This window comes from Anolis sagrei, chromosome 3 (assembly GCF_037176765.1).
Source record: "Anolis sagrei isolate rAnoSag1 chromosome 3, rAnoSag1.mat, whole genome shotgun sequence".
NCBI lineage: Eukaryota > Metazoa > Chordata > Lepidosauria > Squamata > Dactyloidae > Anolis > Anolis sagrei.
Genome location: NC_090023.1, coordinates 234,131,652 through 234,199,194, shown reverse-complemented (window position 1 = coordinate 234,199,194; position 67,543 = coordinate 234,131,652). Strand labels below are relative to the sequence as shown.

The 67,543-nt window shown below is 40.7% G+C and overlaps 1 protein-coding gene across 2 annotated transcripts; it reads left to right on the top strand.

The window, feature by feature from the left end:
- The first annotated feature begins 6,962 nt into the window (after positions 1–6,962).
- FAM124B (family with sequence similarity 124 member B) lies at positions 6,963–32,031 on the top strand. Of its 2 annotated transcripts, XM_067465961.1 has the most exons (5): positions 6,963–7,081; positions 22,997–23,142; positions 23,281–23,406; positions 24,256–24,998; positions 25,984–32,031. In XM_067465961.1, exons 4-5 carry the CDS (start codon positions 24,267–24,269, stop codon positions 26,632–26,634), a joined length of 1,383 nt encoding a protein of 460 aa, XP_067322062.1. In that variant the 5' UTR covers positions 6,963–7,081; positions 22,997–23,142; positions 23,281–23,406; positions 24,256–24,266; the 3' UTR covers positions 26,635–32,031. The 2 variants fall into 2 exon arrangements, with proteins under 2 accessions (XP_067322062.1, XP_067322063.1); XM_067465962.1 differs by lacking the exon at positions 22,997–23,142.
- The last annotated feature ends 35,512 nt before the right edge of the window (positions 32,032–67,543 follow it).

Sequence of the window (67,543 nt, the reverse complement as noted above, 5' to 3'; positions counted from 1 at the left end):
TTACACCAGGGTTGCTTCTGCAAGAGTATACAATAATAGCTTTCTTCTGATTCAGGCAAATAATTGCCCAAATCAGAAAGGCTCCTTGCAGTCTGTAAACAGTATGTTAAAACTGAAAGCATGCTGAAAATGAATTAAAGTTTCTAAATTGAAACATTTCCTTTTAGCTCTGACTTGAATAATTGTATTATTATATGTTATTTGCAAGGCATTTATTCTACCAGAGGTGGGAATTCTATGACCTTCCGGATGTTGTTACACTACAACTCCCTACAGCCCTGTCCAGTATAATCAGGAGAGAGAAATGCTAGGAGTTCTTCAACAATATCTGAAGGATTGCACAATCGCCACTTCTGGCTTAAATAAAACCAGCAATAATAATGATAAGAAAGACATGGGTAAGACTCAAAAGAAAAATAGCTAGCAATAAAAATAGGATTTTCCTGGTCTCATTGATCTGAGGCCAGACACATGTTTTCTAAAATAAAGAAACAATATGGCTCTCTGGGAAATATAACTTTTTATATTTAGAATGAAAGTGATTTCCAGTTAATACTGCCCAATAAATAATCACATGAACAACAGATTATGTAAAACCTACATTAACTTATGATTGCAATCTGTGATTGAACATAAAATAGAACCCTACTGTTCTTTGCGGTTTTTTACCGCATTTGCAAGGCACTAGACCTCCGTGCACTTCAGTTGGATTCTTCCTAGTACATGCTGCAATTTTAAGGTGAAGATTGACAGTCTACTCAAAAATTGGGTGTTTTAGGGAGTCATGTCATCAGATCATTCTATAGTTTCTGTAAAATGATATGACACCTGAGGCGAAGTAAATGATAGAACAGACCTCTCCAATCATAGTATTGTGACAAGAACCAGCTATCATTTGAAGATGGAGACTGATTTCTTTAAGAAATAAAATACTGAAATATCTAAAATTACACTGTTGAGCTATCAGCTGAGACAGCTTTGCAATTAAGTGACAAAACTGAGGTTTCTTCCTTTACGATGGAGCTGATTCTCAGAGGTACATGATGACATACCTTTAGAGCATACAGGGCGCTGTTGAATTCCACTTCCTATCAGACTCTGATAGCATTATCGAGTCTGTTATAGTCCAACAACCTGAGGGCCACTTTCTCCACTCCTGATTTAAAATAGCCAATCCCAAGTTGTTTCTTCCCAGATTGGTACTGCTATGAATTGGCTAAAGCTTAACAGATGAGTGGGATGAGTATGGGAGAGGCAATAAATCCCCAGTTGTCTCTCAAACTTTTTTGGGGGCGGGACAGAGCACAGTGAGTGTTTTCATTATAGGACAAAACGTTAGTCAAAAAATCAATTTGCTTGACTTATAAATACTGTACTGAACTGTTATCAAAATAATCATTTATTTTCCTGAGTAGTGTGGTGAAAAGTGAGAGGTTAGTCTGTCACAGGATAACTCAAAAGAAGCACTGACTGTCTACCCTTTGCACCATGGCTCCGCTTCTGACCTTTTTGAATGCCTGGGTGGTGAAATGGCCAGGAACACTGGTCCCTTGAAGCAACACCAGCAGTTTTCTGAAGAATGACCCTCGACTTATCCAAGAGTCATATCAAAAACCCATCATTTTGGCCCAAAACCTGCCCTCAACTTACACGTGAGATCAACTTATGCATGAGTATGTATGGTCAATCCATTTGTGACCTTTGATTGATGAACGAATTACCTGTGTGTAATTATGTAAGAATAAAATACTTTTGTGGTGAACCATACTGTTTCAGTGATGCAGGTATGTTGTGTATGCACCATCTTGTATGACGGGTTTGAACTAGAAGGCCCTTGTTTCTTCCAACTCTAGGATTCTATATTCTATCTTAGAAAGAGAGCTGTTCTGAAGACAATTTCTGAAGCAGTCTTAATTAACTAGTTGTTCTTATTGTGTGCCTTCAGGTGGTTTCTGACCTGTGACGACCCTATCATGGGGTTTTCTTGGCAAGGTTTGCTGCCATCTCATTAAACGACTCATTAAATAGTGTAGTCCTAATTAGTCTTACTGTTTCCAGCGGGGCTTATCTGGAGATAGGATTTCATACTTAATATAGAGTCTACATGTTTACCCCAAACAGTCTTACAGTTAAGTACAAACAATCAAGCCTGCCTGGTCAGGACAGGGGAACTTTGCCTGTGGAGCTTAGGAAACCCTTATTGTCTTATCATTTAAAAGCCACATAGTCACAAATTTGCTTTCATGGCACAAATGTCAACACAATAAAACATATTGTATTATGAATGTAATAACTAAAATATAGTTGTGAGGCTTAGCCTTTTCCCTTCCTGATGAAAATGGTCAAAAATAATTTGAAACATGTGTCCCTCTGCCTTTATTTTGCATTAAATCCTTAAGATAGCCAAAAATTAAAATAGTGTATAATTCCTTATGAGTTGAAAGACTCATTCCATTTTTGAGAGATCCAGTAGAGGCTCTCCAGTGGAAGAGGGAGAATCCTACCAGTTTTCCACATTTGCTCTTGTTCTGGAGGGTCCCTCATAATCTGGAGGAACGTCTCCAGGGCTACATTAACAGAAGGACAAAAGCTGTGATGTGAATGTTGTTTTTAAGAAGGAAGTCCATAATGAGATACTAACTGAGCGGCGAGGAAGTGATCTTCCAGGATCCAAAATATTGATTGTGTATTTTCAAACACAAGTACCTGTTTTGCAGTTGTATTTATTACCGTGTGCCTATGGATTTAAAAATAAATATGCCCAGGTCTCATAAATCCTGCATAAAGTGTGCATGCAACTCTTTTCCTCCCAAAAACGATGACCTGAGTCATTTAGAAGAATCAATAAGTCATTCACAATAATGTGTGCTTGCAATTTGATCCATATACAACTCAATATCAAGCAGGGGAGCCAGAATATAGTTTATACAGCAGTTTCTCGTGTATATTATAGCCTTTTTCGTTTACAACCTGCACTTAGTGCTTGCCTTTAAAGGCCTTCTTAACCATTGCTGAACATGTTTTATCATGTTCCTATTGCTTATGTCCAGTTTTACTACTGCAGGTAAGCAAAAAACCAATGCTTTCAGAAGAGGTTATGTTAGGTAATAGTTTTAAAAATTATTTCAGCACATGCAGGGAAATTGCTAAAATTGAGCTAATACATATTCCTTGAACAAGTTTATACTTGCTTTATCATTTACTGGCTGGGGAAATACCTACCAGAGGGCAAATCTGAAATATACAGTAGAAAAAGGTAAAGGTTTCCCCTCACATTAAGTGTAGTCGTGTGCAACTCTGCGGGGTGGTGCTCATCTCAATTTCTAAGCTGAAGAGCTGGCGTTGCCTGTAAACACCTCCAAGGTCATGTGGCCAGCATGACTTCATGGAGTGCCTTTACCTTCCTGCAGAAGCGGTACCTATTGATCTACTCACATTTGCATGTTTTCGAACTGCTAGGTTGGGAGAAGCTGGCGCTAACAGTGGGAGCCCACCCCGCTCTCCGGATTCAAACCACCAACCTTTCGGTCAGGAAGTTGAAGGGTATCTCAACCAGAATCACGGGTGGTGTGTGGCTTCTGGGCTGTATGGCCATGTTCTAGTAGCATTTTCTCCTGATGTTTCGCCTGCATCTATAGCTGACAATTTCAGAGAATCTCTGAAGAAATTGCTGCTAGAACACAACCATACAGTCTGGTACCTGTACTACACCATTGATATCATGTCCCCTCTCGGCTATCACCAGGCTCAACATACCCAGGTCCCTAAGCCTTCCCCTTAGTGCTTGGGTTCCAAACCTTGGTCCTTTTGTTCACCCTGCTCTGGACATGTTCCAGCTTCCAGGTGAGGTCTAACCAAAGCAGAATAGCAGACTGACTTCCCTCAATCTCAACACTACAATTAATGCACCCTAGAATCACAGTGACTTTTTTGGCTGCTGCATCACACTGTTGACTCATGTTCAGCTTATGGTCTACCCAAGACCCCTAGATCTCTTTCAGATGTACGGCTTTCACACTAGATGTCACCCATCCATTATTGATTGATTTACGTTTATCCCAAATGGGATTCAAACTGGTTTCCAGCATAAAGATGAGTATGGGGGGGGGGGGGGTGCAGTAGTGCAGCGGGTTAAACTGCTAGCTGCAGGAAAATGCTGACCAGGGGGTTGGTAGTTTGAAGCATGAGTCGGGTGAGCTCCAACTGTCAGCCCTAGCTTCTGCCAACCTAGAAGTTCGAAAGCATGCAATGCAATTAGAGCAATAAGTACCGCCTCAGCAGAAAGGTAAACAGGCGCCCCATGCAGATATGCAGACATGCTGGCAACACAATCAGATATGTGTACAGACACAGATTCCTCGGCATGGAAAAATGGAACGAGCACCACCCATGGCCAGAGTTGAGCATTGCCTCCAGGTGTCAGAGATGGAAAAAAGGGGAAGGCCTTAACCTTTGTGTTGTCTGTCTTTGTTCACTGTGTGTAAAAGACATTGAATGTTTGCCTCATATGTGTATCATAATCCGCTCTTGAGTTCCTCCAGAGAGATAAAGCGGAATATAAATAAAATGTATTATTATTATTTGAAACACAAGATGAGTCCACAGCAGACAAGATCACTATGCTGGCTGTTGTATTGGATCACACGTCGGACACTTCCCAAGTGTCTAGGACTGTTTGATGTATCGGTGAATAATGCGTGCAGATCCCAGTAAGGTGGCCTTCTGCAGCTGGCAGATGGTAATTTTGTCAGCGCCGATTGTGTTTTAAGTGCAGGCCAAGGTCTTTAGGTACTGCACCCAGTGTGCCAATCACCACTGGGACCACCTTTACTGGCTTGTGCCAGAGTCTTTGCAGCTCTATCTTTAAATTATCATATTGTGTCAGCTTTTCCAGTCATTTCTCTTTAATCGCACTGTCACCTGGGATTGCAACATCGGCGATCTATACTTTGTTTTTTAACACAATCATGAGGTCAGGAGTATTGTGTTCCAAAACTCTTGTCAGTCTGAATTCGGAAGTCCCAGAGTAGTTTGACGTGTCCATTTTCTGTAATATTTTCAGTCTTGTGATCCCACCAGTTCTTTGTCGCAAGCAGATGGTATTTGTGGCACAAGTTCCAATGAATCATCTGAGAAACAGTGTTATGCCTCTGCTTGTAGTCTGTCTTATTGTGTCTTATTGTGAATTCGGAAGTCCCAGAGTAGTTTGACGTGTTCATTTTCTGTAATTTTTTCAGGCTTGTGATCCCACCAGTTCTTTGTCACAGGCAGATGGTATTTGTGGCACAAGTTCCAATGAATCATCTGAGAAACAGTGTTATGCCTCCGCTTGTAGTCTGCTTGCGATCTTCTTGCAGGATATGATGTATTGTTTCATCTGCTTCCTTGCAGAGTCTACATTTGGGATCTGTCATATGTATGATGATGATGATGATTATTATTATTTAAAACAACATGAAGTACAAAAGTTGAAACGACATTGCATAGTATATTCAATCAATGGGAAGAATTTTACTTTTATAGTGGGGTTCCTCGCAAGGTTGTTGGATGGTCATCTTTCAGGACTGCATTCCCGAAAGATTGTGTATTCCTACCTAGCAGGGAATAGATGGTCCTTGTGGTCCCTTCCAATACTATGATTCTTTGACTAGCTTTTCCAGCCTGGTAGTATTGTTACAATATCAAGCAGTTTCCTCCTAGACAAGGCAAAGAAGACTGGAAGTGAAGAAAGTTCCTTTCTATAATTAAAAAAACCCCCTAAAAACTATAGACTTTTTATGAAAAACCACTTCTGTGATTATCTGAATGGGAGGATCAACTGAACCTGGGCCCTTTTCATAGAACATGCACTCCAGCACTGAAGGATGAATCTACCAGGCATGGGAAAACTCTGGCCCTCCAGGTGTTTTTTTGGACTTCAACTCCCACAATTCCTGACCTCAGACCCCTTCCTTTCCCCCCTCAGACGCTTAAGCTGAGGGGGGGGGGGAGGAAGGGGTCTGAGGCCAGAAATTGTGGGAGCTGAAGTCCAAAACACCTGGAGGGACAGAGTTTGCCCCATGTCTAATCTACACTGTAGAAAGCCCTATATGACTCCGGCCCAGCGTACCTGTCCGAATGTATCTCCCTCTACAACCCACCTCAAAGTTTAAGATCTTCTGGGGAGGCCCTGCTCTCGGCCCCTCCTTTGGTGCAAACACGCTTGGTGGGGATGAGGGACAGGGCCTTCTTGGTGGTGGCCCCCCACCTGTGGATCTCGCTTCCCGGTGAAATCAGGTCAACAGCATCCCTCCTTGCCTTCAGGAGGAAATTGAAAATGTGTTTATGGCAGATAATTTGACAATGGTAATAATGATAATGTTATGGAAAATGGACTATGAGCAAGCTTCCGATTGTGTTGTGCTCGCTGATTTCGTTTCTACATAAGACTATACAGCCAGTATTATTGCACATTGCACTTTTTATTAATGTTCTTTTCATTTTAAAATTAATGTACTATGTTTGATATGTAATTTTGTATGTATTATTTATATGTAATGGCATCGAATTGTGCCAGATGTAAGCTGCCCTGAGTGAGAAGGGCGGGGTACAAATGTTTGAAATAATAGTAATAAATAATAATAGAAGTAATGTAGTTTGGCATCACTTGAACTGCCATGGCCCAATGCTATGGCATCAAAGGAGTTGTAGTTTTACCTACAAGAGCTTTCTGTGCCAAACTATGCTGGTATCTCACTAAAACTACAACTCCATGGCAAAGTGGTGTCAAAACTGCTGGCACCTCACCAAAACTACAACTCCATGGCAGTCAAACTGCATGAATTCTACCTAGGATTGACAGATGCAGCCTCATCCAGCCCTGCCAATTAATGCGGAGCTGCGGGTATCATTGGTTGGATTAGCCTCCTAAGGGGGTGGGCCTTTAGGGGGTGACGTGAGAGGGAGGCGGGGCTTAAGAAACCTTGATAGGAGAACACAATCTGCGGGGCTTTCACTTGGGCTTGGATGCTGCGTCGGGTGGGGATGCTGCGGTTCGTCTCTGGCTGAGAGGAGCCATGGAAGCGAAGGCTGGATTGGGCAGGTAAGTGGGGCATGAAGAGCCCACTTGGGGCTGAAAGGAAAAGAGGAGGAGGAGGAGTGGGGGGAGGCAATCCCGTTGCCAGAGCGTTTGTTGTCGTGTTTCTAGGCGGCTGCGACAGTCGTCACTTCGCTGCTTTCCAGGCTGGGGGCGACTTCCAAACACCAGGATGGGCACCAAACTTGGGGGAAGTTCTTCTTCTTTGGGGGGATGATTGTAGGATTTGAAGAAGGGGGAAAGGACTTTGCTCCAAGCTCTAGATCAGTGTTTCTCAACTTTCCTAATGCTGTGACCCCTTAATACAGTTCCTCATGTTGTGGTGACCCCCAACCAGAACATGATTTTTGTTGCTACTTCATAACTAATTTTGCTACTGTTATAAATCGAAGGGGACTCAGAGCGGCTTACAAGATATATATATATATATATATATATATATATATATATACACACACACATACATACATACATACACATATACATACATACATACATATACATACACACACACACACACACACACACACACACATATATACACACAAACACACATACATACGATATATTATTAGCATAGTACAATATCAGTAATATATATTGCTATATTGTACTATACCATTATATTGTAATATTATTAGTATTACATGTAATATAAAATACATAATTATATTATTATATTATATTATATTATATTATATTATATTATATTATATTATTAGCACAGCACAGGAGACAAGGTGGAACTGTCGTCTGCCCCCCTCTCTCTTCACTCTGGCCCAGAGCAGCAGTTAGTGCTGGGACAAGGGGTCCCCAATTGATGACATATGTAGTGGTAGGGATTTATAGTTCACCTACAATCAAAGAGCATTCTGAACCAAACTTGGCACACAGAACTCCCATAACGAACATAAAATATTGGAAGGGTTTGCAGGGCATTGACCTTGAGGTCTGGAGTTGTAGTTTACCTATATCCAGAGAGCACTGTAGACTCAATGATGGATCTGGACCAAACTTGGCACAAATACTCAATATGCTCAAATGCAAACACTGGTGGAGTTTGGGGAAAACAGAGCTTGATATTTGGGAGTTGTAGTTGCTGGGATTTATAATTCACTTACAATCAAAGAGCATTCTGAATCCCACTGATAGAATTGGGCCAACCTTCCCTCACATAACTCGCATGACCAACAGAAAATACTGTTTTCTGATGGTCTTTGGTGACTCCTCTGACACCCCCTCACAACCCCCCCCCCCCCACGTTGAGAAACTGCTCTAGATGGGTCAATGGGAGCTTTTAGGAAGAAACTAGGAAAAGGAATATGAGAAGGGTCCGATCGTTTTGCTACACATCTTTGACCACCCCCCCCCCCCAAACTTTATAAGCATTCACACTATCAGCTCTGGATGACTAAGAATCAAAAGTAAAAACATAGTGCTGGTCCTCCATGTTTACGGATTCTGCACCCACAGATTCTACTATCCACTGCTTGAATGTGCTTGAGCCTCCAAGAGTTTAGGATCCCCAGGGCTACTGGAAACAAACTCCAGCAGATACCAAGAGCCCATCATAGTTAATACAGGTGGTACAGCCAGCATGGCATTATGGTTGAAGTAAACCTCTAGAGACCAAATACAGTCCAGCTGACACAAGGGGCGCCTTTCTCTGAGCTAGAGACCAAGGTTTGAACCTCTGTTTTGTTATGATAGTCCAGACTATTTGATGAACTGCATCTCCCACTATAGATCAATTCAGACACTGCGGTCATCGTAGGAGGCCCAGCTCTCGGTCCCACCCCTGTCTCAAGCATGGCTGGTTGGAACGAGAGAAAAGGCCTTCTCCATGGCCACCCCCCACCTCTGGAACTCCCTTCCTAAGGAGTTAAAGATGGCCCCCTCCCTCCCTGTCTCAAGAAACATCTGAAGATGTACCTTTGCTCACTGGCTAACGAAGAGGAGTAGATGGTATTTTGAATCCAGGAAGCAGGGTGAGCTCCCATCTGTCAGCTCCAGCTTCATATTCAGGGACATGAGAAAAGCCTCCCACAGGATGGTAAAACATCCAGGCATCCCCTGGGCAATGTCCTTGCAGACGGCCAATTCTCTCACACCTGAAGTGACTTGCAGTTTCTCAAGTTGCTCGTGACATGAGGGGAAAAAAAGCCTCAGAGAAAAGCAACCCCCCCCCCCCCAACCAATATGACCAAGAAAATCCTGTGATAGGTTCACTCTAGGGCTGCCATTGGTTGAAAACTTCTTGAAGGCACAGAACAAAGAAGAATTTGACAAAACCGGCGACTAGAAACAGCACAACTGCAGTGAATGCTTACAGTGCCTACAGGCTGAAACACATGATTCTAAGTATCATTGTACCTGGGGATTAATAGCATCTCTGGCCAGAGTGTGTGTGCCTTAGAAGGCTCAAAAAGTAAAAGCATACAGTTTTAGCCCTTTATGTATATCGATACAGTGTATATAAGCATGTGGAAAATGTCTTTGTAAGTATAACTAATTACAGGGATATTTCGGATACAAATAATACATTTCTGTTTGAAAAACTGCATAATTATTTTACAGCCAGTCATTTTGGTGTCAACCAGTGCAGTTCACACCCCGCTCACCTCCCAACACCACAGTGATCCTTTTTGTGTTGACATACCTTCAAGTAGACTCATGTCAAACATATTGCAGGGTTTTCTTGCCTTTGGTATCTTCTAAGGGTGAGAAAGTGCAACTTGCCCAAAATTCGCTCAGTTGGTTTCCATGGCTAAGTGGAGATTTGAGCACCGATGTCCCAATTTAATGTTCTGCCCCCTGCATAATGCATTTTAGAAGACGATTATTATTTTATTTTGCCGCAATTCTAAATGTGTAACTTGAGACTGTTTTCAGTAATTTACTTTTCAGTAATTTAGTTGGAACTAAATTACTGAAAGGAGCCCCCGGTGGCACAGTGGGTTAAAGCGCTGAGCTTGTTGACCGAAAGGTCGCAGGTTCGATTCCAGGGAGTGGCGTGAGCTTCCGCTGTCAGCCCTAGCTTCTGCCAACCTAGCAGTTTGAAATGCAAAATGTGAGTAGATCAATAGGTACCGCTCCGGCGGGAAGGTAACAGTCATGCCGGCCACATGACTTTGGAGGTGTCTATGGACAACGCCAGCTCTTCGGCTTAGAAATGGAGATGAGCACCACACCCCAGAGTCAAACATGACTGGACTTAATGTCAGGGGACAACCTTTACCTTAAATTACTGAAAACAGTCTAAATTACTGAAAACAGCCTCAAAATTATGAAGTTACACATTAGGAATTGCAGCAAAATGAAATAATAATTGTCTTCTGAAATGCCATATAAATAATACAGACAGCAGCAGTCAAAGACAAATTAATTGCTTGCATTACTCTTAAAAAGAAATGAATATGTTTTAAACTGATACCTCAGTGATGGAGTAATGATTGGATCTGTGATGAAAAGGAATCCCTGGATAAAGGACCAAGGTTTACCTGGGTTAAAAATGCATTCGTTTCCCAGTTCACTAATATTTTGCTCACTTCTCTTCCACCCCAGCTTTGCCTGGGCAAGAAATGCCTCTGTCTTCCTCACTCAACTGCTTTTTTCTCTTCTTTCCAGCCTCACTCTCCCCATTTGGATGTTTGTTCAACCTTCCCATTGCTCATTCCTCTTAACTTCCTTCTCTTTGTATTACCACAGTCTACAACCCCATGTGCAAGCAACGTGATTTCCATATTAGCCATATTATTTGCCCAATATGCAAATTACGTTACGGGTCATGAAAGGGTTGAAAAGCGTGCACACAGAGCTAGTTTCTCACTCCCAAACATTCCTTTCAAAGTTGCTTAATAGGAAGAAGATTTGGTTGTCTTTGCATATAATGGGCAGCCTGCAGCTCAGGATGCTTTGCACACTTTGGGAACCCCTTTCCATTGCTACTTTTTCTCCTCCATAGTTTGGGCACCTTTAGCAACTGTAGGCAATACAAATATGGCACAAGAATACTTTTTCCAGTATTAACTCAAGTAATAACCAAATAGTTACAATTTAAGATTTAAATAGTTCAATGTATTGTCGAAGGCTTTCATGGCCGGAATCACTCAGTTCTTGTGGGTTTTTTCCGGGCTATATGGCCATGTTCTAGAGGCATTTCTCCTGACGTTTCGCCTGCATCTATGGCAAGCATCCTCAGAGGGTGAGGTCTGCTGGAGCTGGGAAAAAAAGGGGTTTATATATCTGTGGACTGACCAGGGTGAGACAAAAGGCTTTTGTAAGTTGGGCTAGGTGTGAATCTTTTCAACTGACCACCTTGATTAGCATACAATGGGCTGACTGTGCCTGGAGCAAACTCTTAATGAAAGGTGCTTAGATGTCCCTGCCTGTTTTTCTCTCTGCTGTTTTAATTTTAGAATTTTTTAATACTGGTAGCCAGATTTTGTTCATTTTCATGGTTTCTTCCTTTCTGTTGAAATTGTCTACATGTTTGTGGATTTCAATGGCTTCTCTGTGTAGTCTGACATGGTGGTTGTGAGAGTGGTCCAGCATTTTTGTGTTCTCAAATAAAATGCTGTGTCCAGGTTGGTTCATCAGGTGCTCTGCTATGGCTGACTTCTCTGGTTGGAGTAGTTTGCAGTGCCTTTCATGTTCCTGGATTCTTGTTTGGGCGCTGCGTTTGGTGGTCCCTATGTAGACTTGTCCACAGCTGCACGGTATACGGTAGACTCCTGCAGAGGTGAGAGGATCCCTCTTGTCCTTTGCTGAACGTAGCATTTGTTGGATTTTCTTGGTGGGTTTGTAGATTGTTTGTATGTTGTGTTTCCTCATCAGCTTTCCTATGCGATCAGTGGTTCCCTTGATGTATGGCAGGAACACTTTTCCTCTGGGTGGATCTTCATCTTTACTCTTGTGGCTTGTTCTTGGTCTTTCAGCTCTTCTGATGTCTAGGACTCAGGGACTCAGCCCACTTCATTGAAAAAATCAGCAATCTCAAGCTAAATACAAATGACATACTGATCAGCTTCAATGTGGTGTCTCTATTTACCATGGTCCCAGTTGCAGACACCATGACACTCATCAACCAGAGGTTCCCAGAAGACATCACGGCGCTGTTTCACCATTGCCTCACCACCAGCTATTTTCAGTGGGACAATGAATTCTACGAACAGAAAGATGGAGTAGCTATGGGGAGCCCTCTCAGCCCAGTCATAGCTAACTTCTACATGGAACAATTTGAAAAACAAGCTCTTGAAACAGCAACCAAAAAGCCCACTATATGGTTCAGATATGTGGATGACACTTTCACCATTTGGAGCCATGGAGAAGAAGAACTCAACAGGTTCCTGGAACATCTTAACAGCATCCACCCTAACATCCAGTTCACTATGGAAAAAGAAAAGGAAGGAAGATTGCCTTTTCTAGATGTCCTAGTCATCCATAAACCAGATCAACAATTGGGTCACACCGTTTACAGAAAACCCACACACACAGATAGATATCTACATAAAAACTCCAACCATCACCCAAGTCAAAAAAGAAGCACCATTAAAGCCTTGGCAGACCGTGCAAAAAGAATCTGTGAACCCCACCTCCTCCAAGATGAACTGAACCACCTCAACTGGGCTCTACAGGCCAATGGATATTCCACCTCAGACATCAGAAGAGCTGAAAGACCAAGAACAAGCCACAAGAGTAAAGATGAAGATCCACCCAGAGGAAAAGTGTTCCTGCCATACATCAAGGGAACCACTGATCGCATAGGAAAGCTGATGAGGAAACACAACATACAAACAATCTACAAACCCACCAAGAAAATCCAACAAATGCTACGTTCAGCAAAGGACAAGAGGGATCCTCTCACCTCTGCAGGAGTCTACCGTATACCATGCAGCTGTGGACAAATCTACATAGGGACCACCAAACGCAGCGCCCAAACAAGAATCCAGGAACATGAAAGGCACTGCAAACTACTCCAACCAGAGAAGTCAGCCATAGCAGAGCACCTGATGAACCAACCTGGACACAGCATTTTATTTGAGAACACAAAAATGCTGGACCACTCTCACAACCACCATGTCAGACTACACAGAGAAGCCATTGAAATCCACAAACATGTAGACAATTTCAACAGAAAGGAAGAAACCATGAAAATGAACAAAATCTGGCTACCAGTATTAAAAAATTCTAAAATTAAAACAGCAGAGAGAAAAACAGGCAGGGACATCTAAGCACCTTTCATTAAGAGTTTGCTCCAGGCACAGTCAGCCCATTGTATGCTAATCAAGGTGGTCAGTTGAAAAGATTCACACCTAGCCCAACTTACAAAAGCCTTTTGTCTCACCCTGGTCAGTCCACAGATATATAAACCCCTTTTTTTCCCAGCTCCAGCAGACCTCACCCTCTGAGGATGCTTGCCATAGATGCAGGCGAAACGTCAGGAGAAATGCCTCTAGAACATGGCCATATAGCCCGAAAAAACCCACAAGAACTGATTTAAATAGTTCTTAAATCATTCTTAAACATAGTTCTTAAACATCTCAACGCAATATACATTGAGATTAAACAATCCACAAATTTGCAGTTCGTTGTTACGTGCTATCTAGTCAGCTATGATTTATGACTTATGGTGACAGATAAACTGTTAACAGCTATGCCCAGATCTGTATCTCTGAGACATTCAGACTCAAACGGGTTCTGCTATGTAGTTGGATATGCAATGAATTGCATATTTTAAAGACTGTTTAAAAGGACTGTTTATTCCCTCTGTTCTCTGTATGAATTCAGAGAGGCTGCTGTAATATATTGTTGCCCTATTTGATCTTTTAAACTGAAGTAAAGGTACTGTTACTTGTTACACAAGCCTTAGTGACACTTTATTATACTGCATTGTATATCTTGGTTCAGAAACTGTGGTTTATTTACATTTACAGCAAAAAGAACTGACCCGTTACAGCGATTTCAAACCACTTTAAATGTTACCACTTTAGCTCCATCATACTTCTAATCTTGGGGTTTGCAATCTATTGAGTGCTTAACATTCTGTGTGCTTACCCTATACTAGAGTGTTAGAGCTCTCTAGCAGAATAGTTCAAGATACTACAAATCCCAGAATTCTTGCTGCCTTCATATGTGGTGGAGGGCACAATTCCATTACCCTGAATTGGTGTATGAGTTGATATCACTATTAAAATTCATTTCACAGTAGTCAGTAGCCAGAAACCCACCATTTAAGAAGCAATTATTTTACTGTCACCCTAGATCAGTGGTTCTTAACTTGTGGGCCGCCGACCACCAGTGGGCCACAAGGATGAAAATCTGGTCCGCGAGCCTCCTTCCTTTATTTTATTGTATTGTATTTATTTTATTTTGGTTACTTTTGCGCCACCTGCCACTCCTTCTGTCACTGACCATGGCATATGTTCTGTATCAGAAACTAGAGGTCTATTCATTGCAATTTTCTGAATCAGCACCCCAAACCAAATCTAAAGTTGACCAAAAACTGATTCGTAACCCTTTTAGTACTAATGTTGGAGAGTGGTCCCTGGTCAGAAACAAAAGGTTAGGAACCACTGCCCTAGATATTCTTGTATTTGTAGTCCAAAATGTCTAAGTCTTATATGTTCTGGGTTTGCAAAGCCTGGTGCCAGAGGTTCAAAGTGCTTTCTTGCAGAAGATTTAGAATTAAATAATGGAAAGCAGTGTATGTCTGCTTTCTTCCTTTGCTATTGTGCTGTTTCCTATCCTCAGTCAAAAAAGTTATATATGGAATTGGTATACAGGCAGTCCCCAAGTTACAAACAAGATAGGTTCTGTAGGGTTTTTCTTAAGTTGAATTTGTATGTAAGTTGGAACAGGTACACTATATCACTATATATATATATATATATATATATATATATATAGAGAGAGAGAGAGAGAGAGAGAGAGAGAGAGAGAGAGAGAGGCTGTAGATACAATAAAGAAGGGTTAACAGCCCTATGGAGTTTGTTTTGCTGTATCTATGTTCAGAAGATTTCACCTCACTTTCTGTCCCTGTGAGAATTGGACTCTGAAAAAATTAGCTTGTTGTGAGTAGTGATAAAGCCTCAGTGGAGACACATTTTCCCCATGAAAACTTTTTCAAGAGTGAATTTCCCTTCCCAGAGGAAGTTTTCTATCACTTCCTGTTGTCTCACCCCTGCTCTTACCTATGAGTCATATGTAAGTCGGATGTTTGTAACTCGGGGATTGCCTGTATATTGGATATTTAATTGTACTTCTGTATTTTTCTTTTTTTATATAGTGTCATAATGGGACCGGAAAGTGAAATGAATAAACACAACAACTTGTTTAAGATAGACTGTTCATAATGCTAAGTCTAATTACCATTTTTTTACAGGTCCCATTGTGGTAGATTTGTAGCATTTGCCTTCAGTAAGAACTCCTTCCCTTGCAGACTATATATATTTTTATTACGAAAGGATATCGAAGATTAGGTGCAGAAACAATATTTGGGGAAATATTTGGATGCTGAAACTTCATTGTTCGATTCATGCCATTTTTCTTCCATTTATGCTGCAAAGTATAAAGGCCCCTTTTTTTATTGGCACAATTGTAATTTTCCCTTGTCTTAAACTAATTTCAAATGTCCTGTACTGGCAGGAATGTGTTACTTAGAAGATGTAAGCAAGTGCATTTTTAACATGCAGCAATTGCTAAAGAAGATAGTTTGAGTAAAAGGCCACATATAACCAAAAAGAAGACTAAATAGTTGTGTTTCCTCAGTTCGTTAATTCAGCATCCATTTTAGGCAACAAGAACTGATCCCACTCTTAAGTGGATGGTTTCGAAATAACCAGTAAATCCTATTTGTACATATTCCATATATGATATTACTTTTTACAACCTGTAGAATATTAAATGCAGATCTTTATTAAGAAAATATTGGTATATACCATTTATCAGGCGTATGTGTGCAGACCAATAAACATAGCATGCTAGCAAATTCAAAGGTCATGGATCTTCCCTTTGGGTACAACTATTCAGTGGTTGCTTGGTTATTAAAAATGTAATTTCCTGTTGACTTCCTCCATCATAGCCTCCTCATATATAATTCAAGAGTACTCACTCTGTAATAAGTGGATGGTCATCTTCAGAGGAAGTGCGTTTTATTATGAAATAGCTTATAGCTGCACTGCAGTATAATTTCTGCTAACACCAAATGTACTTGAATGAATTACACCCATGAGAGAAGATAGCCAAGTCTACTCTAGCTATCTCTATTCGTATATGTTTATGTGTATCTGAAGCGATGAATAAAAAAACCTAAAAACTATAACAGGGCAAAACATTTCTGTTTCTATCTGCTTCCACCAAAATATTTTTCTCATGTTATATTTTTAGTTCTGCTTGTAAATTGCTTCAATGAATATACTATATATATATTCAGTAATTAAGTGCATCAGTGCTCTCAATTTGTATGATTTCTTCTTAATTTTTATGGCTGTAATCTTTTCATTTTGCTTAATGACTCTATTCAGAACCTCCAAAGCTAAAACAGGAATGACAACAGACATCCTTATCGAGCTCCTTTTTGTATCTCACATGGGATAGGCAACTCTCAGTTAACTATTATTCTAACACAACCTCTGAGGATACTTGCCATAGATGCAGGCAAAACATCAGGAGATAATGCTTCTAGAACAAGGCCATATAGCCCGAAAATCCTACAACAACCCAGTGATTCCGGCCATGAAAGTCTTCGACAATATTATTCTTACAGTTTGCATAGAATAAATCTACTGTATATACCGTATATGCCGGCATATATGACAACTGGGCGTATAAGACGACCCCCAACCTTTCCAGTTAAAATATAGAGTTTGGGATATATTCACTGTATAAGACTACCCCTCTTATAACACACACCAAATAAAAATTATAAAAGCATCAGATTTGATTTCAATATGGTAATTTTCCTATTACTGTACCTCCTTCTCTGCCTCTCAGATCTCGCACATGCACACCTACACCACTTTACTGCAGTCTTCAGGAGCGGGATCTGAGAGGCAGAGGAGGAGGTATGGTAATAGGATACAAGGATGGGCCACACAGGTAAAAGAGGTGTGTTTGTCTGGGCCCAGAGCCACTCTATCTCTTTTTTCCATACCCCAGGCACCCCAGAAGCCTGCAGCTTGCTCCGCCCTTCACTTACACCTTGCCAGTGAGGCGCCCCTTCACCTCACCATCGGGACCGCATTAAGTCCACGAATCCTAATGAATGGATTTTCTTCTACTGTACTTGTACAGCGTCACCCTTAATGCTTTCATACAGTCACTCCATACGACAGGGACACAGCCATTGCCATTTTTGAGCTTCCCCTACCATATGCGGCAACCACAGATTCTCCAATCCGATTGGAAGTTTCAACACCCGCTCTATAAGACTACTCCCATGTATAAGACTGCTCCCATGTATAAGACGACCCCGCATATAAGATGACCCCTGACGCTTGAGAAGATTTTCTTGAGTTAAATAGTAGTCTTATACACCAGAATATATGGTACTTGAGTATAAGCCTAGTTTTTCAGCACATTTTTATGCTAAAAAAGACCCCCTCGGCTTATACTCAAATGAGGGTCCTGGAGGCACGAGGCTGAAAGTAGCCCTTTGTAGGGCTTCTACCAGCTGCATACCTCCTCCCCTTCCGACACAGCAACCCAGCTAGATCTCTGTGCCGAGAGAGGAGGAGATGAAGGCATGTGGCCTCATATTGGTTGCTGTGTCAAGAGGAGAGGAGAAGCTGTGCGCCTCAATTAATGTCATTTTATTGGTACCTATTTTTATTTTGAAATTTACCCATAGCTGCTGCATTTCCTACCCTAGGCTTATACTTGAGTCAGTAAGTTTTTCCACTTTTTTGTAGTAAAATTAGGTGCCTTGGCTTATATTCGGGTTGGTTTATACTTGAGTATATACGGTAGCTAACCATGTCATGAAATTGTCTCTCAATGTCATCTCTTCTATCAATCTAAAAAGAAGAACCCAGTTTAAATTGATAAAAGCTTTTGCTGTGTCCAAAAATATCAATGAAGCCTGCTTCTTGTATACTTTCTTCCAAGTATTCCTTCCAAGTACTCCCTGTGGATATATATTCAAGTATTTTCCAAGCTTTGGGCATTGACTCCAACTTCTTGTCTTCCTGCACACCTTCCAAAAGTTTTCTATATTTTATAACAACATCACTTGCTTTCTGCAAGAAATCAACTCTAAATCTTTGACCCTTAAAAGTACATTTCAGTCTTTCCAAATTTTCCCATTTAAATGAAATTTTCTTCTGCATTTTAATAACTTATTTATTTATTTGCCACATTTATACCCTGCCCTTTTTACCCTGAAGGGGAGGCAGAGCAGTTTACATATAAGGCACAATTTGATGCCATACAATTATACACCAGACAAAATAAACAATGCATTAAAACCAAGCACTAAAAACATATAAAACATTAAAATCACTTATTAAAGTCACATAATCCAATACCATGGTCGAAGGCCATTCCAATTGTCATTGCACTATTCTGCTTTCACTTATTGCACTGTGATATTGCTATCTAAAAGCTTAATCTCACAACCACATTTTTAGCTTTTTTTTGAACGTCAGGAGGGAGGGGGCTGATCTGATTTCACTAGGGAGGGACCTCCACAGCTGAGGGGCCACCACTGAGAAGACCCTATCTCTCATCCTCACCAATAGTGCCTGCGAAGGAGGCGGGTCCAGGAGCAGGGCCTCCCTAGCAAATCTTAATGTCCAAGATGATTTGTAGAAGAAGATAAGTTCAGACAGGTAAATTGGACTGGAACCATTTAGAGTTCTGCACACATACACAATTGTTTCAGAAGTTATAAAATTACTTATTTTGATTTAAAAAAATCTAGATCCTCCCAATCAGCACACTTGGAGTTCTAATCCAAGGAAAACCCCTTTTCAGGGCTACTATTTGCTTTATTCATTCCACATTCAAATATTAATATATTCCTCTGACCTTTAGGTACCCCCTTCAAAATTTCAAGCAGACATGATTTCAGTTTATGGGAATCCCAACTCCCTGTGGATATATTCAAAATCTCAAAGACATTTACATTTGTGCATGCGTGTGTTTGTGAAGCTTTCAAATGGGACCAACTTTACAAGGCTTAGTAAACTCCTCAAGCAGGGCCTAGAGAGGCAAAAGAATAGCACAGTGCCAGCTGCAATATAAATTACTGATTAGAAGAGCTGCCAGAGCCTCTATTGTGAGAGCACCGTATGAGCCAGGGATCCTGAAAAGGTTAGCTTAACGGTGGCGGCGCCTGCGGCTGTCATAAATGACACTTTACTTTCCAATTCTGAAGGGGAGAATAACTCTGAACTTTTCTCTGAAAGGTTAACTTTGTGAAAATGAGAATTATATTGTTTTGTGACATCAGAAGACACAGAAAGGCATAACCTATGCTTAACATTTAGCAACATTATCGCTGCAGTCATACCAAATATTACAAAAAGTTCTTTTTTAAAACTCTCTGTCAAGTGTCGTAAAATAGCATTGCTCAAAAGCGCTCCTGTAAAATGAATTAATATAATTTCTAAAATATATTGCTGAAAGAGAATTGAATATAAAAATATGGACTCCATTGAAATAAGGCAGTTCTTTTCTAAACTCCTCCCTTAAGAAAAGTAGATGGTTTGCTCTGAACAAAAAGTCCTTTGGACTTGGGGATATTTTAATATTAAAGAGAAATTTGACAAGAGATATATGCAGCAAGTTAAATTAGTAATGTTGAATGGTTAGTAGTGTAACAACGGGGGGCAAAATGAGGGCTCAAGAATGAGAATACCTTTGTCCAAATTGAAGTTTCCTTCTCACCAAAAATGTATGGTATGGAGTGAGCCAGACATGGAAAAAGGTTCACACCGCAAACTTTTTTATTTGTTACTAGCTGTTCCCGGTCATATGTTGCTGTGGCCCAGTCTGGTTAAATGAAAGCAAAAGAAAAGAGAATGAGCAGGTTTCTAATTTTGGGAGATTTAAGGTTTTGAGCAAACGGACATTTACTGCTTTATTTATATAGATAATAGTCTAAATAATGATAATAATAATAATAATAATAATAATAATAATAATAATAATGGTCTATCAAAAATACATCACACAGTCCTAGACGCTTGGGAAGCTTGGGAATGGCAAGAGTTTGACTTGTTAAAGGTCAGAGATATTGTTCTATAACTCCAGTTATCTTCACAGATAACACCCAAGCCTGGCTACAGTATCCTTTCCATGGGGTTGAATCCAATGCATTAATAACTTGGCACTTTAATCACTTGGTTACCGTCCTTCCTACTTTACAACATCTCTTTAAATATACTTTACTTTCTTCTTTAACTTTGGCAAAATCTTCACACTGAGAAAAACTAAAGTGTCCATGCCTGCCTGTGCCGTGCATGTTTTGTGCCATGGCACAGAGAGTGCGAGAGGAAAATCAATCTAAAGCATGGGTTATTGTTGGAAAAACCCATGTAATAAATATCGAGCAGAATAGGCAATCTGCCTTCTTTGTTCACACATGGGAAAATTGGAGGTTTCAGTGAGATATGGTATTAGCATACTCCCACACAGGAAGATTGTGCAGGAAAATGGGAAGCAGGTGGCAGTTACAGATCATAGGAGATAATGCTGTATTGTATTATTTCTGCCTCACCACACCACTCCCCAAAATATATGTATACCCATCTTGCTTTAAGCTCTCCCTAGAGAGGTTGGTTTTTGACACATGGTGTCCCAACTGAATGGCAAGTGTAATCATCTTTTGTTTGCCTCTTTTTTCCAGTGACTTTTCTGGAATACTGCATCTTGGAAAGAGCAGCATTTACAAGCTGGGTTTGATATTATGTTTTTTGGAGTTTGCGTGCTCTCTGGTTTTAATTTGTTCTAAAAGAGTATTTCAACTTCTTTTTGAAGTCTTTATCTCTTTTTTGTTTAAAATGTTTTTACATGTGGTCTATCACCTTGGGAAGCTTGATAGGCTGGAAGACAATATTTAAATATAACATTTTTTTAAATAAAAGTATCGCTTTACAATTTCTCTTTTCAATTTAGACAGAAGCCTGGCCATAACCCCAAAAGATGTTCCCATTGGCCCAGGATGTGTTTACATTGTAGAATTACTGCAGTTTGATACCACTTTTAACTGCCATGGCTCAATGCTGTGGAATTAAGTTGAAACTAAAACCAGGCAAGACAAAGATACTCCTGGTCAGTCGTAAGACGAATCAGGGTGTGGGATTTCAATCTGTGTTGGATGGGGTCGCATTCCCTCTGAAGATACAGATCCACAGGGGGTGATCCTGGACTCATCATTGACCCTGGAATTCCAGGCGGTGCCCAGGAGCTCCTTTGCATGGCTAAAACTTGTGCACCAGCTTCACCCATACCTTGAAACAGCAGGCTTGGTCATGGTAGTCCATGCCTTAGTCCATCGCATTTGAACTACTGCAATATTCTCTATGTGGGGCTGCCTTTGAAAATAGTTCGGAAGCTGCAGTTAGTGCAGAGATCAGCAGCTTGATTGCTAACTGGAGCACCATATTGTGAGAGGACTTCTCCCATGCTGCGACAGCTTCACTGGTTGCCGGTCCGCTTCCTGCCTAAATACAAAGTGCTATAATGCCTAAATACAAAGATGGTTCAGGCCCAGGGTATTTGTCAAATCACATCTCCTTGTATCACGTACTCAGTAGTCTACAGAGGACGACCCCCCCCCCCCCAATTCTCGTTCCCACCTCCATCACAAGCTCGGCTGGTGGGAACGAGAGAGGGGGCCTTCTCTGTGATTGCTCCCCATCTCTAGAAGTCTCTCCCTAAAGACATAAAAATGACCCCCACCCTCCTTTCCTTTAAGAAACTTCTAAAAATGTATCTATGCCCTTTAGCATATGGAGGAGGATTAGGACTGCTGGCTAATGATACGTCTTAAATGTAACATCATTGTCAGCCATTTTTAATGTAATCTCTGATAATTTGTCTTTAGGGTGCACATTGTAATGTTTATGTTTTAGTTTTTGTCTTAATTGATTGTTTTTGTTATTTTATTTTGATGCTTAATTCCTTGTTGTAAATTTTCGGTGACTCATTATTTTGTATTATTGATGTGTTTCCACCTATTTTGAGGCATTGAATGTTTGCCTTTTTATGTGTTAATGGCCTTGAGCTCCTCCAGCAAGAGAAGATGATCTAGAAATAAAGTATTATTGTTAGTATCATCATCATCGTCATCATCATCATTATATTGTAGTAGTTTGGTGAGGCGGTAGCACTTTTATAGAGAAGGCTAAGTATCTGGAAAAACTACAACTCTTGTTGTAGTTGAGCCATGGTAGTTAAACTGAAGTCAAACTGCATTGATTCTACAGTGCAAGTGTATCCTCAGTCAGTTTTGTGTTCCAAGTGGCAATGTTTATCTTCTTGTCTTCCCTCCATTGGGTTTTTCTCTTTCCCTATTTCAGGACATTGTTGTGAGGATAAAACATGTTGAAATGTGATATGAATGTTGCCTTTCCCTTCCATGGTCTGTATATTCAAATAAAAATGATGATTTTTATTTCACACTTCTGATATCTCAACTTATGAAATGAGTGGCTTGGCAGCAAATAAGCATTTCTCTGACATACACGCAAACCACCCTTGCTTTGACATTTCTGCGAAGAAACAAGGATTCTGGAGTAACTGGAACCAAGCCAGAAGGCACTGGGTGGAACAGCACTGCATAGAACTGGCATTTGGAAGCTGTTTCCCTGGAGCCTTTTCTTTCCTGAAGTTGCTTCTTGGAGATAGACATCTGTTATCTGCCGTGTTCACATTGTCTTTGCTTCCGTTGTCATTGTTCATTTCTGCCTTTTACAGAAAGGTTTATCTGTACAGTCCAGATGGGTGTTGTCTCTGGAAAACTGTGAGCTTTGCAAAACAAACGCAGGGAGAAAAAATCCACTTGGCAGAAAGACTCATACAGGAATTGAAACACCCAAATACAAATGCTGATCCTTGAAAATGTGAGTACCACCATATTTGTGCAGAGGTGGTGGCAGATCCCCAGTGTCTCCTGAGGATTGACAGAGGGGGGCTTTTTTAGGGTCTTGTTAATACTCTTGACAGTTTATTTCTTCTGTTTTTTGTATTATCCTATGCAGAAAGAAAAATTGAACCTGGCACTGGCAAGTTGGAAACCTAAGGAGTAACCAAAGCTCCTGTGGGAAAGTGAAGAGATGGGAGATTTCCCCAACACCCATAGTGCAACCTTTAATTCCAATGTGGAGGTAAATAAAATGAGATTAATTAGTTTATTATTTATTAATTCACCCTATGTATACCCCCACCTCTGAGGGGACTCAAGGCGGCTTACAAAAGAGGCAATTATTCAATGCCTTAAAACACATACAATTCCAAAATATTAAAATTAAAAATTAAGTTAAAATTCATACATATTATATATTATATGATCTGAAGAGAAACCAGAGTATATTAGATATTTAAAAATATTACAATCCATATCAAAATCACACCATCCATAATCATCAAAGCCGTTCCATAATTATTGCACATATTCCAAATCTGTTATTTCACTGCACTGTTTTTCAAAAGCATGATCCCACAGCCAAGTTTTTCATTTTCTTCTGAAGGCTAAGAGGAAGGAAGCTGATGTAATGTCACTGGGGAGGGAGTTCCATAGCTGAGGGGCTGCCACTGAGAAGAGCCCCCTCTCTCGTCCCCACTAGTCGTGCTTGCGAGGGGGGTGGGGCTGAGAGCAGGGCCTCCCCAGACAATTTTAATCTGGTTCATAGGTGGTTCGTAGAAGGAGATACGTTCGAACAGGTAAGCTGGACCAGAACAGTTTAGGGCTTTATAGGCTAAAGCCAGCACTTTGAATTGTGCTCGGAAGCATACTGTCAGCCAGTGGAGGCAGGGGAGTTGTGTGCTTCCTGTACACCGCTCTGTATGTGAGTCTCATATTGAGGCTTGTAAAATATATAGAAGTGCTTAAACAGAAACTGCCTGGGAAGTGCATGCTTTGATCTTTTTTCTTTTTTTATTGGGAGTCTGCAAGCATGATATCCCATCATTTGTAGGCGCTGACTCAACAACTGTATCATTTCTTGCATTTCAAGGTGACGGTGTAATGGATGGGAAGGCAGATTCCTTGGTAATGACCATGCATTTGCTTGCCAAACCAGGACACGCACTCCCCTTGCAGCAAGCCCTTGACAAGCTTCAAGAATGGATCTGTCTGGATGTGCGTCTCTTCCTTGTTTCAGAGCGTTCATCTCCTATTAAATATTATGAGACTTACCGCCAAAAAAGCACCAGGTTTCCTGGAACATCTGTTCTGCTCTTTCTGCATGAAGACCTGGGGGAAGAACGGATCTTCCAAGTCCATGATTTCTTTCAATATCCACCATGGCAACGTATCCACATCGAGAGTGCTGGTGGGAAGCAGACTCCTGATGCCCTGGCTCACCAGGGTTTCTATGGGCTGGATGAGCACATGCCCGTTTGGGGACTCAGGCAAGTGCACTATGGTACGGAAATTGTGCGTGTCACCCTCTACTGTAGTTTTGACAACTATGATGACGCGGTGAGGCTCTATGAGATGATTCTGCAGCAAGAAGCGACGGTGCAGAAAAGCACCTTTTGTGCCTTCGTGCTTTATGCAACCCAAAGCATTGCGGTTCAGCTCTGTTTGAAGCAGCTGCCTGTGGGGATGTGTGTTGACTCCAAGGAGTCTTCAGTGTTGCAGTTCCAAGTGCATGAAATTGGACAGCTGGTTCCTCTTCTCCCAAATCCCTGTGTTCCAATAAGCAGCACACGGTGGCAAACAGAAGACTATGAAGGAAACAGGATCCTACTGCAGGTATTATTTTGTCTCTAAATGGTGGGGTGATAGTGCAGCAGGGCCATTCTTCTCTGAATTAACATATGACTTCTGGGTCACATATGGCTCTGGCCCTTTTAATGAGCTTTGCTGAATTTTCAGGCTTGTAAAGCTTCCCTTAAATGTTTATCTATTGCACTAGATATTGAAAGACAGTATTATAATGGTGGATTACTGTTGCAGTGGTTGATATCCTTGCAGTAGACACTGTATTAGACTGTTTGTTGTTGCCTTTTTCATAAGAATTATATTTAGCTCTTTAAAAATATTTATGTAAGGAAGGGTTGTTAAGGCCTGGGGTCTCCCCATGATTTGCCAGAATTCTGTCAAAACAGATAGGCAGGGCACTTTAGTTTTCTGGCATTGCATTTCGTTGCAGAATTCATACAAAACTAAGACCTATGGCAAAATAATGTTATGATATTGCCTGGGATGTCGGTAAACCAGGCCTCCAAGTGTAAGTCACTTGCCTCATACAGAGAAAACCAGAAGTATTTTTAGGACACAAATTGTTTTCGTTGCTCTAAAAAGTTGTGAAATACTTTTATGTTTTGTTGAAGATTATTCCAGTGGCTTTAAGCCAGTGGTTCTCAAGCTGTGGGTCCCCAGGTGTTTTGGCATTCAACTCCCAGAAATCCTAACAGCTGGTAAACTGGCTGGGATTTCTGGGAGTTGTAGACCAAAACACCCAGAGACCCACAGGTTGAGAACCACTGCTTTAAGCAGTGGGTAGAATGTGACTGGTGGAAAGATGTGTGGTTAGGTGACCTATAAACTGGCACCTAAAGTTGATCATGGTGGCAGGACATATACAGTAAAGGTTACATCTTAAGTTTTTAATATGCTGCTTATATCAGAAACTTTTCATTATTAATTTGCTGGCAAATGCCTTTGAGAAGATCAGGTGAAGACTTGGCTATACCACCAGTGCCAGATTATAATTAGCTTTTTTTTTCTTTCATAGGTTCAGGGCATTTCAAATCACAGTGGACACCAATGTTCACCATCCAGTTCGCTAACTTTGGATAAGGAAGAGCCCCCTTGTTATCATGCAAGTTCATCCCAGGTGACTGCCAAAAAAACTGCTGTAACACAGAAAAACCGAACTCTCAGAGCCATGAAGAATAAAAATAAATCTGCGCAGAATCGAGCACATCTTTCAGGAAATCATTGTGGTCAGTTACAAAAGACCATTTGCTCATCAACCCGCTCATACAGCCCAACAGAGTCTTCTCAACAGGACCAAAGTACTTCCCACGGAAGATTGGCTACTAAGTGGAGACACTCCAGCCATGAACTCTGGTTGCATCAAAAGGACGAAGAGATGAATGTTGATACAGGCAACAGAGTAGTATCCCCTGAATGCAGTGATTCCCCGCTAAATAGGTTTTCAAAGGACCTGGAAGATATACTTCTTCAGTCCTGGGCACCATCCACTTCAGTTCCAGGCGCTGACTCCAGAATCAGCTTACATTCCAAAGGAAGAAACCCTGCATTGTCACATAGTGGTAAAAGGACTAAAGACTCAGGACACAGAGTGCCAGGTTTTGACTTGGGAACATCAGAAGCAAAGTATGGAAATAGAGAGGAGGAGGAGGAAGAATTCTTTATATGACTTTCTTTTCTAGCTTAATTTCTAAGTGCCTTATTTCTGAAATGACAGAATGAACAATCTGTATGCTGCACAAAGACCCTGTCCTTGTGTAGATACCCCAGCTACCCTATACTACCTTTTCATATTAGTGTTTTTAAAAAAGAAAGCTTAAAAGTAGTTTGCAGGAAATCCAAAATGTTTATGAGCTAATTATGACTAATTCTAGGGCCCAGAAAAAAAAGAGCATAAAAGATTTGAGCTACGTTTCATGTTTTAGAGGACTATTGTGCAATAGATTGTTTTGATGATTTTTGAGCTTATTGTTGTGTGCCTTCTGACTTAGTTTTGGGTTGCCATAAGTCAGTAATTTCTGACTTACGGCAGCCCTAAACTAATCTTATCACAGAGTTTTCTTGGCAAGATAATTAGTCATTGCCTTCCTCCGAGGCTGAAAGAGTATGACTTGCCCAAGGTCACTCAGTGGATTTCCCTAGCCGAAAGGGGATTTGAACCCAAGAATCATAGTCCAGCACTCAAACCACTATATACACTGACTTTCGCACTTACAAAGTGTCATTACAAACTGGGTAGAGGATTTTCTTCCTCTTATAAAAGCTTTTAACATCTGTCTGCTGCCCCCATTTGGTAACACAGCAATTTCACAGTCTGTCCTTTTGTCTGTGCAGCAGAATTACATTACCAGTTTGCCCAGAGCTTTTTCTAATTTCTGCAGATGCATCCCATTGAAGAGACTTTTGGGACCATAGAGTTTACTGCATTCCAGTGGCTTGTAGATGACTACTCTGCATGAGAGAACAGCCTGCTTTGTAGTGTGTAATGCCATGCTGGGTTAGAATCCTTGCAGTAATAAAGATGCTGGAATTCTCTACGATGAGTGGTTTTTATATTTGGTAGATGGCAAAGTAAACAAATATTCTACCATATAGCAAGAAATAATATGTTTTAGAAGCTAGGATTATTGAGCTGTCAATTAAGTGACAACTTGCAAATATTTCCAAGTTGTTGTTATTTTAAAATTGCAGTCTCAGTATCTTCTATTGGGAGTTCCCTTTATTTTTCTTTCATTGTAAGTGTCTGTTGCTGTTGTGAGCCTTAACATTATTTCTAAACTATGGTAATTCTAAGGTCTGGAAGCCAAGCCCTATGGGGAGGGCTGGGGGAGCTGAGTATTTTTAGCTTGAAGAACAGAAGGTTACAAGGGGACATGAAAGTTGAAGTATTTGGAAGAATGTCATACCGAGGAGGAAGCAAATTTATTTTCTGCCGCTTTGAAAACTAGGACTTGGAACAATGAGTTAAAATTACAGGAAACAGCTATCCAACAGTGGAACTCACTGCCTCGGAATGTGGTGGAGGCTCCATTTTTGGAGGCTTTTAAACTGAGGCTACATGGCCATCTGTTGGGGATGCTTTGATTATGTACTCCTACATGGCAGGGGGTTGGACTGTACCACCATTGTGGTCTCTTTCAACTCTTATTATTCTAATGTGAATTTATCAGGAGATTTTCGTGCCAAAATTTGTTCAGAGGAAGTTTGCCTTCCTCTGAGGCTGAGAGATTATAGCTTGTCCACAGTTACCCAGTGGGTTTCCATGACCAAGCAAGGATTCAAAGACTGATAATCCAGGGTTGTAGTCCTACACTCAAATGACTACACCACCCTGGCTCTGTTGGTGTCTCTGCTCATCTTGTAGAACTGGTTCTTGCTTCACATGACATCTAGTTGTAGAGCAATGGCACTGTTAACCTGACTAAGGCTGTTCTTCTTGATGCATGAATAGTGATGTAATAGACTCAGGGTTTGCCAGCTTCAAGTGCCAAGGTGTTTTTTTTTTTATGGCAGAGATGATTATGTAAATCAACACATTGACTGTATTGTTTATTCCCTCTGACCATCACTGCAGTCTACACAGCAGCTAGTGGGGAGGGGAATACTTTTTTTGGGATGTACTCCTGCTGCACTGTAAAGTATTTTGAGGTGGCTTGTTCTTGAATGGGTTATTAGATCCATTAATTTTGCCATTTTATACAATGGCAAAATCAAGACTTGCTTTTTGGGGGGTTTTAAAAAATATTTTAAATATGTGGGTGGTGGAATCTGTGGTTATGGAAAGCTGCCTGTACATTATTGTACAGTTATTCTCCTCCCTCCAGAGTTTAGCTAACCTTGTTTGCCACCTTTTTGCTACTTGTTTACAAATGGAATATGAAAAAGCCCTAGCATGTCTCCAGAAATGTGTGCCTTAGGCCATCTTCTTGCACCTGAACTCTAGAAACACAATGCCGTTTGAACTAGAAACCTTTATCAGTTTTTTCCCCTTTGTTAATACTCTAGTTACTGCAGAAATACTGTCTGAGTGAATAGGCTTCTTCCTGCTTGTGCCGCTCCGCTTGATGACGCTTGATAATGAAAGGTACACCAGGCTTATTGCATGTGGCTTGTGCCTATCGCTTTCCAAGTGCTCTTAACAGGAGGTGAAGTGATGAGTTAATAGTACAACTGAGTCATATTCAGTAGCACATAGCAATATAAATACATGAACATATGGTCAGTGTTGATGTGAGTGGGTATACCTGAATGGATGAGATGGCCTATCCCAGGCCATCTCTACACGAGTATTTCTGCCCTGCTGAATCTGGAATCAGTGAATAGACAATGTAACCTGCTTCTGTAATGGCACATCCCTATGTCCCCACTACCGCCAGCTATAGAGCTCCCTGTGAACACCAGGTTGTCATATCTGCTGATGTCAGAATGGGTGCTCCATAATCAGCAGAGCAACCTCTTGTCTTGCTGTTCATACAGATGCCCCATTCTGACATCAACAAATGGACAGGCAATGGTCTGGCACTTGCAGGGTGATTAGCAAAGAGAGATGAGCCTTCTCCTGCCCCTGAGCTTTTTCTTTTTGTGTCAGGAGTAACTTGAGAAATTGCAAGTCACTTCTGGTGTGAGAGAATGAGCTATCTGCAAGGATATTGCCCAGGGGACACCCAGATGTTTGACCATCCTGTGGGAGGCTTCTCTCATGTTCCCACATGAGAAGCTGGAGCTGACAGACAGGAGCTCACCCCATTTCCCGGATTCGAACCACCGACCTTTCAGTCAGCAGTCCTGCCAGCACAAGGGTTTAACCCATTGCGCTACCTCAGAGAAAGGGTGATAGTGGTGGTGTCCATCTGGACAGTGAATTGGGCTGAAACGGGTCTAATCAAACTTTCCATTAGACTGCAAAGCCCCAGGATACTCTAGAGCAGGGCTTCTTAAATGTTTCCCACTCACGACCCCTCTCTGCTTAAGAAATTTGAATATATAGGCATATAATATTGGTATAACACCGCCCAGAAAATTTTGGTTGTTGTCTGGGCTTTTAGTCCTATTCCTGGGGTATTTGTGGTGCTGATTCAGAAAGTTGCATTGGACAAACTACGTCAGCTCTAGATATGGTTATCATGGTTTTCTATGGACAAGCAGATGACGACTGATAAAACGGCATATGTTCTGTATCTCAAAAACTAAAGGTGATGGGGAAAACTGGTATCATTTTTGGAACCAGCAAGTGAAATATACCCAGAAACAGGGCTAACATTTAAAGCACCAAAATGTGTGTTGGCCTGGGTAATAAATCAGCATTTGCAAGGCTTGCTAAACAAGCTTATTTCCCTTTTAATGCAGTACAGCTGAAGCATTTTTGTCAGTTCATTGTAAATACTGGTGCCCTCAGTGCCACAGTGGGTTAAAGTGCTGAGCTGCTGAACTTGCTGACCGAAAGATCGCAGGTTTGAATTTGGGGAGCAACATGAGCTCCCGCTGTTAGCCCCAGTTTCTGCCAACCTAGCAGTTTGAAAAGATGCAAATGTGAGTAGCTCAATAGGTACCACTCCGGCAGGAAGGTAATGGCACTCCATGTAGTCAGGCTGGCCACATGACCTTGGAGGTGTCTACAGACAATGCCGCCTCTTCGGCTTAAAAATGGAGATGAGCACCAACCCCCAGAGTTGGGCACAACTGGACTTAATGTCCAGTTACCTTTACCTTATTGTAAATACTGCATGTTGTTGCTGACAGATTTGTGTTAAGGTCAAGAAACCTTTTCCTCTTGTCAAATTTTTGTGACTCCAACATTGAGCTAAGAGGACCCCATTTGAGGCCAGGATTGATAGTTTAAGAAGCAGTGTTCTAGAGCAGTGATTCCTGAACTCTAAGCTTCCAAGTATTTTTGAACTTCAAATCCCATGAGCCTCAACTGCCTTATACAATGATCAGGACTTTTGGGAACTCAAGTCTAAAACCCTTGAAAGGCTGAGGGAGACTGAAAGACTAGCGTTTGGGAAACACTGCTCTGGATTTTCCTGTGAACTCCAGAGTATTCTCCAACTTTACCTAAAGGAGAGCAATGTCGAACTATGGGCAAATATCCAGGATACTTACCAGAAGTCCCTGTGCAATATGTAGACAGCCAGCAATGGAATTTAGGGGAGTTCAGGTTTTTTTCATGTAGACAAGCCCTCAAAGAGCTACTGCCAGTTAGCACACACAATACATGTCCAGATGGAACAACAGTTTGGCCTTCTCTTGCTTACACTGGAACAGACTGAAGAAAATGTGTTATCAGCTATCAAGCTACACAGTTTTGCTGGCATTTATTTTCACATATTTCTATTGTAGTAAATTCAATATTTGTGAACATGATCTTCCCAAACAGAATGTATGGTTGAGCACACCATGTTCATTTTATTTATAGACGGCTCCTATATTTAAAGAAATAAACACTAATTTATATTCACAAAGTGAGACCTATCCTTTTAAATATTGCAAGCATTCTACTCTCTTAGCAGTTAGAACACTCTTCATACCACAGTGCAATAAATATCCATCAGAGCTGAGAAGTAATGAGTTACAATGATTAATTGTAATTGGTCACATTTTACAAAAATGAAGTGAATAGTGGTAACCTAACAAGATAACCTAACCAGGCCCTCTGGTGGCGCAGTGGATTAAACAGCTGAGCTACTGAACTTGCTGACCATAAAGTTGGCGGTTCAAATCCAGGGAGCGGGGTGAGCTCCCGTTGTTAGGCCCAGCTTCTGCCAACCTAGCAGTTTGAAAACATCCAAGTGTGAGTAGATCAATAGTACTGCTTTTGCAGGAAGGTAATGGCACGCCATGCAGTCATGCTGGCCACATCACCTTGGAGGTGTCTACGGACAACGCCGGCTCTTCGGCTTAGAAATTGAGATGAGCACCAACCCCCAGAGTTGGACACGACTGGACTTAATGTCAGGGGGAAACCTTTACCTTAACAAGGAATAACAAATTTCCTTTGATTGCAAAAAGTTATGTGCCAGTAGTCTTACTAAACAGTAGAAGTAAAATTGTGGCTGGTTAAAATATTGGTGTGTGCTGTTGCCTTTTATTTATATTTACAGATTTACATTCTGCTGTGGGTTACATGCATAGGAACACACTGTTCCATTCTGACTCCTGGAACTTTTTGCAGATTGAGGAAGAATTGTCTCCAGTTCTGGACACCTGAATTCAAGAAGGATATTGATAAGTTGGCACATATCCGGAGGAGGGTAACCAAAAATGGTGAAAGGTCTGGAAACCAGGCCCTATGAGGAGAAGTTTAGGGAGATGGGTATGTTTAGCCTACAGAAGAGAAGGTTGGGAGGAGACATGATTGCAAAGTTTAAATCTTTGAAAGGCTGTCATGAGAAAGAGGGAGCAGGCTAGTTTTCTGGTGCCCTAGAGACTAGGATTCAGAGCAATGATTTCAAATTGCAGGAAAAGAGATTCCATCAGAGCATTAGGAAGAACTTCCTGAACATAAGAGCTGTTCAGCAGTTAAACTCCTTCCTTGGAAGCTTTTAAATAGAAGCTGGATGGCCATCTGTCAAGAATGCTTTAATTATGTATTCCTACATGGCAGGAGATTGAACTGGGATGACTCTTGCAATCTGTAAGAGCAAACACTCTGTATCACATCTCTAAACAGTAGCCACATCTAGATGCTCGAGGGAGTTCATAAATTAGTACATGCCTTTTTAATTAACTCTTTAATTTATACCTTGCCCGTCTGTCCCGTCAAATGGCATTAAAGACATCTAGTACTAATAAAGTACAGATTAAAGTGAAATAATTAAATATAATGTAAGACATTTATCACACAAGGCTCTTAAAATGGATTCTGCTGTTGTCAACCCATCTTGTTTGAGACAAGAACATGCCTGCCTAGCCCTGCTTATCATACCAAGCCTTTGGGGGTGACCTTACCTACAGGGATTCCTCTCAATTCCTCTCAACAGTGCATTCCCTGTCTTCAGTTCCCCCTTTTGCTTTGGTTTTCTAATAGAACTATGGTGCTCTGAGAGTTCAAAGACTCAAAGCTGCACATCTCTTTATCTCATATTTTTCAAAGTACTGAAGCACTGTTCATAAGCACAATTGAAATATTGATACAAATGAGCATTTTGCAGTATAAAGACTTCTGTTGTGTTTATTCTGTGAGAGGGAGGTGTAGTTTGCACTTTGTGTTGGTTTCGTCCCTGGACTGCAGAAGTCTCTTGTGTCATCAAGTTTCCAGTCCTCAATGAGTAGCTAGGCTAGAGAGAGGGCTAACCTGAGGGATTCCTTCCCCAACATTCCTATAGATTTTTCCCTAAAGGGCTTTGTCTTTTGTTTTCACTGCTAGCCACTGTCTCATCCCCCTTTGTTGATGTATTAATAGGATTTTGTGAGGGAACTTCCTTTTAAGTTTAGAACTGCCCTGGGTTGACCATTTTCTGAGTTCTGCTTTTTTTCTACCTATGAAGAAGCACATTTTGCCTCTCTCTAGACAAAATGTAGCTGCATGGACTTCTTACCCTTTTATGTCTTTGGAAGATGAGATTTAGTAAGCTAGTTAGCTCCAATATTTTTCTATCAAGAATGTATTTTTGTATTTCAATAAATATTTTTGAACCTAAAGTTCTGACTCTGCAATCCTGATCCATCCTAAGAACAGAAGCTTATCCCAGTTTCACCACACGAAAGTTTCTGCTGCTTATGAAGTTTACTTCTGGTACTCTACTATATTTATGGCGGAATCACCCCAACTGAGGGTTATTTTTGAGCCTAACAGCTCAGATCCCCCAACATTTTGAAAACTTTTGTAATGAGGCAAAAGTATGCATAAGTCAGAAGTTCTACAAAAATGTTATTTGTCGTGTTTAAAAAGCATTAATTTACAGGGAAAATCATATTAGAGACACGGAGCTTTGAAGTTCCTTCATTTAAAGCCACCCCCCCCTTTTTTTTTAAAGGAAGCAATCAGGGATGATAAGGAAGAAAGGGCTAACTTTTTGCTTTGCAGCCAAGAGATTGGCAACACACAACATACCACCAATAGATGTCACAGTCCCCCAAAACCCATGGCTGAAGTGGATTCATGGTACTGAATAGCAGAAACCACTTTGAAAAACTCTGAATTTGTGTTCACCATAAGATGGGGAAAGATGGAGAAATGCCATTTTCATATATCACTGCTTTAACACACTTTAAGGATAGGTTTAAGACGATGCCATTAATTGGAAATGACATGAAAAACAACAAGAAAATAAATAAGAAATGTATTCTAAAGCCCATTTTAGTCAAATAACATGTTTACCTTTTAAGTTCTGAGTGCTGTTCTTGTTATGGCTGCTTTTGCACACTTTGTCTAGGAGGCATTATGAGCCAGTGTCTCTGGGGGATTTCATTACTCCCATCCCAGGGAAAATAGGATGATAGGAAAGGAAAATGTGGAGGCATTTTTAAAAAATGATAATGTTGTACAGCTTCTGCTTTTCTCTCCAGCAAGGCCAATTAGTATGCGGAAGGCTTCCCATCCCTCTGCTGCTTATTGAGAAAATAATTCAGGAAATGTCTTAGAGCACTGTTCTAATTTTTGTTTGTGAGTTTAATATTCAATGTTGAAATTTCTTTTCCGGTCTATTCTGGGTCTGGTTCCAAAGAAAAAAAGAATGGATTATGTGAGCTATCCTCGGTGCAAATAAATTAGAAATAGAAGGCTGCAGTGATTGAAAGAAGCAGGATAAAACAGACAGGGCACGTTTGGGAACATGTAGAAGTCATTTGGTTGGGCTAAAAGGCTGGAAAGGTAAGAAGGACATGATTTGAGAGATGATGGAGTCCTAAAGTTGCAAGAACTCATGGGGATTCCATGGAGCCTGAAATTACAAACAACAGCCTTTGTTTAGCCAGCAAAAAGCAGTAGGTCTCTCTTAGCTGCAGGGCATTTGTTGCCAAGGGACGTGAGCAGGATTTAATAGTAACTTAGAGACACAGTAGAAAGAATTCAGGATTTTTGCCTAGTGAGCTCTGGCCCCAGACCTAAGAATATGACTTCAAATGGTTAGACTCCTTTTGTAATAAAGGAAAATGTCCATGGGATTTCTGTTATTTGAATTAGGCAATGCAAAGTGTTCATGGAAAGAGGTGTGTGTTTGTGTGCATATACAAGCACGTCTGGGAATGTATGCACTGTTTGTGGATACCACCAACAGTAATGGAGTCTCCCAGTTTTTCAAGAGAAAATTCAAGCCAAAAGTCCCTTGAAAACTGCTTAGTAAAAGTTCAGGATTTGTTCTAATCCATAGTTTAGAACAAAGCTCAGAAGAATTCTTTTCCTTCACTGGAGGAATTCTAGGAGTTTGTACTCCAAAGAAGGAACTTTTCCAAGCTCTGAACCAAATGTTAAGAATAGCTATGAAGACCATGAAGTCTATGCATTCCCTACAGTAAGACTGACACCAACATACAGTGATTTCTCTTAACTATAATTTGTTTGATAAAAGCCAACATTAACTATAGCCAGCTGTGAAGTTGGTTTGTTACAACATAGTTAAAATCAGCTACAGTTTAACACTAAACTGTGGTTACCTGAAATGTTATTTATTTTATTTATCATGTCAGATGCAAATTGAGTTATAACGTATAGAAAAACCACAGAGCTAAAAACTTGGCATTATACTAAATTGGCTTTGACCAGAAGCTGACCACTTCAAGTGCCTCTGGTGTTGCTGTAAGAAGGTCCTCCACTGTGAATGCTGCAGGGCTCAGGCTGCATTTCAGTAAATGTTTCTCAACCTTCCTAATACCACCATCCTTTAATATAGTTCCTCATGTTGTGGTGACCCCCAATCACAAAATTATTTTCATTGCTACTTCATAACTGAAATGTTGCTACTGTTATGAACTGTAATGTAAATATCTGATATACAGGATGCATTTGCATTCACTAGATCAAATTTGGCACAAATACCTGATACACTCAAATTTGAATACTGGTGGGGTTGGGGGGGATTGATTTTGCCATTTGAGAGTTGTAGTTGCTGGCATTCATACAATCAAAGAACATTCTGAACTCCACCAAGGATGGAATTGAACCAAATGTGGCACACAGAACTCCCATGACCAACAGAAAATACTCAAAGGGTTTGGAAGGCATTGACTTTGAGTTTTGGAGTTGTTGTTTACCTACGTAAACAAGGACTGTGTTTACGTAGGACTGTGGACTCAAACAATGATAGCTACAGACCAAACTTAGTACAAATACTCAATATGCCCAACTGTGAACACTAGTGGAGTTTGTGGAAAATAGAGCTTTACATTTGGAAGTTGTAGTTGATGGGATTTATACTTGACATACAATCAAAGAGCATTCTGAACACCACCAACAATAGAATTGGGCCAAACTTCCCACATAGAACCCTCATGACCAACAGAAAATAATGTGTTTTCTGATGGTCGTTGGTGACCCCTCTGATACCCCCTCGCAACCCCCCAGGGGTCCCAATCTCCAGACTGAGAAACACTGTAGTAAATGATCTCTGGTTTGCTTTTCTCCAAACTCGCATGTTGTAGATTCTACCTGAAAGAAATGACACCTATTGCTTATGAAACTGCCCAAATACCTGTGTAAAACCAAGAGAGACTTATGTAGACATGCCTCCCAACAGTTAGAAATTTTACCCATAGTTAGAAATTTTACCCATATTTTTCCTTTGTGGGCCCCTGTCTGAATTCCATAAGTTCCCTGCAATATCATGGGGTTTTTTTGTAGCCCTTATAATTTCTTCACCTAGAAAGATGTCCTGAATCTGAGAATGTAATTGAAAGAGAGCATGCAAATTTATGAGAATTTGGAACATTTCTGGGATTTGTTATTTATTTCTGAAGAAGAAGGTTTTAGTGTCCTGCAGCACAGAAAGTATACATACATACAAGAAAATAAAGCAATTTGAGATGAGGTTAAGAAATTAACTCCCAAGTGTAGCACTGGGTGAGGAGGATGACAATAATCAATAGGTGAAGTGGATTTTTTACATGGAGAAAAATAATAAAGAAATTAGAATGTGAAAAATGGGCACAAAATACGACAGAGACAAATCTGGCCACGGATTCTTCCAGTATTGCTGAGAAAAAAGAATATGCCCTGTGTTTTTATAGAAACCTGGTTGTACTGAAGTACTATCACTATGCAGCATCTCCACCTTGTGGTCAAAACTGACATGTTTTTGTGGAGATCTTTGTTAGTTTCTTGGAGCATTTTTAGTTTGTTATTATTATGTGCAAGCCATTTCCTATTTATGCCACATGGTTTTCTTAGCAGTTATTCTACTCCAAACTCAAGAATGGAAAACAGAATGTTGGTGGACAGGAAAAGGGATTTAAAGAGGGCTTAAAGCCAACCTCAAAAACTGTGGCATAGACATTGTGAACTGGGAAGCCCTGGCCCTTGAGCGCTCTAAGTGGAGGTCAGCTTTGACCAGCAGTGCTGCAGAATTCAAAGAGGCACGAATGGAGGATGAAAGGGAGAAACATGCCAAGAGGAAAACTTATTGACTCGAGTATAAGCTGGGAGTGGAAAATGAAGCAGCTAATGGTAAATTTCAAAAATAAAAATAGATACCAATAACATTACATTAATTGAGGCATCAGTAGGTTAAATGTTTCTGAATGTTTACTGTATTTCAAAGAAAAACAGTAAATTAGCTCTTTAAGTAGAAAAGGAGGATCAACAAAAACAATATGGTATGGTATCAACAATAACATAATAATAATAATAATAATAATAATTATTATTATTATTATTTGTACCCTGCCCTATCTCCCCATGGGGACTCAGGATGGCTTCCAAAATAGTAACAGGCAAACATTCAATGCCTATATAAACAAAAAGCCATTAAAAGACAATAGTAAATATTGTCCAATATGTTAAAATAAACAGTTGCATTGAATAATTATCATTAAAAGCAATTTTAAAAAGCCAGCGGAAGTAAAGTTTCATATCAATTCCCTTTCACTTTCTCTCAGTCGTCTCCTATTGATGCAGCCTAAAATGGCATTGGTCTTTTCAGTTGCAGCATCACACTGTAGGCTGGTGTTTAGCTCGTGTTCGCCTTTATGCTGGGAAAGCACAGTCAAAGCACCCCCAACCGATGATGTCCATCCAGGTTTAATAATATTAAAATTAATAAGCAGAGTTGGAAGGGACCTCTAAAGATCATCTAGTCCAACCCCCTTCATTCTGCCTTCATGCAGGGAAAGCCCAATCAAAGCACCCCCAACAGATGATGTCCATCCAGGTGAATAATATTAAAATAATAACAGATTTGAGGGTGGGGGGGGGGGGGTTCAGCCTCTAAAAAGGCCTGAAGAACTCGGCTTATATTTGAGTATATACGGCATTTACAGGCAAGCACTTCTGATCCCAAACATTCTGAGTAAAGGCTACTCAGCCTGTATAAGCACAACCTAAGGAGCCCCCAGTGGTGTAGTGGGTTAAACTCTTGTGCCAGCATGACTGAAGGCCGACAGGTCGGAGGTTCGAACCTGGGAAGATGAGCTCCCTATGTCAACTCCAGCTCACCTTGTGGGGACATGAGAGAAGCCTCCCACAAGGATGGTAACACATCAAAACATCCAGGCACCCCCTGGGCAATGTCCTTGCAGACGGCCAATTCTCTCACACCAGAAGCGACTTGCAGTTTCTCAAGTGGCTCCTGATACGAAAAAAGCACATCCTGAAATTAACAGGAATTCCACACAAAGTTTTCTGCACGAATAGTCTAAGTCCTTCAGTTTAAAAAATTAGAGAAAACTTATTTCTAAATTAATATTATAATCTGATTATTTCAAAGAATGACAAATCTAATTCTGCAAATATATTCCTTTGTTTAAATGAATGGCTTTTGTCAGCTAATTTGATCTGCTACCAGCAGAGGGCGATGTGTGCTAAATTTCCACCTCTCAGAGGACAAAATCATTCTGAATGCTAGTAGATCTCTTACAGAGTTGGAAATACTTTCTTCAGCTATTTCATGGACAAGCTTCAATAGTATCAGCTGAATTGGAAAAAAGCTGCCCATAGTTAAGAATGGGGCTGAGACAACAGGAAGTGGAAGAAATCTACCCCTCAGAAGGGAAATTCACTCCTGGAAGAGTTTAAACAGAGGCTGGATGGCCATCTGTCAGGGATGATTTGAATGCAATATTCCTGTTTCTTGGCAGTGGGTTGGACTGGATAGCCCATGAGGTCTCTTCCAACTCTTTGATTCTATGATTCTATGATTCATGGGGAAAGGGGGTCTCCACTGAAGCTTTCTCACCAATCCTTGTTTCCACAACAAAACAAATTTTTCAACATCCAATTACTACAGGGACAGAAAGTAAGGTGAAATCTTACAGGGGCACAGACAGCAAAACAAACGCCACAGCGGTGTTAATCCTTCCCTATGTTAACCAAAGATGGGTGGGTGGATGGATGGATCTCTCTCTCTCTCTCTGGTTGGAGTCACACTTAAAAATGTATCTGTTCCAACTTACATACAAATTCAACAAGACCAAACCTACAGAGCCTATGGCCCCTTCTACACTGCCATATAAACTCCAGATTATCTGATTTGAACTAGATTATATGGCAGTGTAGACTCATATAACCCAGTTCAAAGCAGAAAATGTGATTTGTCTGATTTGGTAATCTGGACTGTATGATAGTGTAGAAGGGGCCTTATCTTGTCCATAACTTGGGGCCTGCCTCTGTGTGTGTGTGTGTGTGTGTGTTGGAAGTTGTTGTATTGTGTGATACTGTATCTATAGAAAAGTTAGAAAAGTTAGTTTTGTTCCATGGTGCCTGGAAGTTCACAGTCAAAAATTAACTTTTATAAGATCTGTTCTAGACCAGAATACTCTGAAGAAATCTGCCTAGCTCTGTAATAAACTGTTCTCAAATAGCCTTAAGAAATGTGTAACCTTAAATAGCGTAAGATAAAGGAATGCCAGATAATTATTTAACCAACCTAAGGGAGGGCATCCTTTCCTTAAATGGCTCTCCAGTTCAAATCCAGGTTAAACACAGAGCCTAAGAAGAGAAATCAAGGGCCCTGAATCTGGCTATCAGCAGTTTCTGTTTGGACGGCAGGCAATGGCCTAAATCCAAATCCCAACTAGTGTAGATCCACCCTGAAAACAATAGAACTTTTGGCAGGTGTTGATTTAGCAAACTCCCAATGATTCAGTAGCATTGAGAATACTGAGCAGGGCTGAGCAGGCATATGTATGTATGTATGTATGATGAGATATATTGTATTTTGTTTGTTGCTGTGAGCCTTCAATTCATTTCCAATCTATGGCAACCCTAAAGCGAACCCATCACAGAGTTTTCTTGACAAAATTTTCATTCCTCTGAAGCTGAGGAAGTGTGATTTGCCCAAAGTCATCCAGTAGGTTTCATGGTCAAGTGACGATTTGAACACTGGCCCTGAGATTCATAGGTCAAAACTCAAACAAATGGCTCTCCTGGGTTCTGCTTATATGGTGGTAATAATTTTCTAATTCCTACAGAATGTTAAGAGGATGTATACACCTGAATATCCGAACACATAATGTGCAAAGAATAGAAGGAAAGTGCAGAATAGTTGTGATCTGAAAAGTTGAAGAGGCTACACCAGTTAGCAAAAACTAACAAATTACACTAACTGTTTTATAAAATGTAAACACCACAAAAGTTAGCATATGCATTTTATGTGAATCTGCCTCCTCTCATTCTCTTTTTGGGTGATCTTGGGTGCATTCACACTGTAGAATTAGTGCAGTTTGATACCACATTTGCTACCATGACTTGATGATATGAAATCCTGGGATTTGTAGTTTGGTGAAGCACCAGCACTCTTTGGCTGTGAAGACTTAAGACCTTGTAAAACTACAACCCACAGAATTCCATATCATTATGTTCTGGCAGCTAAAGTGATGCCAGAACATAGCTGCCATTACTTCTGCAACATACATGCACCCAAGAAAGTGTCTCTCTTATTTGAAAGCCTAGAGCTGAAATCCTGTTGTATCATAAAGCTTCTATCTAGTAGTTAGGAGTGAGGCAAGAGTTTCTCTTCAGTTATCACTCTCACTTTTGCACGTCTCCTAGAGCTTGGCAGGGATTGAGTCATTATTGCAAACTTCCTCCCCTTCCCTCCATCACTTTTTGAGGTCTACTTCCTAAGCCATCTGCAATTACTTTTGCCTTGCCACGACAATCCAGGCAGGAAAGAGCAAAGGTTGCTGGCTGTGGTTACACGCAGCTCTGAATCAATGTCTTGCATCATGTGATTTCACAAGGGGGAAGAATGCCAAGATGTCTTGCCACTGCCATTGACCAATCCAGCACACTGAACCAATGTCGTTCTCTCCTGCACTGCATCACAGCAGCAGAGGCAGAGTGGCTGGGAGCCTGGAAGCAGCACTGGGAACATTTAATCATCTTTACAATGTGTCAGAGAAATTAAAACAACCCATTTCCTGTTCTAGCATTCTCTTTTTCTCCTCCCTCCTTTCTCTTCTTTGGAACACTTCAATCTTCTTTTCGTTTCCAAGAACTGTAGAGGTGGGATGTTGTTTTGCATTCTACACATCAAAGTTTGGCAGACACTGGGTTTTGAGAATCCATTTTTCTAGAATTTCAGGATCCCCTATTTGGTCAGCTAGTGTCCTCTTTTGGAACATATCCTGTTTGTAAGGTTGTGTCCAGTATCAGTGATATTTAAAGCTAAAGATCACCCAAAATGTGATTACGGACCTTGGAATTCCCCATCAACAAGCTGACACAGAGGTTATCTGGACAGGTTTGGCGGGCAATGCGGGACGTGGGGTGACAGGTGTCGATGGTCACAGCTGGATTCACCTGTATGATAAGGTTTTGGGAATCCCTAGATCCTCTAGTGCAGTGGTTTTCAACCTTCCTAATGCCATGACCCCTTATTACAGTTCTTCATGGTGTGGTGACCCCCAACCATTAAATTATTTTCATTGTTACTTTTTAATGGTCATTTTGCTACTGGTATGAATCATAATGTAAATATCTGATATGCAGAATGTATTTTCATTCACTGGACCAAATTTGGCAAAAATATCCGATATGGCCAAATTTAAATACTGATGGGGTTAAAATACATCTATACATACAAATTCACAATGTTCTGCTCATTTATTTGGAGATGTAAAGCAGCTCGCTATTCAAATGAGAAATGACAGCATTGAAAACAGAATGTATGTTTAGGATTAAGGGAAAGTGTACTTCTGGGACTACGTGTTCAATCTAGGGATGTGCCATTATTACTGAAGCTGAGCTCACAAAGAAGGTTTTAGCATTATAATTGTAGTTGCATAATTTGCGATGGAGACCTCTTTATTTGTTGCTAAGGAAGTTTGACACCATTGATTTACTACAAATTACACATAAATCTATTTGCAAACCCCAGCCTATAGATTTAAATATTTTTCAACTTTGTTTGTTTTAAATTCAGTCAATACTTTTTCTTTGTTTCAGTAAAAAAAAAATCCCACACTTTGCTTAAATATAAAATGTAGGAATGCGGGACTGGCTTCCTTTATATTTCAGGAAGAATAAAAGGAGCATAAGACCCAGCTGTGAAAACAAGGATATATTTTATACTCTTCAGAACACATGTATGCAAATTGTTTTCCTTAATATCTTGTTCTATCCCTCCTGTGCTTTTAAAGGGTTTGTTTGGGTGTGTTTGCTCAGATGCAGCAGCAATTTTCTTCCTCTTTAGTGCCTTTGTTTGAGGGTTAGGCAGCTTTGTTCTCTTCTGTATACAGAAGCTACTGTATATTCAAACAGCACAATTAGAGCAGCATGATATCCCTTTAACTCTCTTTGGCTTCTTCTATAGAGTCTTGGGATTTCTAGTTTGGTGAGGTACTTAGAATTCTTTGCTACTAATTGCCAGAATGCAATAGGATTTTGTTCCTGGCCTCATGCCAACTCTTTGTGAAATAACATGGTTTCTACTCAGCAATCAATTGCTTGTATTTTCATCTAGTTTCAAGCATAGATGCAAGTGCTCTACAGTCTGGGGAATCATGAACTACTCTCATTTGCTTATCAGGTATTTCCTCATCATTCTGCATTCTGCATTAAACCATTATTCCTAGGGCCACAGTATAGGTCAGTGTTTCTCAAACCTTGCTCCTCCAGGTGTTTTGGACTTCAGCTCCCAGAAATCCCAGCCAACTTACCAGCTTTTAGGGATTGTGGGAGCTGAAGTTCAAAACACCTGGAGAAGCAGAGTTTGAGAAACACTGGTATAGGTAGTATTGATAACTACAATTTGGTATGAAAACATATTACCTGAAATGCAAAGATGACAGAATCAGTCTTCACATCTGGATCACAATCCATATCCTTCAATGTTCTGTCCTCACAGGAATTCAGGAAGCCATTGATGTTGAAAGTTTCCACTTGATGCCATCTTGTTTGTTATTTTTCATTTGCTATGTTTAACCTACTTATAATATAGTATCACAATCAAATCATATCACATCCATGACTGATATCTGCAATTTCACCTACTGCATTTGAAAAAGGTGCATTTTCTAGGACTTCCACAATTCTATGGAATGATTCCACTAGAAGTTGCCCATATAATCATCATAAAGAATCTAGGAATGCTTAAGAAGTGTACTCTCTAAGCATTTTCTAGGTCCTCCAGTGTGGCTCTGTGATATGCATCCCCTGCATCTCTCACAGTACGTCAAAAAACACATTTCCATAGATGCTATACATTTATCATCCTGGGTCACTGCTGTTTTCCCTGCAAACAAATCAATACCTTTGACTGGAGGCATCTATATAACCCATGACACGGTCAAAAGAATGCATAGAATCATGGAATCATAGAATCATTGAGTTGGAAGAGACCATGTGGGCCCAACCCCTTGCCAAGAAGCAGGAAAATCACACTCAAAGCATTCAAAGCATGAAGTATGTGTATGGATATGAGAACCAAAAATTATTTTCCCAAGAATCTGAACCCCTGCAACAATTGCTATCCTGTATTGTCAAAAGATTTCATGGCCAGAATCACTGTGTTGTTGTTCGTTTTCCGGGCTGTATGGCCATTGTCCAGAAGCATTCTCTCCTGACGTTTCATCTACATCTATGGCAGGCATCCTCAGAGGTTGTGAGTTCTGCTGGAAACTAGTAAAATGGGGTTTATATACCTGTGGAATGTCCAGGGTGGGAGAAAGAACTCTTGTCTGTTTGAGGTAAGTGTGAATATAGCAACTGACTACCTTGATTAGCATTTAATGGCCTAGCCATTTTCAAAGTTTGGCTTTTTACTGTCTGGCAGATTTCTTTGTTGGGAGGTGATTAGCTGGCCCTGATTGTTTCTTCTCTGGAATTCCCCTGTGTTGGGTGTTGTTCTGTTATGATTTTAGAGGGTTTTTTAAATACCAGTAGCCAGATTTGTTCATTTTCATGGTTTCATCCTTTCTGTTGAAATTGTCCACATGCTTGTGGATTTCAATGGCTTCTCTGTGTAGTCTGACTGCCCTGTGTTTCCCTTTTTTTGTTAACTGCAAATCAAATGACATCACACAGGGCTTTTTCCCCATCCTAGGACTCTGTCAAGATGCAGCCAGGATGGAGCCCACCAAAGCCCATCACATGACGCGGGCCTACTTCCAGCAGAAGCTCCATCCTGGTTCTATCTCGGCAGTGAGTTCAGAGGCTGCCCTGAGAACACAGGTGACTACCTGTGTTCTCATTCAAGAAAGGAGGGACAGCATAGGACAAAGGCAGGGCAGATGAGAAACACCATGTGATGGTAAGAGGGTGATGAAGGGGGCTCTCCCACAATTTTGCCCCACTGCCCTACAGATTCACCCCACAGACCTCATTTGTCTGATGAGGTCCAAAGAGTTGGAAGAAACCACAAGGGCCATCAAATACAACTGCCTCACATGCAGGAACATAGAATCAAAGCACCCCCGACAGATGGCCATCCAGCCTCTGCTTCAAAACCTCCTGAGAAAGTAAATCCGCCATACTTCAAAGCATTACATTCCACCTCTAAACAGTTGTACAATCAGGAAGTTCTTCCTAATGTGTGCATCTTTTTCTTTTTCCTTGCAGTCTTGTAGCTCGTCTTGCATCTCCTATTTTAATGCCAACTTTGCAGTGTGGGGATGAATTCTGGCTCCCCCCCCCCCCTTAACCTTTATTTTACATGCAAATTCAGATTGAATTTTATAACTGGGGAGCAGATTAGTATTGCTTGTAAGTCATGTATCTTGAAGAGCAGTGATATCAAAGTTGAGCAAGAATTTTGACACGTTATTTTTGTCAAGTTCAGCTGGCAATATTCCAAAAATGAAGTTTGGCTGGCCTACAAAGCTGAGCATAATGCAGGCTACAAGAATGTGATTGTTGTATTGAACCAACTAGTGGTAAGTCTTTACAATGAATTCCCAAAAGGATGCTATTACATCCCATGTTTTCAGGATGCTCAAGATGTTCTATTTTTTTATATTTCTTTCATGACTTTTTTCAGTTGCATATCTTGAAATTATAATTCAACTTAGTGGCATTTTAACATGTCTTATTGTACAGCTTATATCTGTACCTGTTTTATGTTTGTTATGAACTGCCTCGAACCACACAGTCCTGAGAGCAAGGTGTGTTGTAAATCTAATAAATTTATCATAATTATCATCATCATTCGTAACTCAACAGATAACTTGAAGATTCATAAACAGGTGCTACTCTCAGCTGAACCAAACCTGTTCCAGGAGCAATATTTTTGGATAAGCTCCAAGTACCAGTTCTCTCTTTTAGTTTTTCTGTCAGTGAACTTCAAACAGCCTGCCTGAAGAAATCCCAGGTGTAGGAGCAGACTATAAACAAAGCTAATCGAAATGAACTTTCATACCAAGGGTGGCATATGGTAGCTGTGACCTATTAACACCCTTGGTGAGATCATATTCCAAGGTGGGAACAGCTGAGCTCATTTCCAGGACCTCATTGACTCAGATAAGAAATTCCGTTGAGGTGGAATCACCATGAAGCCACAGCTTTGGCTGTCTAGACGGTGGACTAATGCTGTGATTATTTTTCTCTCTCTGTCTTTCTCTGGGTTAACAGGCACCTCATACACAGGAAAAGGATTGAAGAGGATGCTGGATTCTTCCATTGCAATTTTGGTCATGTAAATACCCATTCAGCTTGTTATTATAAAGGATTACACAATTGTGAGGGCTTTTTGCTGCTATAGTAACCATTTTCTTTCTTTATTCACTTCCCAGACATTATTTTCCAACCTGCAAATGCACCATCCGCTTTTTAGTCTCTGTATTGTTGGTGTATCTTCAGCAAAGACATTGTGTATGTTTTTTACTGTCTGGAGTTTATTCTAAACCATTTCACTGGATAACGGATATGCCAGAGATCAGATATTTTTCCTCTGTAGGCTCAGTAATGAAATCATAGACTAGTCAGATAATATACAAGATCTATCCACTTCAAAGGTAATGAAAGAGTGATCCCTTCTCCCAGACCCCATTGTTTGGACTTCTAGTTTTTGCTTTGGCCTATGAAATCTCCCATGCTGTTTACCACCTACATGAAATTGCTGGGAGAGCTCATCTAATGCTTGGGGATGTGATGTCACTAATATGTTGATAACATCCAACTCCTTCCCATCACATTCTAAGGATGTAGTCTTGGTTATTGCTGTTTATTTGTTCAGTCACTTCCAACTCTTCGTGACTACATAGACCAGCTCACGCCAGAGCTCCCTGTCAGCTGTGGCCACCCCCAGCTCCTTCAAAGTCAAGCCAGTCACCATCCATCCATCTTGCTCTTGGTTGGCCCCTGATCCTTTTTCCTTCCATTTTCCCCAGCATCATTGTCTTCTCTAAGCTTTTCTGTCTTCTCATGATGTGGCCAAAATACTTCATCTTTGCCTCTAATATCCTTCCCTCCAGTGAGCAGTTGGGCTTTATTTCCTGAAGTATGGACTGGTTTGATCTTCTTGCGGTCCAAAGCACTCTCAGAATTTCCCTCCAGCATCACAGTTCAAAAGTGTCTATCTCCCTTCGCTCAGCCTTCCTTATGGTCCAGCTCTCACATCCATAGGTTGCTACAGGGAATACCATTGCTTTAACTATGTGGATCTTCATTGCCAGTGTGATGTCTCGACTCTTAACTATTTTATCGAAATTGGTCATTGTTCTCCTTCCAAGAAGTAAACGTCTTCTGATTTTCTGGTTGCAGTCTGCGTCTGCAGTAATCTTTGCACCTAGAAATACAAAGTCTGTATTTCTCCCTCTATTTGCCAGTTATCAATCAGTCTGGTTGCCATAATCTTGGTTTTTTATGTTTAACTGCAACTCAACTTTTGCACTTTCTTATTTCACCTTGATTAGAAGGTTCCTCGCTCCTCCTCTCTTTCAGCCACCAAAGTGGTATCAGCTGCATATCTAAGGTTGTTAATGTTTCTTCCAGCAATTTTAACTCCAGCCTTGGATTCATTAAGCCTTGCACATCACTTGATGTGTTTTGCATACAAGTTGAATAGGTGGGGTGAGAGTATATACCCCTGCCATACTCCTTTCCCAATCTTGAACCAGTCTGTTGTTCCATGGTCTTGGTACTGAATCAATTTCTGTTGTCAGTAAGGGACTAGATGTAGGCAAACAAACTGAAATGTAATTTGGACAATACATGTGATTCCAGTCAACTGGAAGGCAAATCAGAGACTCTGCCAGAGCTGGATGGCATCACATTCCCCCCTCAACTCTCAGGCTCATAGCTTGGAAGTTCTCCTGTACTCAACTCTGACCCTGGGCTCCATATTTCACAAGTGGCCAGGAGTGCACTTGTGCAGCTAAAAACTAGCTGAAGCAAAAAAATAAGTGGTGGCAGAGTCTTGCTTTACCCGGTAGACTCAGGCAAAAGCTGTTTCAGCCTATCCTGACTTCTATGCTCTTCTTCTTTCATGTCTTTTGTTATCTTGACGACACCCTGATGTTGCTGAGCCACATATGTCCTGAATTTCATCTTGAAGAATATGCTATTGCCAAGCAAACTGCATCTGCTGTACTCCATTCTAGACTCAGACATACTAAAGAAAGCAGTTTACAAAAGAATGATTCATAGTTTACATTACAGCTATAAAAAGTTGAGCTGTATGTGATAAAGAAGAAGAAAAGAGCATTCTCCTTTGTAACTGGAGTATGTATATTTCAATCAGGGTGTGCCACTCTCTCAGGGAAAACTAGGCCTAAATCCTATTGTTAATCCTGTCTAAAGTGGACCCACTGTGTTAAGTGCATTCCCAATGTGTTGATGCACTATGATGAAATTGGCATACTAGTGGGAACTATCCAACAGGGATTCTAGCCTGAGTAATCAACCACAGTATTTGAAGCTTTGGACTACTTAGGCAATCTTTATGAAAGCAAAGTAACAGTTTCAGCCTAACCATTCCTAACTGCGTTTGCTACAGAACAACTTAGAGTAATCCCTCTACTTTACTTGAGGGTTTATCTTTTATAAGAACCGTGTTTGTCCTTGTAGAGAGGGTTTTGTTGAGTATCTAACTCATTATCTTTTTTTTCTGCATTAGCATAAGGCTAATTGATTTAGACCAATTATATATCCTCTACCTAAGTTCCCAGGTAGATGCCTGAAATGATATTAGGCTTACTTGCCAGATTCTGAAAAAAAATGTATTGGAAGCAATTGCATTTTTCTTCTTCTCTGTTGCCAAAACTCATAAGGCTATGACAATCAAGTGTGTAGAACACCTGAATTTGTCTTATGGCCACACAGTTACGGACTTTTTAGGTTGTTCTAATAGTTTTAACCAACACGGAAATATAGCCTGACTGCTCACTGGAGGGATGGATATTAGAGGCAAAGATGAAGTATTTTGACCACATAATAAGAAGACAGGAAAGCTTGGAGAAGACAATGATGCTGGGGGAAATGGAAGGAAAAGGGAAGGGGCCGACCAAGAGCAAGATGGATGGATGGTGACTGGCTTGACTTGAAGGAGCTAGGGGTGGCCACGGCCGACAAGGAGCTCTGGCATGGGCTGGTCCATGAGGTCACAAAGAGTCGGAAGCAACTGAACCAATAAACAACAACAACAACAACAACTGTACTATTTTTGAGGTGGCAGGATAGTGGCTCATGGGAATAATAAAGCGGAATATTAGAAATTATTTACTTTTTCTAATGAATGGCCAAAATTTAATGTTGTTTTTAATATCGTGTGATCATGCAATAACTAATACATCTAGCAAATTATATTTCATATTTCAAATTGTAGAATAGTAATGATTTTAATCTAAATGTTTTTTTCCTGTGCTCTTTTAAATATTTATTTTCACCTAATGCTCTATTGATTGTAATAAAAACTTGTTCTGTTGTATTATGACAAATAAAAAGATAACATGGAAAAAGCTCTTAAAATATACAGCTATTTTCATTTGCATTTCACTTATGACTATATTCAAGAGAAATACTTTGATCACAACTGTGAATTTTCCTTACCACCCTCTCTCAGCCTAAATACCCTAAAGGCACCAGATCCTTTCTGATCTTGGAAACTAAGTAGTGTAACTAGCTTGGTTATTTGGACTGGGAACCACCAATGAATATCAGGTGCTGTAGGCTTGAGCCACACCTACACTGCACACTTAATGCAAAGGGTCCACACATTTATTCCAAGAGAGGGTCATATGCTGATCTGGGATAATCTGCGGTGACATTATCATGGCCTTAACCTGCATTAACTAAAGTCATGGGATAATCTGAATTTAGGGTGAGAATCCGCAACTTTGGGTCTATGTAAATAGTTGAGCCAATTCCAAAAATAACTGGTTCTAATTGTTTATACTGACTTCTTGTGTTTCCCGAGCTCCAGTGACCTGGAGAAATGGGATGACAATTACCATCCTTTCCCATTCTCCATGTCACAGAGGTCTCTGGGCATCACATGGTCAGTCGTTAACTGCAATGAGATTGGCCAGATCATGGGACTATTGGGGAAGATACATCACTGCATGTGAGGGCCAGCCAGCAGGACAGCACCACGATATGGAGAATGGGAGGGTATGGTAAGGGTTACTGTTGATGGTGCCAAACTAGGTTCAACACCACTAGACATCCGGGTCTCCTTCCTGCTTCTGCAGAGGTGGTCGGTATGTGTGTGTGGTGGCTTTGAAACCATCCTAATGCTGATCTCATATACACAATGCTGGTCCCATGATGACAGGTCAGTGTAAATCTGTCCTATATTTCAGAGAAAAGAACCGACGGAACTACCTCTGAGTATTCATTTCCCCTAGTGAAACCCTATGCAAGTCAATAGGCAGCCTGAAGATGCATGTATGTGCATAAACACATGCTCTTCCATCCAAATAATTTACTTAAAAAGGTAAAGGTTTCTTCTTGACATTAAGTCTAGTTATGTCCAACTCTGGGAGGTGGTGATTATCTCAATGTCTAAGCCAAAGAGAAGGCGTTGTCCATAGATGACTCCAAGGTCATGTAGCCAGCATCACTGCATGGAGCACTGTTACCGTCCCACCAAAGCAGTACCTATTGATCTACTCACATTTGCATGTTCTCGAACTGCTAGGTTGTCAGAAACTGGAGCTAACAGTAGGATCTCACCCCGGTCCCCGGATTCGAACCACCAACCTTCTGGTCAGCAAGTTCAGCAGTTCAGCGGTTTAACCCACTGTGCCACCAGGGGCTCCTTGAAATAAATTATAATACTTGCTAAAATCTTTTTCTATCTCTTCCTGCAGAAATCTAAAGCAGCATTCCTGGAGCACAATGCAATATCTAGCCACAGGGATGAAGACAAACAACATATCCTGTAATTTTTAATTTGGTGTGGCACATGCACTCTTTGGCAGGGAAGGTTTGTAAAACTATAACATCCAGGATTCCATAGTATTGAACCTCAGCAGTTAAAGTAGTGTTGAACTGCATTCATTTCAACTGAGAGGATATTATGTTAGTAGATGGCATTATCTTCCACCTTACAACAGGTGAGGCAGGGGACAATGTTGAAAAAACTTTGCTATTAGCTAGCAGAGAGACAAACAGGCATCAAGTTTGCAGAGAGTGAGACTTTTTAACACCAGCCACCTGTGCTCTGCATAGGTGGCATGTTTATTTGTGGCCTCAGATTGACAAGTGGTTTATGACACCATAACTATTCTGGAAACCTGTCATTTGACATCAGCTCTCTCCTTCCATATGAAGTCAAAACACATTAATCTCTGAAAGACGGTGTCATTACAGGACAATCTGCCTCTCTAGTGAATCCCTTGACAAAAATACTGGGCCAGAATGCATCTTAGTGTGCATTGTACTGTACATATCCCATAAAGGATGGGAGACGGATTTTTAATTTGCTAAATCTGTCAAATAGAATCAAGATGTAAAACTAAAACTAGAGCTTGGCATGTTACTTTTGGGGCTGTCTTGACCCCAAAGATAACATGCTGTGATGCCATTTTTATAGCATTTGAATGCACAAAAAGCACAGAAATATACAGAAGGCATAGATTGAAGAAAAGGAAAATACAAGTCCCCAGGGGAGTGCAGAGAAAGGGAAAATACAGAGAAATGCTTATATTAAGCAAACTATACACCTTCATGCCTACAAATGTTTGTAGGCAAGAAGATGTACAGTTTTTAGCATTTAGCAACTTTAAAAAGCATTTTTAAAAGTTGCAACCGATACAAAAATGGAGTGGAATGTTCTGAGAATGAGAAAAACTCAGAGAAGTCAGAGAAATAGAAACAAACAGAAACAAACTTAGTTTTATTTTAAATACTGTTGCTCACTGTAGGCAAACTTAGTGGGCCTTCAGTATCTGCTGGGGTTTGGTTTCAGAATTCCTGTGGATACCAAAACCCAGGGATGCTAAAGCTCTATTATATACAATGATTTAATAAAAAGGTGTTGTTTATATAAAATAGTGAACAATTTAGGGGTTTGCTTTTTGGATATTGTTTTTGAATATTTTGAACTCTTTTGTTTATCCCTGGATACAGAACTCATGGGTACAAAGTACCACCTCAGTATGACATAAATCACGGCTTGGAAAAGTGTATAGATAAAATGTAAAGGTAACGGTTTCCCCTTGATATGATGTCTAGTTGTGCCTGACTCTGGGGGATGGTGCTCAGCTCCATTTCAAAGCTTGCTTTTCTTTTGCACACCTCAAATATCCCTCATGAGCCCACAAAAAATCTGAGGGGAAAATATCTTTCTTGAAACAGCTTTTCAGCTATTTCACTTTTTACAAATCTCTACTCCAATCACAGCTTCTTTTTCTTTACCATGGGTGTGTGTGTTTTCTTCTTTTAAACCAAGTCCTGGCATATAAAGAGTCCTATGGTCAATTCCCTATAAGGCTCCTCAGTTATGATGTTGCTATGGCACAATCGGATGTTTAGCTTCTCTTGTTTCAAATCCCAGTCAAAACAAACTTCAGTTTCTCAAAACAAGCCTGTGCCTTTTTATTTGTTTTTCAAAACAAATCCAACTTTAATTGCAAAGCATGTACAAAAATAATCAGTCTTTTGATTTTGGAAAGTTGCTCTCATCATTTTAAGCTTCTATATCTTTACCAATTCAAAAGCCTTTCCTTTTGCTGTTTCACATAAGTGTATAAGGCTTTCAGCTTTCAATTGGCAGCTTTACCATTCATTTAAAAAAAAAAACAACAATATTCAAGATTTCTCATTAAACCAAAAGTTGGAGATTCACCAAAACATTACTTTAAAATAATCCGCAACATGTATCTTGTTAAACCAAAGGTAGGACATTCACCATGTTTACCATGTTGTTTACTATATTCCATGGGAAATGCAGGCAGCAAAACCATTGTAAGGTGAAGGTATATCTTTGCATAGATCAGTAGTTCTTAACTGTGGGTCCCCACATGTTTTGGCCCACAATCCCCAGAAATCCCAGGCAGTTTACCAGCTGTTGGGTTTCTGGGAGTTGAAGGCTAAAATATCTGGGGACCCACAGGTTGAGAACCACTGACATAGATCCTATTGCCGGTACCATCTAGAGCACATTGAATAAATGGTAACTTGATGAGTAAGTACTCGTATAAATATCACTTATTCTCAATCAGTTTACTCAGAACTAACAATAAGACTCAGGCCAAAGTCCATACCGGGAGTCTTATGAAGTGAACTATAAGTTACCCTGTTGCATAACAAGCAGAAGTGGCTATAGATCATTATCATAAAAGCTCTTCAGAGCAAGCTGCTGTTGACATTGACAATAGCCAGATGCTCAGTTAAAAACATCAGTTTCTCCTCCAAATTAACCTTTGATCCACAACTCAGCTTCTTCCTGTCTCAAATTGGTTTCCAAAGTGTGCTGAATACTTTTGGCAATGTAATTCGGCTCTTAAACACACCCGAAAACGATTCCCAGGAAAATGATGAAAAGACACATTTGTCCAGTAGATTTCGCCATGTTCTAGAATCTGCTCTTTTCTCTCATTCACTCAAATTCACATGTGAGATCATCGGCACAATCAGTTTTTGGAGATCCAGACAAGTAAAGAAAGGGTGGAAGATAAGGGTTAACTTTTCTATAGTGAATAGTCCTATCCTCTTGAGTGAGAGCTGATTAGGCAGTGTTGCACAGGGACAGACAAGCTAATGAAAGTCATTGGAGATTTCTCCTCCTCATCCCATCATTCTGCTATTTTCTCTTAATGATGCCGCAGTTCCAGGATGTAATGATGCTCTTATTTGTCTGCCTAGTTGATGTATATAGGAAGCATAGGAAAACCTCCTATAATTAAATAGAAAGGAGCTAGACAGAATTTGGTAAAAAAACAAAAAAAAAACACAATATAGTTTTGGAGGGGCAAAGCTGTTGTTGTTGTTATTGTTGTTGTTGTTGTTGCTGTTGCTGTGTGTGCCTTCAATTCATTTTCAATTTATGTTGACCGAAGGGGAGTTGCTTTTGCCTTTCTCTGAGGCCCCTTCTACAGTGCCATATAATCCATATTATCAAAACTGATAATCCACACTATCTGCTTTGAACTTGATTGATTAAATAATATTAATAGTAATAGTAATAGTAATAGTAATAATAATAATAATATCGCTATTTATATCCTATTTTTCTTCCTCACGGGATCCAAAGCAGCTTATAACATATTAAAATCATATAAACAATAAACCATATAAATCGATAATAAGTATAAAACATCATAAAATAGCACCGTATATACACCACACACTTTCTCTCTCACACAAACTTACTGTATTACATGTGGCTTAGAGATTTTGTTTTTATAAATTTATTACATGAAACACTGTAGCATAAAATGAAGAAAGCAATTGTAGTATACCAACATAATAAGAAATATACTTTATTAAACTTCTTTACTAGCTAGCCATTTACACTTTTCATCTTTGCCCAAAAAAAATCTCTGTTTCGCAAAGATGCAACAGGCAAGATGGGAAATTGCTACTCCAGTTGCAAACTTACAGGACACTCAAGCTATATTAACCTATTTGCTCTTCTTTTCATTATCCACTTCTAGTTTAACTGAAGCAAGAGTTGAGTAAGGGTTTGCACTACTCAGAATGTGCTTATTGAAGAGTAAAAAAGACTGATTATCTAAGCTTGTGGTCTGTTGCCCATGCCAGCCACAGATGCAGACGAAACATCAGGAGAAAATGCTGCTAGAACACAGTCATACAGCCCGGAAACCACACAACACCCCAAGACAGAAATTATCAGGAAGATCTTCATTCATCGAATAAAGATCAGATTGAGAAATACAGACTAATTGACTCTAATGAAAGGGGATGCAAGTTTAATATCAGCACTCACAGTCAAATAATCTGGGATAAGCAGAAAATCCGAGATCAGATCATTTTATTTATTTATTTATTTATTTATTTACTGTCCTTGTATACCGCCGTTTCTCAGCCTAACTGGCGACTCAACGCGGTTTACAACAGAATATACAGTACACAGTATACAATTAAAACCGTAAAAAACATAATACACAATATTTCACATAAATCACAATCCAATACATCTCCTAACTAAAATCGTGGTCCAATTGCATCATCCATATTACCAATCCGTAGTCGACACATTCATTGCACCGAATTAACCAAATGCCTGCTTGAACATCCAAGTTTTTAGTCTTTTTCGGAATACCATCAGCGAGGAGGCTGATCTTACCTCCATGGGAAGGGCGTTCCAGAGCCGAGGGGCCACCACAGAAAAGGCCCTGTCTCTCGTCCCCGCCAGCCGCACCTGTGAAGCAGGCGGGATAGAGAGCAAGGCCTCCCCAGAAGATCTTAGGGTCCTGGTGGGCTGATAGGCCGAGATACGTTCGGATAGGTAGGTTGGGCCAGAACCGTTTAGGGCTTTAAAGGCCAACGCCAGCACTTTGAATTGAGCCCGGTAGCAAATTGGCAGCCAGTGGAGCTGGTGCAGCAAAGGAGTTGTGCGCTCCCTGCGCTCCGCTCCAGTTAGTATCATGACTGCCGACCGTTGGACTAATTGGAGCTTCCGAGCCGTCTTCAAAGGCAACCCCACGTAGAGAGCGTTGCAGTAGTCTAAACGGGATGTAACCAGAGCGTGGACTACCGTGGCCAAGTCAGACTTCCCAAGGTACGGGCGCAGTTGGCGCACGAGTTTTAACTGTGAGAATGCTCCCCTGGTCACCGCCGAAACCTGGGGTTCCAGGCTCAGCGATGAGTCCAGGATCACACCCAAACTGCGAACCTGCGTCTTCAGGGGGAGTGCGACCCCATCCAACACAGGCTGTAACCCTATACCCTGTTCGGCCTTCCGACTGACCAGGAGTACCTCTGTCTTGTCTGGATTCAATTTCAATTTGTTCGCCCCCATCCAGACCGTCACAGCGGCCAAGCACCGGTTCAGGACCTCGACAGCCTCCTTAGTGACAGGTGGGAAGGAGTGACAGAGTTGAACATCATCTGCATACAAATGACATCGCACCCCGAAACTCCGGATGATCTCACCCAGCGGCTTCATGTAGATGTTGAACAACATGGGAGATAATATTGAACCCTGAGGAACCCCACAAGACAAAGGTTGTGGGGTTGAGCAGGAGTCTCCCAATAACACCTTCTGAGACCGACCCTCGAGGAATGAGCGGAGCCACTGTAGAACAGTTCCTCCAAGACCCATTCCCGCGAGGCGTCCCAGAAGGATACCGTAGTCGACGGTATCGAAGGCCGCTGAGAGGTCCAGCAGCACCAACAGGGACACACTCCCCCTGTCGAGCTCCCGGCACAGATCATCGACTAAGGCGACCAAAGCTGTCTCGGTACCATTCCCCGGCCTAAAGCCAGACTGTGCCGGGTCCAGATAATCCGTGTCTACCAAGAATGCCTGGAGTTGTGAGGCCACCACACGTTCCAGGACTTTGCCCAAGAAGGGGAGATTGGAAACAGGCCGATAGTTGACAAATTGAGTGGGGTCCAGTGATGGTTTTTTCAACAGCGGTTTTATCACAGCTTGCTTTAAGCTGGCTGGAAATATGCCTTCCCGAAGGGAGGCATTAACCACCACCTTCACCCACTCGGCCAATCCCCCTCTGGCCTCCTTCAGAAGCCAGGATGGGCAGGGGTCTAGGATGCATGTGGTAGCTCTCATTCCTCCAAGCACCTTGTCCACATCCTCGGATTGAACCAATTGAAATGAATCCATCAAAACCGGACAAGCAGATGCTCGTGCATGGGATCATGGGATATAGGACAGTGTAGATCCGGTCAAAGTGTGATTTGCCTAAGATCACCCAGTGAGTTTTCATGGCTGAGCAATGATTTCAACCAAGATAATTTCACTAATTCATTTTCTCATGATGACCGGGGCCCTTCAACACAGCCCTATGTCCCTGAATATCAAGTCAGAAAATCCCACATTATCTGAGTGTGGACTCACTCAGTTCAAAGCAGATATTGTGGGATTTTCTGCCTTGATATTCTGGGATATAGGGCTGTGTGGAAAGGCCCTTGCAAATCTGTCCTATTGCTGTGTTATCCTTCAGGTTTACTAATCCCATCATTCTTGTCCACTAGCTGTGTTAATTGGGGATAGTGAGGGATGGAAACCAAGAAGAAGTGGTGGCCTATGGGTTCTCTATCTCTGTCTCAATCACTGTATTCACTTACTGTTATTTACAGACTCAGGGCCCTTCCACACAGCCCTATATCCCATAATATCAAGGCAGATAATCCCACAATATCTGCTTTGAACTGGGTTATCTGAGTCCACACTCAGATAATGTGGGATTTTCTGCCTTGATATTATGGGATATAGGGCTGTGTGGAGGGACCATAAGTTCATACCTATGTCATTCCATTGTCACATCTGGGGCTGTTTAACACTACATGATCATATCACTTTTATGATACTGTAACATAGCTGTGTCCTGTGCAGACACCGGGTCCATGGTCCTGTGTTGGGAGAAAGTTACGATATACTGGAAAAAATGGGAGTGTTTCTTTCTAAGGTTATAATGAAGTACGAAATTCCCATTTCAAGCTCTTCGCTATCCCACTATGCTTTATGAAAACATTTACTTATCTACAGAAAAGAAGAGAATCATTAGGAAATGTTATTACTCTTTAATTTGTGGTTAATAACATCAGGGATATTCAAAGATCGCTTAGGTTGTTTAAATGTCTAATGTTTTGCAGAAAAGGCTTTAAAACTTGATCAGGAAGAATGATATTTTCAATACTGCTAGGAAGAGCAGAAAGCTGTAAACCCAATTAAACTTGCATATCCTAACTTACGCTTCTGAAATTGAGGGACTTCACAGGAGCAATGACACACTCCAAATTAGCCCATAAGTAACAGGGTGCATGCCGTGATCACTGTGTGAGGTGGCTTAGAGCTAAGAAAGGTGGGGCATTTAATAATCCTGCAGTGGAAGGATACATTCTTCAGCAGACGAAGTATCCGCACAGCTTCCTTCTTTATTACCATAAGCCTTGCTATTTTCCTTGTTATCACCAAAACTGCAACAGCCTATCCACCCATTTGGCATACTTCTCAAGAAATCCATGGCTGGAGAGCTTTGGTAAAGTTCTTTTTTGGGGAAACAGCCATGCAGGCTGGGGTATTATCTAAGATCATGTCTAGAAAAGTAACTTTCTTCAGCTTGAGACCAATATTGATTTTCATACCCTACAAAACTGCACAGATGAAGGCTGGTACACTTGTCGCCAGACAACATCAGGTTGTTGCCAAAAGGTTATAGATAAAGAAAGGACTGGATGCAGCAGCTTGTCTTTGCCTGAATCTACTGGGAAGGGATTTTTCCTCCTTTATGGGTAATACAGTGCAAACTGCTTTCACACTTTAAACTCAGTTAAACTCACACTTTAAACTCAGTTGACTGATGTAGGTGAGGACAATGGGGAAACATGGGAGGATAGTGAAATTGGGATGTTTAGAAAGCACCTGAGAATGTGGAACCAAAGATGATCAATCAGAACTATCCTTGCCAGATTGGAACAGTTGGAAGGTCTGGATTTCAAATGTCCCTCTCCCTCTCTCCAAAAACCAGAGGCAGAGGTCCAGGAGGTTGGAGCAGGAGCAACGCAGTGCAAGGATGCAGAGATCGGAATCTCTTTCTTAAATGCTTGTAGACTGTGGATGGTGGGCCTACTCCTTGCCTTATCCATGGCATTGGATTCAAGGAGGCCTTAGGGAAAGGATTACTCAGGGAGGATGATCCGCCTTCTCGTACTTCCTTATTGACAATTAAGTTATCAGTGCTGCTTCATTCAGGCTGGTCCTGGCATTAATTGTAGGGATGCAACTCATCTGCATGGTTAAAGGTAAAGGTAGTCCCCTGACATTAAGTCCAGACATGTCTGACTCTGGGGTGTGGTGCTCATCTCCATTTCTAAGCCGAAGAGCCGGCGTTGTCCGTAGACACCTCCAAGGTCATGTGGCCGGCATGACTGCATGGAGCGCTGTTACCTTCCCACCGGAGCGGTACCTATTGATCTACTCACATTTGCATGTTTTTGAACTGCTAGGTTGGCAGAAGCTAGGGCTGACAGCGGAAGCTCACGCCGCTCCCCGGAATCGAACCTGCGACCTTTCGATCAACAAGCTCAGCAGCTCAGTGCTTTAACCCACTGCGCCACTGGGGGCCCTTCTGCATGTAAATAGGAGCCTCAGGGAAACTAGGGCATTTTCAATGAAGTGATTTTAGCTAGGACCATGAATAAGAAGGTCCGTGTCCAGTGAGCTTCTGCTAAACCAGATCAGCCAGGACAGAGAACAAGCATTCCGGGTTGAAGACAAAACAAAGAGGTTTATTACAGCTTGGTCAAAAGGGATGCAAGTACCAGCTGATGCTCAAAATGTACAAGCAGGACTTCATAGAAATATACAAGACATTTTATATACTTAAACAGGTGTTCTGACTTCTCTCACCTCCTCCTGATTGGCTGAAAAACAAACTAGGTAGGATCCCAGCAGGGATTGGCTGGAGGTTTCTCTGACATCACAGACAGGTCAAGAGGATCCCAGTGGTGGGAAAAACAACAACCGATTATTGGTAGATTTAAAGGTCCAGTCTGTTGAGGAGACACTTCCATGAAAAACTGAAGAAGATGACTTGGACATGCAGATGGTTCCTTGATTGCTTTAAGTGGTTTTATCTGATCTGGGAGACTGCTGGAGGGGCCTCCTTAATTGTTTAGCCATCTCCATTCCCAGAAACTTGTGTAAATAGGGGCACTGGCGGAAAACATAATATATTCATAATATATTGATGAAACCAGAAAACTCCTTCAACAACACATACTCATAATATATTTGATACAATTTTATACATTCAGGAATTGATACAGTACAGTCAGTACAAGTTACATGAGAAATATCATTTTACACATTTATTAAAGGGCTTTAGTTTAATATAGGTTGGGGTACAGTTGCTGCTGGGTTCCTTCCGGAGCCTCTAGTTGCTTTGATATTGCAAAACTTTGAAAGCATAGAAAATGTTTTAAAAATAAAGGAAAAATCATATGTCTTATTTGAAGTCTCATTACTGCTCACAAATAATTAGAAACTGGGGTGCCATAGCTTGTCAACATCTAGACCAGGGATCCTCAAACTTTTTAAACAGAGGGCCAGGTCACAGTCCCTCAAACTGTTGGAGGGCTGGGTTATAATTCGAAAAAAATATATGAATGAATTCCTATGCACACTGCACATATCTTATTTGTAGTACAAAAAACACTTAAATCAATGCAATAAATAAAACGAAGAACAATTTTAACAAATATAAACTTATTAGTATTTCAGTGAGAAGTGTGGGCCTGCTTTTGACTAATGAGATAGGATTGTTGTCGTTGTTGTTGTGTGCTTTCAAATCATTTCAAACTTAGGCTGACCCTGAACGAGGGTCAGGTAAATGACTTTGGAGGGCCGTATCTGGCCCCCGGGCCTTAGTTTGAGGACCCCTGATCTAGAACATGGGAGATGGAATGAAAATTTAATTTTCTAGTGCTGTGCTATGGCCTGGGCAAACATTACCTATTGAAAGCAACAAATATTTTATTAGGCAGCTGTGTGAGGTTGGCCTTCAGAGGATTAACTCAGAATATAGCAAGGAGTTTTCCCTCAGGACTATGCTTTTGAGAGCACATGAACCCAGTCTGGTTCAGTTCAATGTATTGATGTTTGTGTGTATAAGTATTGATTTGAAAGCTCTAAATGCTAGGACACCCAAAAGACTGCTCCCCCCCCCCCCCCCCGCTCCCAATATGAACTGGCTTGTATGTCGAGAGCATCTTATAAGGCTCTATGATATCTGCTGCCATCCACAGAGGCTTGGTTGGTGAGAATGCAAAATAACAAGGCATTCACAGCATCATGATTATAAAATTCCATCTCAAAACAGACGATTTTAGTTCCACCCTAGGTGGACACTGAGAAGAGTCTTAGGTTTGCTTTGGCTTTTAATGAATATTAATATATCATGAAGGAGAGGGTATTATAACATTACAGCTCTATCAGTTCTATTATTTCTACTTATTCTAATTACCCTTTTTGTCCATTACATATAATTATTATAATTTATTTTCTAATTGTTCATCCACAATCTTTCTTGGTCATTTGGTTGTTTGAATTCACCATTACTTTTACAGATGAAGCTAATAAATTGTTTCCATGTATTGTCAAATAGATCTTTTATTCCTCTATTTGCTAATCTTAATTCATAAGTTAACTTTTCCAATAAGGGTGTAGCCCATATCTTGTTTAACCAATTATGTTTCAGTAAATGGCTCTAATATTTTCCAGGTTCTGACTGTTTCAAGTCTGGGATGAGGTTCTATCATGGCTAAGCCAGAGCCCCCGGTGACACAGTGGGTTAAACCCCTGTGCCGGCAGGACTGAAGACCGACAGGTCGCAGGTTCGAATCTGGGGAGAGGCGAATGAGCTCCCTCTATCAGCTCCAGCTCCTCATGCGGGGACATGAGAGAAGCCTCCCACAAGGATGATAAAACATCAGATCATCCAGGCGTCCCCTGGGCAACTTCCTTGCAGATAGCCAATTATCTCACACCAGAAGCGACTTGCAGTTTCTCAAGTCGCTCCTGACACGACAAAAAAAAAAATGGCTAAGCCAAATTATGAGAGAAACAGTACATTCCAAATACTAATTATTTCTATATTTGAAAATGAGAATAAAAAAACCGTTTGTGTGTACAGTTGCCTCTCCAGTTTTGCAGGAACTAGGGATATTGCTCCCTTGTAGAAGTGGGGAAAAACACGACTATTTCCAGTGAACAGGGGTTGGGGTGCCATTGCTGTGGTACCCATTGGGAGAGGAGCCAGTCCCTTATTGACATGTCACTTGTCCTTTTCCTTCCAACTTAGTATAAGACTCTCTTTCACCTGGCTGAAGGAAGAATGATACTGATGGGACCAGAAACATGTAGAAAACAGAGGAGAAGGAGGAACCAGCCTTGATGTATCTAGTTCTTTCCTCTCTCCCTGTATGCTGTGTGTTCCTGTTCCCCTGGGTCCTCCTTTTCCTTTCCTTGCGCAGAACAGGGATTTGGGGAAGACAGGAAGAGGAGCTAGATCCATTGGGTGAGGGAAGTGGTGCATGGGGCCAATGTCTCCTCTTCCCAAGTGCTCTTAGTCTATGTTTCTCCCAGGCAAAGGAGGAGAGATACTGGCCAGAACAGATATCAACAGCATGCACACCTCCTGAACAGCCCACTCGCTCAGCTGTTGAGGATGGGGCTGCCATGTGAATATTCACACAGCAGCCCCAAACTCAGGAGGCCATGGTGCTTCAAACTTGCAAGTAATCAAAACTGCACATGTGAAATCTGAGAAAGTGTGTGTAAAATCAGAGGAAGCTTCCTCTGGCATCAATTGCTTTTGTATGCTAATGTGACCCCAAGGCCCTTGTAGGACAAAAATAAGAGGCCAGGCCTGTTTCCTATTTGGAAACTGATTTACATGTAAGATGGAAGAAAAACAGGCTAGGGAAGAGGCTCAATGTGTCTATCACGCATGGTGACATTTTAGCCAATGATCCACATCGATTGCTCCATCCCACTGCTATAGAACAGTTGTCCTCTCAAATCATATCATCTGCTTTTACACATTAATATGCCACAACTGAAGGAACAGTTCACACTTTAAATCTTCATATATCTTTCCAAAATCCCAAGAGAAATTCACGTGCCCAGAACCTTTAGAGGTGCATCCCCCATCATGCAGCTTTTCTGATGATGCTCGTGATTGGTATTTGCTTGGAGAGCTGTTGACATTTTATATTTCATGATAATTGATGACATTTTGGTAGTATACAGATGGTGCTCTTACGAGTTCTCAATCATTTGCATTCTGTGTCTGGGCAATGGTAGATTTTCATTTAGTATTTTTGAGGGAGGAAATGGGTAACTGTTATTTCCACATGAGTAAAATTGGTTTGATGAATAAAAGACGTGTGGGACATTATATGCTCTCCAACTCTGGTTTTAGAGGGACAGTCTTGGCTAACCCTCTGCTGTCCCACTTTCTCGGCTGTCTTTAAAATGTTCTAGTTTTCCTTTCACCCTTTCACTTTCCCCCTTCACTCTTCACTCACTTGTATTGCTGTCTTTAAAAAATACAGTGGTCATGAGCACTCAGTTAACTCAGCATGAAAGGGAAGCAAAGGAGGGAGCAAAGTCTTGCCCTTTCTAAACTCAGTACAAAAATTCCAGGATTTCTCTGCTTAAAATAGTAGTTTTCTGTGTTCTTCCTCATTAATAACGTTTGCCTCTTGTTGTCTGTTCACATTTGACTGCACTCTGTTGTGGCTGTGCTACATGTGTCCTATTTTTATCCATCAAATGGTAGATGGTATGACATTAATACAAATGATTCTGTAACAATAACAAATCTCCAAGTCTGCAGAAATAGAGGCTAAATTGATAGGAACAGATGAGAGTTTTAGTTTGCTCTGTAATATGAATTAACCCAAACCAAAAAATGTAATTATGTTTGAGATGGAAAGAAAAGGAGAGATTAACTATTACAACTTTGAGTTTGACTCCCTCTTTATTCAAGCACATTAGTGATGAATTGGGGTTGCATATCTTATTTTTTCACAGTGTCTCCTCTGAGTCCAGCACTGTCTTTTCAATACTGGGTATAGCTGTAGTTTTCAAATTTGGCTGGAATGGGAGAAGATGAATTACACTTTATAACTGAAGAATTTAACAAAATCTATAAAGGTCTACATATTCAAATTGAGGTCTACCTTAAGTCACATAACAATAACAATTACTATCTGTTTCTGTCTCCATAACCCTATTAAATGCAGTGGGTTCCCACATACTCAAAGTATGCTCTTCCCCAGACTGAATAACAGTAATATATCATTTCAGGCTTCAGAAGTAGAAGAAAGCAAAGGTTATCATATATTTGTATGGTATAATTGGCACATTGTTTTCATGGATCATAATGTACATAATAATCCATGAAAAAAGTGCCAATGCATGACTGCTGGGGATGAGAGATAGGGCCTTCTCAGTGGTGGCCCCTCGACTATGGAACACCCTCCCTAGTGAAATTAGAGCAGCCCCTCCCTCCTGACATACAGGAAGAAAGTAAAAATGTGGTTATGTGACCAAGCTTTTGGACAGCAAAGCTCGTAGTGCAATAAGATAATAAAGAATAGTGAACGGACTAATAGAACAACTATGAAATTGATTTTGGATGGCATGATTTTAATAATTGTTTTTAAATCGTGCTGTTTATTGGTGAATTTTAATATACATGTTATTATATTACACTGTTTAGCCGGTATTGCACTACCTGACATCTGCCGGGAAGTAGCAGTCAGTAATGAAACGACCAGGGTAGTGACAACCCTGGCCCACCACCTGTTCGGATATCAGCCAGCACACCAAAGCCTTAAATCAAGAAATAGTTTTCTAAGATCTACAGGGATACTCACAGGAACACCTCAGCAAGCAAGAGTCCAAAAGTAGCAGGTTAAAACCCGAAACCTCAACCCGTGGCTGATACCATGGGAACACAGAAGACTGGGTGACTTGGAAGGCACTGAACAAACTGCGCTCTGCCACCACGAGATGCAGAGTCAACCTTAAGAAATGGGGCTACAAAGTGGAGTCCATGACATGTGAGTGTGGAGAAGAGCAAACCACAGACCACCTATTACAATGCAGTCTGAGCCCTGTCACATGCACAATGGAGGACCTCTTATAGCAACACCAGAGGCACTCCAAGTGGCCAGCTACTGGTCAAAGGACATTTAATATAATGCCAAGTTTTTTAAAATTTGCGTTTTTAGATTCATCACAACTGTATCCTTGGTTCACTCCTGATATTACAAATAATAATTATATTATCAATACTTAATTTTTAATGCTTCATGTCTAAATGTTCTTTTATATTTATGTTTTAATTTGATTAGCTTAATTTATAGTTATATGTTATTGTCTTGCTATTATCTTTTAGTTTTCGTACGTATGTATGGCATTGAATTTTCTTTTATAATGTTGGAAACTGCTTTGAGTTCCCTTAGGGGAAGAAAAGTGATATCTAAATGTAATAAATAATAAATAACAAATAATTATATCCCCCCCCCCTTTCACAAGGCTTATGATTTTGGAGGGAGTTTTCATATACAAATATGCCCCCAGATTTCCTTTATCTTTTTACTATACACATTAGGAAATATTTTAATGTTTATTCCACTCTTCCAGCATTATGTCACACAAGTATCATGTACAGAAGAGTAGGCTTGAATTTTAATGGTCCCCAGATATAGGGACCATATAGGGAATCTCTCCTTGAGCACTTCCAATTTTTTTAAAAAGTAAAACAGTGCTTTACTATTGGACAAATAGCATTGTGTGCTTGAGAGCCAGTATGGTACAGTGGTTTGAGCATTGGACTATGACTCTGGGTTCAAATTTCTACATGGTCATGGAATCCCATTGTATAACTTTATTTATAACTCATCCTATCTCCCTGTGGGAACTCAAGGTGGTTTCCAAACAGAAGTGGCAAACATTCAATGCTGCAATAAGACAGAGCAAGAAACAAGCCAAATCAACCAAGAAGTAAAACAACATCAATAACTTATAATAACTAACCCAAAAATAGTCCATAAATAATATATTACAGCAAACACATTTGCTCAACTTTGGTCAAATTACAATCTCAGCCTTTGGGGAAGGCAAAGGCAAACCCCATCTGGCTAAATCTTGCTAAGAAAATGCCATGGTAAAATCACCACAAGTCAGAAATGGTTTAAATCACAGTATTATTGCAATAGCAACAGGTTTCAGGACTCTGGGGAACCTGTAAAGTCTCCCTGGCTACTTTATCCTAAATGGCTTGTCATTTCTGATCAGGATCTGGTAGGATTTTACAATATCTGTTTGAACAGAATGTAAAAATATCTCTCCTTGGAGGACTACAGGAATACATAAGCCCTTTTATGCATGCACCCCAGTCATCGCAATGACCTGTATTTTTGCTCACATTTTAATAAGTCACAGCTTTATAAATGTGGGAGAATGAGCAAGCTCTCCAAATGAGTGTGTTACTCTTGGTATATTGGGCATGGAGTGTAGGCGTTTGCTTAGTTTTCAGCTGAAATTTCTGTGCTTTTTTGGCGTGATGCAAGGCTGTAGCTCATGCCAGCTGGCATCTTTGTCTCTTTGCAAAAGTCCATGCTGTGTCACTATTTCACAAAATACAGTCCCAATCTGTCAAAATATCGTCTTCACTTTTGTCTGAAACTGACTCCATGACTTCTGCAATTAGTTAAAAAGCAGGAGCGGGTTGAAAATGTTGCTTGTTTTGACAGCATCCTAAATCCCTGAAGGCAAAGATGCCTGTTTATTCTTATTACCCTATCGAATTGCAACATACACATAGTCTCTGTCTCCCTCACACATAAACACAGAGCTCGCACAGTGATCAGAATCTTAACAGTGTCGATTTTTTGTGAAGATTGGGTGTCAGCTGCTCAGAAGCCTTTAAGTGTGGCTATAAGTGCTCAGTTAGTTGCCATTTCCCTAGAAACATCCAATTTAAAAGCATTGTAATTCCAGGCACTTTGTTCAACTGATAGCAACACTTAGCTTGAAAGCTGTGGTATAAGGAAAAACAAATATAAAAACATAAGAGGAAAAAGAGCATACATAAATTATAATGCTGGATTATGTCATCTCGGGGCTCATTCACGTAGAACAAATGTATTGTTTTAGTGGTACATGTCTGTACTGCATGCATCCCTTTCCTCCCAAGAGACAAATTCTACTTTGCGAAGCATGAGTGTTTTCAGACTTATTATCCACATTCTCCAACTATTATTAATAATACAAAATCAGTTTTGAAAAACCTCTCTCCTAATACTGATCAGCTACAATGAATCATAAAGGAGGCACATTTGGCTGCATTTGTGGGCATCTTACTTGTGACATGAGTTGGGATGCTAAATGTGGTGTCTCTCCCATATGTTGTTGCTGTTGTTGTGTTCCTTCAAGTCATTTTTGACTTGTCAACCTTAAGGTGAAATTTTCACTGGGGTTTCTCAACAATATTTTTCAGAAGGAGTCAAAATATTGAAGCTGGGAGTATGATTTCCCCAAGGTCACCCAGTGGATTTTTATGACCAAGTTGAACCATGGTCTCCAGAGTCATAGTCCAACACATTATATCGATGGCAGCCCTAACACAATCCTAATGTAGTTTTCTTGACAAAATTTGTTTGGGGGGGGGGGAGGGGGTCTTCCAACTCTATGATTCTGATTATTCTCTGTGGCTGAGGGAGTGTGACTTGCCTCAGCAGTCATTCAGACCCTGACCTTCAGAGTCATAGTCTAACACTGTAACCGCTATATCACTGGCTTATATCCTAAACTTCCTCCCCCCTTTTGTGCTTCTGCTATCTGTAGAATCTTACAGGTTTTTTTTAATCTCAAGAGAATTAATGC

Excerpts from the sequence above, each read along its gene's own strand:
- FAM124B (XM_067465962.1), top strand. The coding sequence starts at position 24,267 with ATGGATGGGAAGGCAGATTCCTTGGTAATGACCATGCATTTGCTTGCC. Across the intron at positions 24,999-25,983 it reads GAAACAGGATCCTACTGCAG|GTTCAGGGCATTTCAAATCA; the intron begins GTATTATTTTGT and ends TTTCTTTCATAG.